General features: G+C 40.2%; 1 protein-coding gene across 5 annotated transcripts; it reads left to right on the plus strand.

The window, feature by feature from the left end:
* The first annotated feature begins 15,362 nt into the window (after positions 1-15,362).
* On the plus strand, positions 15,363-60,626 carry rnf24 (ring finger protein 24). 5 transcript variants are annotated; one of them, XM_088637707.1, is made up of 7 exons: positions 15,363-15,983; positions 28,739-28,852; positions 35,668-35,817; positions 43,228-43,270; positions 45,127-45,168; positions 51,484-51,563; positions 53,321-60,626. In XM_088637707.1, the coding sequence occupies exons 2-7, from the start codon at positions 28,776-28,778 to the stop codon at positions 53,460-53,462; spliced, it is 534 nt and encodes a 177-aa protein (XP_088493833.1). In that variant the 5' UTR covers positions 15,363-15,983; positions 28,739-28,775; the 3' UTR covers positions 53,463-60,626. The 5 variants fall into 5 exon arrangements, with proteins under 5 accessions (XP_088493833.1, XP_088493855.1, XP_088493866.1 ...); XM_088637718.1 differs by lacking the exon at positions 15,363-15,983 and adding an exon at positions 28,072-28,173; XM_088637749.1 differs by lacking the exon at positions 15,363-15,983 and adding an exon at positions 28,159-28,173 and having other exon boundaries at positions 28,739-28,830.
* The last annotated feature ends 991 nt before the right edge of the window (positions 60,627-61,617 follow it).

Below are 61,617 nucleotides of genomic sequence, written 5' to 3' on the forward strand. Positions count from 1 at the left end.
GGAGCTAGACCGAATGGTAGCCAGTATGTGTGATTAAAGAAATCAAAGAGCCTACTGAGTGGTGTGCCCCAATGGTCCCAGTGCCAAAGAAAAACAAGGGCCAACTAAGAATATGTGTTGACCTTAAGAGGTTGAACAAGGCAGTCAAGAGAGAGAAATACATACTGCCCACTATAGATGACATTTTACCCAAGCTAGTGGATTTTGGCAGATACCATTAGATCCAGAGAGTGCCAAGCTCACAACAGTCATTACGCCATTTGGAAAGTACGTCTTCAATAGATTCGCATTTGGAATCACTAGTGGTTCAGTGTGAGTTGACAGAGCTTCTAAAGGACCAGGAGGGCGTGGTCATATACATGGATGATATCCTAGTCTACCCAGACACCCCTGAACAGCATGAGGAGAGAATCCAGAACACTCTGCACACACTGGAGAAAGCAGGACTGAAACTCGACCATGATATGTGTCTCCTACATCACATATGACTACATGGGACATTGAATTGATGGGCATGGAATCCGCCCAGATGAGACTAAGGTCCAGGCTATCACTCTGTTAGAGCCACTGAGCAATGTGAGAGAACTGAGGAGCATGCTGGGTATGATCCATTACCTAGGCAGATGCCTCCCGCACCTGTCTGAGATCCCTAAACCTCTCAATGACCTCCTCAAGGGTGTTGTAATGTGGGCTTGGAGTGCAGCACAAGAGAAGGCCTTTAAGAAGGCCTTTAAAACAGCTGATCATTGCTATCTTGTAATTACGGGATCATTTGTTATTTTGTAATTACGAGATAAGGGGGCAATTGTTTTTTCCCTTGGCGGCAGTAATGCGCTCCCGTACCCTGCTCTTCACTTTTTTCCTACTGTTCTCCCAAGGGATGCAGCCATCTCTTTCCTCCTCTCTTTCTTCCTCTCTGAACTTATTTACCTCCCGTGATTAGCACGCCCTTCATTTGTAAATAAAAAGGGAAATAAACCTTCTCTGTGCGACTGCAACATGTTTCCTCCACTTGTCACCCACCACAATGCGTCGCCACTGCAATATCACAGATGATATTCTGGGCCATGATTTTTAAAAGAATCTTAGAAAAGGGGGTCTTCAGATTGGGAGGCAATTATGTGATAGAGAAGTCGTCCCTTTGTTACTTTTTATATCCCACTCGTCCAGCTGTTCTTAAATTCAGAAGCATGGAAAAACAACAGAATGATGGTGATGTGTTACCAAGTTACCAAGACTTTAATAACTAATAATTTTTTGTTGTTGTGGAGGGTGTTTTATTTGCTTCTTTTTAGAGTTGTCAAATGTCACGGAGCAACACCGGAGGGGGAATTTCAGCAGGTACAAAGGTTAAAGTGAGCGAGTACAGTTCCATCCTTTTGTTGGTGTTGAGCGCGTGTAGTACAGTAGTTATCTCACCACATCACTTAGACTGAGGTTTTCGCTTCAGTTTTGTTTCCGTAAAAAAACACTTTCTTGCAACTGAATGCTACCTTACGTACATGTTAGGTGCCTGCTTTGCTGTTTTCTGTGGCTACTATCAACTGCTAAAGGTGATGGCAAATGTATTTTCCTTTTTCCGTTCAAGTGGAAATCAGTTTTTTAGCACTTATTCAATTGGAGTGCACCTGAGTCGAAGACAAAACCAGATAAGTAGGCCATGTTTACTGTGACAGGTTACTTTGCAAAACAAAAATACAAAGGGACACTTATGCTGGTCTGTATTTATGTCTTGATTCTGAACTAGTGTTGGTTGTTTTCCATCAAAAATATGCAGTTTGATTTCAAGAGACAAAAATCCCTTTCCTTTCTTTCGACTGAACATGATTCCATGACGACCAAAAAAGACTTCTTTAACAGAGCTTCCTCTAGGATGGGTTGGGTGAAAAGAGATTAATAGCGAGCGCGTGGCATGTGTGCGGATTTGCAGCATGCACACGTGGACTGTGGTGAGCTCCAGTGCTGTGAAGCAGAAGAAATAGAGGCACATTTCTCTCTGGTCAATTGCTGCCTCTATAAAACCTTGTTCCTAATAACTAAAAGTTTAAAACTCAATACCCTCAGGACTGGGTAAAGCTCAGAACGGTGGAGCACAGACGATAACTGAATGGACTTTAGTATTTTCTTAAAATGGTCTATTTTTATAAACTTCTGTTCTGAATTACTATACTATTTACTTAAAAATTTACTTAAAAACAGACCTTCTTCTAGGGGAAAGGACGGAGCGCATTGTTCAGCGGGTTTTACCCTTAAAAGCACTTAAAATCACTGCCCCACAACACTTTCACTTTTTTTTTCTCTTGTGTCTTTATTCAAAATGAAGTACTTTTGTCCTGGGGTGCAATTCCAGGAAAAGGGAATAGCCACACAGACTACTCACCACCATGAATCAACATTCATTGGCAGTGTGTTCTATTGGAGTTCTGAGGGCACCACACCTGTCGACACCTGTCAACATTACAGTCATTGCACTCGTTACCTCATTTTCCCATCACGTCCTTTTCCTTCACTATTTAAACTCCTAGTTCCCACACCTCCTCGCTTGGTGTTTGAGTCACTGGCTTGTCAGTTTGCTACTTGCTTGGGTAACTCTCACCGCACACTTTATTATCCCGGATTTAGACCTCTCCCTTCGACCTTTGGCTTCTGCCCTTTCGGATTACGCCTCTTGGACTAGTTTGCTTTCCCGGATTCTAACACACACCGCATAGGGTCCAGCTCGTTTATCGACATACCGTCCTAACAGGCTTTACTCAGCATTTAAACTCCCTGCCCTAAAAGAATTTCACTTTTATCTGATATGTACAGATGTACTGGATTGCAATGCAATAATTGTGCCCTGGGGCACACCTCCAGGAAAAAAGGGATAGTCTCTCAAAATACCTCTCCTTGTCAGTCATGTGCTGTGTAATACGCAAAGCCCTCTCCCTTTGTCCTGAGTACACATTTGTAGGACTTCTTGTTTGTATTCTAAAATGGTATAAAACCTGTTGTGTGGCATACGTAAGGCGTACTGTCCTTCCACTTTTTAACTGCTTCTTCCAATTCAGGGTCACAGGGGAGCTGGAACCTATCCCAGCAAGCAACAGGGGCATAAGGTATACCACTGGACTACTGTATATACAGTATGCCAATCTGTATGTTGAATGTAAAGGTTAATTACTGGTCCTGGAACGTGCCCTGTCATTAATTGAGGCTATCAAAAGTATTCACACCCTGGGACTTATTCACATTTTATTGTGTTACGATACAATGTGGAATCATAATGTATTTCATTGGCATTTTTTGTCATGAATCGACACAAAACATTCCACAATGTCAAAGTGAAAACAAAATCCTGGCTCCTAAATAAATTCTAAATATTGTAAGTCCAAAGGCCAGGGGGGTAAATACTTCTGTTGTCCGCTGTATTGATGTCTTTGACGATACATTGGCTGGATAGAGTCAGAGTAACTACAGGTGGAGGAGTCTTTCAAATGATAACCAATTTGTGCCAAAATATTAACACCTGTGAGAGTATGTGTACACCTGACATTGAAGTGCTATGCGTCTCTCTGAAACACTTCTACCGTATCTTCCTCAAGTGTTTCCCCACCTTTTTACGATGATTATTTCTACCTATCCTGAAGCTGATGTGAAAAAAGCATCAGAGATCAAGAATTTATGCAGAAACCTGATAAGATGAGTTCTAGACGTCTTAACTGAGGGGTCAAAGCAGGGAAATTGTTATCTGATGTTCGCTACACTTCCACTGAATCACCCCTGGGGCCTGTCTTATTGTACAATTTGTACACTAATGGATGTAAGAGCACTTGTTACAACATACTGTAATGATTGGTCAGACTTTAGATGACAGAAAGTACTTTTAGAAAGAAAAGTTATGACAGAAAGTACTTTTAATTCTTTTGAATTGTATAGAGAAAAACCTATATTGTTTTTGTCTGGACAGCAGGGCCAAATGTAAAACCATTTATAAAAATAAGGTAAACAAAACAGTTTTCTTCAGTCACTCAGCTTTGCAAAGACAAAGCTATTTGAACACTTTGCAAAAGTGTCTTAAAATACTTCCTTACTTGTTGGTTTGGCAGCTGCAGTGCTGTTAACTGTAATAGTTTGGGGGAAATGAATGAAGATAAGCAGTAGAATTGCTGGAGCAAATAAAAAAATTAAATGGGCTCTACAAACTGGGAGGTTCTAAAGGAGGCCAATGTGTGTGGCACACTCCCTCCACTGTGAACTCCCCAGCTGTAGACTTTCCAGACCTTCTGTGAACTACTGGATCACTTCAAGCTTTACACTGTAAACATTGCTAACCTTTCAAAAATTCAAAAGTCAATGAAAGCTAGTAAGCCAGTCAGTAAGCCAATTTAGCAGGATTATCAAACACTATTGAAAGAGAAAGTGAAATTCAAAAAGATTTGGATACAATTCTCAATGCACCACACAGGTGGCAGGTGGTGTTTAATGCAGATAAGAGCAGGGTTTCGCATGCAGGTGGTAAAACTGCGAACTATAAATACAAAATCAGAAATGCAGAGCTGGAAGAGGACACTTATGTAAAGACAGTAGTTTATATTGACTAATCATTTATGTCTTCAAAACAATGTGGAAAAGCAATTTAAACCCATAATGTCTTTATGCAGCAATACAGGATTGCAGGACAGCTAGCAGGTCTACTTAACTATCATAGTTCAGGTGGGGAGCTGCGTCAGCATGCGTAGGCTGCAAAGGAACAAGTAAGAGGTTTATTCCATGCTGAAAAGAGAAGAAAGAAAACACAACGTTTTGGCCGTGGAGCCTTCTTCAGGTGTGAGCACGTGAAGAAGGCTCCACTACTTAACTATCATATTTACTCAAATGAGCATTTTGGAGTGCAGTTCCAAGAAAAAGGAAAGGCCCTTTTCTTCAAAGCACCTTCCCCGTGTGATTCACTTGCTGTGTTCTCTATTAGAGTACCAAAGCCTTTTCCCCACTATTTAAGATTGCTGCCCTAAAACCATGTCACCTCTTCCTGATAGGCACAGGTGTACCTCATTGAAATGTAATCGTTTTGTATTGGGGAACAATTCCAGGAAAAAGGGATAGCTGGTTAAAGTATCCTCCCATTGTCCTTCATTCATCCATTTCTAACGTCTTCTTCCAGTTCGGGGTTCCGGAGAAGCCGGAGACCGTTCTGTATTAAATGGTGACCAAAATTGTACCCAACATTCTAAATATCAAATATATTCCAAATGAGGCCCTTCTATGCATTATAAATATATATTTAAATAAGTCAGAGAGTCAGCAGCCATATCACCCTGCAACTCACAAATGGCAACACACTAAAGCTAAGCAGGTGTGAGCCTGGTCAGGACCTGGATGGGAGACCTCCTGGGAAAAACTAAGGTTGCTTCTGGAAGAGGTGTTAGTGGGGCCAGCAGGGGGCGCTCACCCTGTGGTCCATGTGTGTCCTAATGCCCCAGTATAGTGACTGGGACACTATACTTTAAACAGGTGCCGTCCTTCGGATGAGACGTAAAACCGAGGTCTTGACTCTCTGTGGTCATTAAAAATCCCAGGGTGTTTCTCGAAAAGAGTAGGGGTATAACCCCGGCGTCCTGGCCAAATTTCCCATTAGCCGTTATCAATCACGGCCTCCTAATAATCCCCCTCTATGAACTGGCTTCATTTCTCTGCTCTCCTCCCCACTTGGGGAGCTGATGTGTGGTGAGTGTTCTGGCGCACTATGGCTGCCATCGCATCATCCAGGTGGATGCTGCACATTGGTGGTGGTGGAGGGGAGTCCCCATTACCTGTAAAGCGCTTTGAGTGGAGTGTCCAGAAAAGCGCTATATAAGTGATTATTATTATTAATTACTGTATATCCTCGCATTTTGTTGGCCTTGTGCTGATCTTCTGTTTGTCAATTGGTTACTACAGTGGATGAGAACACAGCAAAGTGTTTTTTAATAATGTCAAGTCTTTTCAGTATCTTAAAAAATCTACATTGGCTCTCCTTTTAAAATTGATAAACTGGCGTAAATGCTGTTAAAGCCTGTGGCTTTTGGGGGGATTTGTTTTATTGCGGGGCTATTGCTCAGTCAAACCTGTGGAATCGGTGCAATTCTTTCTACGCAGGGCTGTTAGGCTCATTTCAGAATAACAGGAAGGAAATCTAAACATTACATTATAGATAGAATCCATAGTTTTAAAACCATTTAAAGTTAACAGACAAATATGATATTAAGTGCACCTCGTTTTTAATTCCCTTTTTGTATTTTATCCGAGGGTCTCTTGTGTCTTCTAATTAGATGTAGGAAAACTGGAAAAAAAATGGATGTAGACTTCTAAAACATGATATTACCTGTCCAAATAAATAAGGCTTTGCTTCTCTCAGTTCTTATTCAGCACTGAATCGCACCAGGGAGACCTTGACTGGCACAGTCAAAAGCTTGATGCAGTTTTCTGCAAAGGATTGATCCACAAAGGATAAAAATCAGTAATTTCATTCTTCTGAAGAGATGCGTGGATGCAATAAAAAGGCAAATAGATTAAGATATGTACTGTGGCTAAGAGTGTGGAATTCAAATCAAGGGGTGCTATCATAAAAGATATATTATCTTCCTAAGGCCTGATTTTGACCATGTATACATTGCGCCGGATACATTCCTTGGCTCAAAAGAACGTCTCACACTGACGGGCTAAAAATTCAACCTTTTCAGAGTTGAACAGCGGAGGATAGGAGGGGGGGGATTGATTCAAGCATTCAAAATCCCCCAAAAAAGGCATTGACAAAGTCAAACCAGGAGGCTTCTTCAGAACAAACGGTGAAGGATGCCCAGAAGATGTCATGTGGAAACTACCCGGAGGTCTATTTAAAACTGAGAGCAGGAGACGAGTCTTCACCTACAGGGCGGTGGAAGTAGGAAGCTTTCCTGCCACGTAGGAAGCCGATGCTCTGGCTTCTTTCAGGAAATGGCTGGAAAAGATTCTCGGATCAGCTATTTAGGACTGCAGCTACGAAACAGCCTGGAGGGACTGAAATGCCTCCTTTCTTCAGTCGCCAACCTTTAGACTGGTTTTGTGTTCAGAAAATTGGTACCCCGTAGGATGGAAAGCATAACCGTTTTCACATATACTGTCTCTGTTGCATGCTTGGCACAATAAGAAGGCAAATGCAGAGGTGCTTACCAAACCAGAGGTTATGCCAATATATAGCACCTTGCAAATGCATTCAGACCACATTTTAAGCTTGCAGTCTTGTCACTTCGAAGTAGCAAATAATATTTGTTGTGTACACCACCTATTCCACTCATTCAAAAACAAGAAAGAAGTAAATGCCGTAGATACAGGTCATTAACATGATACAAAAATAGAAGTCACAAATGCGCAAGTATTCAAGCCCTCAGCTCTGTCGAACCTAGATTAATTTATTTGCACAAAATTAACTTAACGAGCCATTCAGTTCCTGGAAAGAATTGATTTCAGAATAGATAACACCAAAGAGCTTTCTAAACCACTCAGGAATAAAGCTGTATAAAGGCACGGAACAGGAGAAGGGTATAAGGACACATGTTATCCATTTGAGCATGGTGACGCTGATCATTAGGATCTGGAAATCGACCCACACACTGGCTAGATGAGGACATACCTCCACACTGAGCAGCCAAACGAGGAGGGGCCTGGAGAGAGTTGCCACTGTGAGTCCACTGGTGAATTCGAAAGACCTACAGTGTTCAGTGACTGACATGGGAAAAAATGCTCATGGGTCACCAATATGTTGGTCACTCCAGAAGACGGTCTTGTATGGAACTAAAAAGACATCTCAAATCCCACATGGGGTTTGCAACAAAGCACCTAGGGCATACTGCAAATTTATGGTAAGGTTTTGTGGTCAGACAAAACGAAACTGGAACTTTTTGATTTAAATGTAAATGAGTCCATCTGATGCCAACCCACCATAGTGTATTAGTCAGTCAGCACTGTCCCTGCTGTCAAGCCTGCTGGTGGCAGCATGCTGTTATACTGTAGTTCTGCTTCTCATCTGTAGAGACAGAGTAAATCAAAGTACTGACTAATCCTACAGGAAGAACTGCTTCACTCTGCTGAAGACTGAAAACTGAGGAGAAAACTCACTTTCCAGCAGGACGCTGATCCAAAACTCTGAAGAGTCCAGAGCTGTGCTGGAATAGTTCAATAAAAAGGAAGTGCATGTCTTTGAGTGGCTCAGCTACTGTAAGTCCTGTCGTAAAAAAAACTGCTGTCCATAGGAGATCTCCAAGCAAACCTGCCAAGAAGAATGGGCACACAGTTAACCAAGCTGTGTGCAACGCTGGTAAAGGTTTTTCTAAAAAGACATGCAGCTGTCATTTCTGTCAATGGTGGTTCCACCAAATATGGAGTTATGGGTCTGAACACTTGTGCGATCAAGATATTTCACTTCTTCTCTTAATGTCACCTTTTGCTGACATTTACTATAACATATTGTTATAGATAGGGGTTATGAACATAGAGAACTAACAGAAAATGACCAAGTGGACTAATAAATAAGCAAAATAAATAATCATAACCCCTAACTTGTTTAGTAAATTATTTTGCCAATAATATACCAGAATGGTTGGCATAGTTCGAGGCGTGTGAATTCTTTGTTTTCCAGCACAACTGGTGAAAAGAGTAATAATTCAGGCATGCTGGATTTTATTAACAATAACAATGACACGCTGAACAACACACAACATTAACATACGACACACTGTACAAACGTTGTAGTAGACCTGATATCCTAACCACCTTGAAAAATAACTGTTGCCGAGTGTTTGACTCAGAAATAATGTCTACAAAGGCTAAAAGAAGAGAAAGCTGCCTTCTTAACCAAGCGGAGTATGACCTGCGGTTAAATATCTGTCTGCAAACCCAGATACTGCAAAATGAATGGGAACCCAGATCCCTAAAAACATACTCCCACGACCAGGAGAGGCTGTTTTTAACCAAGGGATTTTTTACACAGGAAATCAGAGTTCCCTAAAGACTACAGAAGAAGAGGGATGACGAGAACCCCTTTGTTCCAGATCACCTGGAAAGACCAGATGGGAGCTAAGTAATGAGCAGGCTCATTTAAGAAAGTTCAAATACTTAGCTCCCATCTGGTCTTTCCAGATGATCTGGAACAAAGGGGTTCTCGCCATCCCTCTTCTTTTGTCTCTTGTCTTCTCTTTTTTCCCTTCTTCTCTCCTCCAGTTCTCTCACTTTCTTGTCTCTTTCCTCCTTTTTCTCCATTAGGGCTCCCCATTTTGTGCTCTGTTCCCTGACTGTTGATTGACACTTAATCATTTTCCCGGACCTTAATTAGCTAAGGTAGACTTGACGGTTGCTTCGATCACTGAATCTGAGAACACGACATCTCAGCGATCATCCTCTTGCTTTAATGCTAGAAATGTTGATACTAGCCAGGTGTCACCCCTGCATCTAGATTCACTTTCATACTGTAACAACATCCTACCCTTACGTTACAGTGAAGGTCAATATTAAGTTTAAAATGCTTAACATTTACTATAGTCATTCAATATTTAAATATTCAGTAAATATGGAGTTTACAAACTGTGTATGCTTCATTTTGTTATGAAAAAAAAAATAGAAAAGTTACAATTGCATAAGTATCCAAACCTTTCCACCATAGCAGGGGTCTGAATACTTTTACAAACCGCTGTATATTATCGGCTGATGAGGATTTAAAATGTATTCTTCAACTTTATCAGCAAAAGATGAAGAATTACTATATTGTAGCATACTGTATCATTTTATCACCCAGTACCATCTGCTGTAACAAAATGACATATTTTAAAAAGGGCCTTTCCAAAATAATCCTTTAATATGCATTTTGTTTTTCAGATTCTGTTTCAATATTTCAAAGGATACAAAAACAATCATTTAGATGCACTTAGCTGGTCACATTTTGCAACGCAAGTGTGTGAAGCCTGTAATGTAAGTACATGGCACATGACAGGGGATTTTCAGAGTGCTTTAAAATATTTGGTGATAGTGAATTACTGTCACAATGCAGGTGTTGGATAAGCTGGGTAAATAAACAGAACACACCTTAAAACAGATATGTAAAGGATGTATCATTTGATATTGACTGTGTTTTAATTTCATTATTGTTCCATTAACGTCACTTTCCCCTCTGTGCGAGGTCCTGGAGCTCTTTTGAGCAGCAGATTTTCTTTTGACTCTCTGATTTCATTGTGAATCATATTTCTGTCACTTTTAAATTACAGCTAAACTTTGTTCCTGTTTTTTTTTCTGATGGGGAGATTCTCTGCTATGCTTTTGTTACTACGTCTGAACTACTGCAATATTGTTCTTTATTCTTCCAACATGTGTTATTAATAGACTACAACAGGTAAGATGCGACAGCAGGTATACAACCTGTTGTCTTGGTCACCTTACTCCACAGATGGCCCAACTACACTGGTTTCCTATCATACTTACATATATTTTTAAAATCCCTTTGCAGAGAATAATCTTTTTAGAACTCTGGTCAAAATACCTGTCAATATTGATGTTTGGATTACATTCCTACATAATTTAAAATCTTCAGATTCTGACCTGAGTGTTATTCCAAGACCTGTTCCTCCTACTCTCAGGAAATCCATTCCTGCTCACATTGTAATGCTCCTATTGATAAAGGTCAATTGACATGACCACATAAAATACATAAGTTTGAGATGATTGAAACTACAAATGTTCTGGTTCTTTGTCTCGATGTTAGACCATGTGTCTTTACAATCAGAGCAACTGGGAAATCTCCTTGCAGACTTCCTGTTAATGATTTTTTTAGATTTTTTTTTTTAGTATGTGGTTTGATGCAAACAGAATCAGTTGACAATTGAGACTAACACAGAGTGTGTAAAGTAAGCTAAATAAAAATAAAATATAGTAAATACTAAAGCACAGGAAATGAAAACAGCGCCTATGTGCTTTATGTAATACTGAGTGCTTCTCTTCGGTTGAGTGTGCTTATTCAAATACAATACTACACAATGCATCTGAGTACTCATCTGACCACAGTAGAATGCAGAAGAGCTATATTTGATCTTGATTGGCAATGGGGTAGTTGCAGGCTGTGCTCCAAGGCCTATACCAAAGCAGCAGAGATTGTCTAACTTGTTTAAGCCTGCAGACTTCAGGCCAGCTTTTTTACTGTGAGATGGTTCAGCTGAGCCTGTGCCAGTCAGGCAGCCAGTATCACAGTGTGTGGGGCTCAATGAGCCTTTGTATACAGCTACATTTTTACCTCCTGCCTGCCCCTGGCACCCTCTTCCAAAGGTCACATGATACACTCACTTGGATAGCTAACAATGCCCCCCTGTGACCGGTACCTCATTAGCATGCACCCACTGAATGAGGCCTAGCCGGTCAAACACATTTATTGGACCAAAACCTTTAGGACCGTAGCGTGCTTAACATGCAGGTAGGTTGAGTGACTCAGGCTACACCCTTCCTTTGGATTATAGTGTAACGGTTTGTTTACATTTGCTGAGTCTAAATATATATTTAGCTCAATTCCTGTTGAGACAAGGTTGCTGTTAACCACGATTATGAAATACTTCTCAAACCGTTGCTTTGCCTGGCCTTTCCTTCTCCTTAGAATTACACTTTCACTTTCTGAGATCTTCTTTCAGGTTCGTGAGGGTCTGGTAAATAGCCATTTACTGGTGAGCATCCAGGCAGTTCATATTCAAGTTATGATAATGTCATTTAATTTAACTATGTAAAGGTCATGTTAAAGCCGAAGGATGTTATACGTGCAGACTATATACTGGTAGTGAAAGAGGAAAGAAAAGGAATGAGAGAACTTTGCAGGCACTGGCTCAGAATGGACTACATGTGATCACAGGCAGCCAGTGACTTGCAGGGCCCTGGCCTGACTCTGTCATTACTGTATCTTTGTGTTGTATTGCAGATGCTGGCTGAGACACCAGCTTGTCATAGCTGCCCTCCTGACCAGTTGCACAGACATGAGAAAGGCCCTTTTGCAGAATGCTGTTATACCTGGTCAGATTTTGATCCTGTAATACTTTCACGGGCCATCGTCTGTGGGCATTCAATTGTACCAAAACACGTGACCTCACGAAATAAAATCAGACTCCACTACTGCTTGGCTACACAACAGACAAGAAACCTATTGACCACGTGTGGATTATTTTTACCTTATCACTGCAAATGTATGCTTAAGCAGACCTGCTTCCTACATTACCATTACTTGGATTATCTGTCAAGAAAGGCCTGCAATCTCACAGATCTAGATTTCCCCCATTCCATCTGTACAATGTCCCAGCATGTTTGTGGCTTCCTATAATGCAAAATCAACACCACAAGGTGTTGATACTAAACAGGTTGTGTGAGTAATGCACATGGTTAGAAACAAACAAAATATCTTTCTCAATGTGTATTTTCTATGTATTTCTGTATACAAAACAGGGTGGAGACTGTGGTACCTGTTGATTTTTTGAAGACAGATGTCAGTATAAACAACCATATAAACAACTAGGCCAGAGTGTATCGGAGAGTGTTAAAGTATCTCTGCCAACCAGATTTTTGCTAAGTATGTTTTGTTAAATTGAGAAACAAAACTCGATATGGTATGGCATTTTTTTCTGGTCACCTTTTAAAATGATAACATCATGTAGATTCCATAGTTAACAAAAAACATTTTGGCCAGTATGTTAATGTTCTTTCATTTTTAATAGTGTCTTTTATTGTCATCTTTGCTGTGCTATGATTTTATCGATACAGTCAGAGGATATTCATCCACCCCTTTTCAACAGAAACTACTTCAAGATTCACAGGATGAAAACAATTCCAGTTTTCAGGAAATTCCACATCATAATGGGCTGTTCTTTCCTCAGCTCTTCGAGGAAACCTGCCCTTTCTCAGAAACAGGAGTTTTCAGAAGGAACGTACTGTAGGAATGACACAGAATGGTGGATGTACAGAATAGACTTCCAGCTCCACAAAAATTGACTCCACACAAAACGATCATCTGTTTGCAGCACTCCACATTACCCACTAAAGGGCCTGAACTTCACATTTCATACATTGGTGTTTCATTAGTTGTGCTTTCTCCCTGGTCCTTGAATTCTTATTTAAAACAAGATATATAAATAGGTTTTATTAAGACAGCAGAGGAGTTTTTACTTGTTTTATATTTAAGAGACAGATACAGTAGTGAGGTGAATAGTATGTACAAGTTCAAGGGAGTGTGTCTCCCCTGTATCTCAATAAAACATTATCTGTTAACTCCCCTCAAAGCGACCTCCACTCATCCGATTCTGGTTTATTACAAGTCTCCCACTGTTGGACTCTGTGTCTTTTTGTTGCTGTGCTGAAATACCAACCTAAAAGATAGAAGGTCATCAGCCATTTTTCACTAGGTGCTTTCAAATACAGCCTTAAAACACTGCTTTATCTTGTGTGCTTGCTTTTTATTAATCTTTGAGATTTTTAGTTTTATTGTGATAAATGCTGTTTATGTATTGTAAATTGCTTTGAGATTCTTGCTTTTAAAGGCACTATATAAATAGATAATATATTATAATATTTATTCCATGCTGAAAAGAGAAGAAGGGCAACGTTTCCGCTGTGGAGCCTTCATGCCTTCTCTTTTCGGCATGAAATAAACCTTTTACTTGTTCCTTTGCAGCCAACGCATGCTGACACAGCTCCCTACTTGGCATTATAATATTGTAAGATTTGAGTTCACAGTGGTGCAGTGGTTAGCATTGGGCTCATTTATGGACCTGGGGTGCTGTCTGTGTGGAGTCTGTATGTTCGCCCCATGTTCGCGTGGGATTCCTCCGGGTGCGTCTGTATCCCCCCACAGTCAAAAGACACAGCGGTAGGTTAATTGGCTTCTGGGAAAATTGTCCCTGGTGTGAGTGTGTTTGTGTCTTGCGCCCGTTGCTTGCTGGGATAGACTCCAAATTCCCCATGAAGCATGAAGCAGTTGGAAAACAGACGGATTATAATGGACAGAGAGCACTATATTACACATAGTACTTCATACTGGTTAGAGTTGGGAGCTCAGCTTGCAGTCTTCAATGGAATAAGAAAAGGTTAATTCTAGGCTGTAAAAAAAAGAGTAAATCCCACGATTTTACAAAGGAACGGTACTGCAGGGCATCCTTGGGCATCAGGGAGAAAAGAGTGAGAGAGCAGAAATACGAAGGAAACGCGTGTGATGGTGCAAAACAAAAGAAATGATGGGAATGTTTATGGAGTAAACAGAATGGGAATATAAATACGGAAATGTGCGAGAAAAATACCTGTGTGAAGTGTGGCAGGCAGCAATCTGTCAACGACTGGAGAGATTTCAAAAGCCAGAACAGAGTATACAAGTAGGTACTGAGTGCTAGGGGAATGTGTGAACGAAAACTAAAAATGACATCGACATTTACCTGATTACGAGACAAAATACTGTATATTTGAGAACAAGAGTGAACTTCCGTGTATCCAAAGTATGGAGCTGTGCAGCAGAAAGTTTGGGACTGTACAAGACGGGTGTTCAACCATAACGAAGTTAATCTTGTTCATCCTCCTATTCCATAATTTATATCAATAAAAAAGTGAGTTCTCAGTTGTAGTCTTCGCTTTCATCTTAAGGGGATCTGACCAAGATTTATTTACCCCCCCAAAAAAAAAATAAGGCGACACGGTCCTTTCACTTTTCCAGCACGCTGCATCCCTCGCATCTAGACTTTCAGTTAACAGTCTTTGAACGTGTTTTAACGGGGAAATTATCATAACATTTTGTTCACAGAAAAGGCGCGTTAATGCTTTATTCCAGTCATTCCTCAGTTTGTTAGCACCCCATTTAAAGCCTAATAAAGTGAATGAGGCAGGAGCCTACTGTACATTACCATCCGTAGTGGGACAGCAATGTTGGTACCCGTGAGCTCTTCATAACTCCAATCACACACACAGCAGCGCATCAAAACAAATGTACCAGTCACATTACAGTACTGGTCATCACTGCCGGGTTTATGCTGACGATGTTTTTAATGAATGCTTAAACGGTAAGAACATGTACAGAGTTGTCGGTAACAACATCCATCAGGGATTTCGTGGGCACAAAATACTATGTCCAGTATATAGTAATATTACAGTAAACACGATAGTTACTGATTCTGTATGGCCCGTCTGTCTGTGCACACGGGGTTACGTCAAGGCGAATGAATCCGTGCAAGCCCAAAGCAAATTTGTGCGTTTTGTGTTTCAAACCACGACTCAAACGTCTTCAGGCGAGGCTCATGTCAGTCTTCCGCCACGGCGAGAGCGCGTCGCCCCGCGTCAGCAAAGTCGCGGACAAACAAACCAACAAACACACACCCGGGCTCCGTTCAGCCCGGCGACAGCGGAGACCAGACTGCCCGTCCCCTCAGCCTCCCCACCTCCTCGTCCCCTCCTCCTCCTCCTGCGACACCCCAAGTCGCCCACACCCCTCCCCTTAAAGCTCGGCACATCAGTCCTACGCCCGCTCGGAGTCTGTCTGTGTCGGCGGCGAGCGGGCCCGGCGAGGGAGGGAGCTTTCGTGAGCTACGTGCGAGGCGGAGAGGCGACTGGAAGCGCGGCGGCGCGACTTCGCCGGCAGCTCGGATCGGCCCCCCTCGCGCTGCCAGGGCGGCCGTGCGTGGCGCGTGAGCGGCATCCCGCGCGGACACTGCTAGAGGCGTTTTGCAGCGAGAGACAAACCCCCCCCCCCCCCCCGAAAAAAAAAAAACCCAGGAGGTGAATCGCTGCGCTGCTGTTTAAACTTGCACTAACTTAGTAGTAGTGGCGGCGGAGGCTAGCGGTTCGCAAGGAGCTGAAATACGCTGCACGGGCAGCATTTGTAAGATTAAGCAGTTACGTTTGAAAGGTGCTGTAGCTCTCGACCACCCCATGCTGTATTGGTCCTGGTGTTTCGGAAGATACGTCAAGAAACGCAGGAGCCGAGATACATACTGGTAAGTTCCCCTCTTCCTCAGCCTGTTTCGGACGAATGGGCAGCGGTTCAAACCCGTGTCGCTCGGGATCACGTCAAATAAATCGACACATTTTTGCTAGGGCAAGATGATTCTCCGGGGACTTTCATTCCACTCCGTTGTTAAAAGATTTATTTTGGATTGGGGGGAGGAGATTCCGGCGAGACGTGAAGTTTCTCCTCCTGCATCTCCTAAGGGGTTAAACGTCGCATTGGTCGTGATTTCGAGATCTGACATTACTGCCAGAGGTTGTTGTAGCAACATTTATCTATTTCTGTATTGCAGGCACTTGCAGAGAACAGCACGTAATTCAGTCACTATGCAATTACTGTTAGTAGTAGTACTGCAGCTTTAGAGATGCGTGTTTCAAGGGGCGGGGGCCTTCATAGCCGGATTTGCTCAATGAACGTTTAATGGTTTGAACGTCGTTCAAAACCTTATTAAAAACACTCTTAACATGTGGTAGTGCCCCGCGCGTCTCAGTACTAAATAAGACAGTCCTGCTCAGCCTGTACATTGCTGAGATGGGGAAAATACCACAAATGTGTAAAGATAGACTGTAAGACGGATGCACCGGATCGGCAGGCTACGTATGCCCTAGTCTATTCAGGTCAAATGTGCTGAGGGGAGACCAGTGCTACAATTTCAAATGACGTAACGGCTCGGAAAGCCTTGGCAGCAGGGCACAGCTCGCTTAGGAACCCAGAGGGGCGAAAAGTCTCGTAGTCCGGTTGTCTTTTTCTCTGAAATTCCCGCGCCGACCGATTTGCAGGGGTGTCTCTCGGGCTGAGCAGACAGGCGCTCGCTCGCCCGCCGCGCGGGGCTGGAGCGGGCACTCCGGCGCGCTCGCGCCCGGGCCGCGGGCTCGCTCCGAATGTTCTCGACGGCCGGCCGGCCGGGTTCCGGAGTGGGACGTCAGAGCTGCGCATAGGCGTCGTCGCCCCCCCAGTTTTTTTTTTGTTTCTTGCTGGTGGCGACTTGTATCCCTCCCTCACGGCACTAGTCGCGGGCTGTGTGAGGGAGAGCCCAAATCTGGTGGCGATAACAAGTCAGACCCTGTTGGGGTGGGGGCGAACTCGAACTCGCGTGTTTTTTTGGTGGAGTGGGGGCTCCCGAAATGAACGCCCCCTTGACCGTCCTCCCCTCCCGGCAGCTCTAAACGAGCTCATCCCGTCTGTTATTGCTCGGAGAAATCTGTGCCGCAAAACGACGACCACGTCACCGTTTGCAATATATAAATACAGTGGGCTGCAGCGGTGCACGAAGAGTTAAACGAAGGCCGGATTGCCTGTTCCTCTCATTACGGTGTTGAAGTTATTTGTAAGCACCACGGCCTGGGCAGCGATGACTGATCTGCGGTTACGCTGCAGTGCATTAATAAAATACTTTGAATATTCACTCCGTTGTTGGAACTGTGCTTATTTCATCAGAAAACCATGATTTGTTTTTTCTACTTTACTTTCCTCTTCAGGTGAAACTATTTTGGTTGTGTTATTTAAAACAAACGTTTTTGGCACTTGAAAGATGGGGAAAAATGGCACTGAATTAATTCTTACCGCCATGCGCACTTTGCCTTACAGTGCCCTTACAGATAGGGTAAATATAGCCATACCTGTATATACACTAGACAAGCCCTTGTTTGCTTTTTAGATATAAGTACAACCAGTGCATTCACGAGTTTCTTCAAGAAAAATGTTAAAAGTAGGCCTGCATAATGCCTTATTCATTAATGTTTTAATACATATACGTTAACGCAAGCCTTTAAACCTTAACTTTGATGGATGTAATGTGAAGTTACAGTAGCATTAATGTTTCACATGGCCGTACACGCCTGTGAAGAACTCTGATGAATTACACTCCCAAGGTGTGAAATTGAGATGAGTCTTTCCAGAAAATGGACAACTGGTTAGGTGGGTAGTCTGAGCCTCTGTTGTGTTGAATTCATTATTAATAATGGGATGTACTGTGCTCTCGGACCTAATGGGACTGGGGAAGATGTTGATGTAATTTTCCTTTAATGAAGTGTTGACAGTGTGGTGCATTACAGTACATAAAAGAGCCCGAAGCCAGAATTAATTTCCCTGCTGTTATCTGTGGTCGTCTGCTAGTTCTATTCATTCCATTTAATCCTTTCCTAGAAGCAGAAAATGGAAAAGGAATGAGTTCCCAACTAGAGGTAATCAAAATTTACAATTACATTATGCACAGTGGAAGGCTCTCTTAATCCCTTCAAGACCTGCTATTAAAGAGCAATCAGGGGCTTGTTACTGTGCAGATTATTGAAAAAGATGTCATTGTGGTTCACTGCTTACGGACTGGCATTGTTTTAATAACTGCTGAAACGAATATCCACCTGCTTATAAACGAGCAGAACACCCATTTCCTCTCAATCAAGTCTTCAGATCCAAGCTTGTGTTTGTACAGTACAGTAGGTTACGGAATGAGTTAGATGTTTTAATCAAATTATGCAATTTTCTTCAGTTAAAATGCTTGTAATTTTGCTCCAGAGAAGGAAATTGCAAAGGCAAATTGCTCAAGGGAAGACAAGGTCTGCAGTGTATTAACAGTTGTTTGTAAACGTTGGATATCTGAAGCTCGTTTCAAGCCCAAAGCCGTTTTGCTCCATAAAGGAACATAATTTTACTGTTCTTCACACAGTCTGTGAACAAGTGCAAAACAGTACAGTAAAATTAACAAGACGTTGCATCTTTGATACATCAAATGTAGATTACTTAATAAGCAGATAGTCCCGTGTTACAGAACAGCTTTATAAAATACTGCAGATTTCAACCACAGCCCCCGTTAAGAAAGCTGAGACTCATTTTCCTTTGCTTACAGAATACTTGCAGCACGTCAGGATGACTCAGGCTAGTAGTGCATTTTCATCCCTATCAAAGTTCTAAACTAACGCCAGGATGTGCAAATAAGAGAAACTCATTACCGACACCGTTCGCCTCATGGCATAAGAACATAAGCAGGAGAGCCTTCGGCCCGTCTAGCCTGTTTGACACTTAGGAGCTAATTGATGGATGGTATCGGTTTCAGCAACATGGTTGGGTGGCTTGTGTCATGCTTCCAGAATTCCCTGGGTAAAGAAGTACCTCCTGATCGTGGCTTTCAGTGTACAGTACTTCTCCAGAGTTTCAGTCTGTGTCCCCTGTTTCATGTTTCTCCCTTGATTCTGAAGATGTTCCCTGAGTTGATGTTGTCACTGTCTTTGAGGCGTTTTGAGTAGTTGGATCGGCTGCCCTGCTTTCCAGGACAGCGGTCTTTAGTCTTCTGTTGTTCCAGGTTAAAAAAGATTCAGGTCTCCCAAGCTGTCAGTGCAGTATGGGGCTGCAGTTTACAGACTAGTGTGAATTGTATTTCAGCAGCCAGAGGTAGACAGTGCCTCTGATGCTCTTTGAAACATTCACCCAAAAAGTTAAGAATAAATGAAAAGTTGCAACTGAGAGGAGGCCATTTGGGTTGTCTTTCTATATGAGTGTCTCTGGTAGCATTTTAAATTGGTTTTAATGGACCATTCCTTAAAACATTAATGATTATACAGTAAGTGCAGCTCTTCAAGGTCTTGCATTTGCAGCACCTAATGAGACACCTCAGTACACATAGTTGTGCTGAATCTGGTACAAACTATAATCACTCAGTGTAATAGAAACGTGTGTGGTGGGTCCATGTGATAAATATCTACTGTTGCACAATAGGGGTTTTCCAGGTTTGCAGCGCCCAGTACAGTACAGTACAGTACAGTGTGGTGCGTCTTGTCATCGCTGTGCTTTGCTGTGAGCACCTCTTTGGTGTCTGTATAATGTCCTAATTCGTTAAAATTGCTGCTTGGATAGCATCTTATGTGTGAAGCACAGTTTATCTTTTACTATAGGTGATTTATCTATAATAGCTGTGACGTGTGAGGATGGATGTGTTTTATTCCAAAATTAATCTCTGCAGTCCACAGGACAGCTCTGTATCTAGGTGTTTGCACTGTGGGATGCAACATGTCAATCAAGACTGTGTGACTACTTTACAGAGGCTGTGTGCATGAAGATGCCAAGTGCATCAATCTGCTTTGACAAAATCGGAATTTGCTCTGAACAGCTACATGTTGTTAGCGTATATTTTTCTTTGACATTATGCTCTACCACATGAAAAATAGCATAGGCCTCATTCAAGGCCTGCAAAGGTATTAACTGCTGTATTGTTCTTGGCTATATTTGTTTTTCAAAAGCTCTGAAATGTCAGAAAGTTACAGGTCCAGGTTTATTAAATTTAAGATTATCCTGTCAGGTATTTTACTGGCGTCCATTTGAGCATCCCAAAATTCCCTGTACTGCTTTTGTTTTTGTGCTGCTGTACACTGGCCTGCAGAAGAAATGTGGAATAAATACGGTAATTTGGCGTCGTCTTTGGTCCATGCAGCGACCAGAGCTTCATTCAGTGACTTTTGAGGAGGAGGGTTCTCCAGTTTCGCTCTTAGTAGGGGCATCTTGGACGGAGTGAGAAAAATGCTTTTCTGGCAGCTTGTTCCATCTCCCCCTAATCTTGCGTCACTGTGTTTTTCCAAACCACACAAACCAAGAGAGAGGTGTGGGCGTTGAGCATTCCCTGGGGTACCCCCTTGACCGATTTCGTCCTTCCCAGATATATTTCTTTCCGAGAGGGCGAATGATTGGTCACAAAGTTGTTTTTTTAACCAGGGAGGCTGCCATTCCCTCTCGTGTGGAGTTTAACAGGACACTGTGCGCGCTTGTGCTCCTGTTTTCAAGACTGTTATCTATCCTGTCCTGGAGTTCTTTTACATACTTTGATAAAGGCACGGTGTTTATTGTGTTTATTTGTCAGATACAGTGTTAGTGCTGTCGAGGTCATGATGTGTTGGATATCTGGAATGAAATATCGTTTTTAATGCTGCCCCTGGATTCATGCTCATACGGTGAAATGAGGCGGAAACACAACCTTTCTCTGTGTTGCTTTTTGTACTGTTTTGAAATATAAAACTCCGCAAGATCAAAGAGCCCCTGCTCATTTTGTACTGTGTACGTTGGATTGTGTACCTACACATCTTACCTTCTGAATTATGGAATCTATCAATTTTGTGGGTGGAACATATTAATCCAGTTGTGCTGTAATCTCTCAGGGGCCTTATTTGAAAGCAGAATTATTTTTCCAATGAAAATTGTTGTTGCTTTAGCTTTCTGTGCTTTCTGCACAGGATGTCCAAGCACTTACTATATTGATTAACAAAAGTTGGGGAACACAGTGAAAGTACCTGTTTCCCTTGACCTGAATTGCACATTTTTAACTAGATAAACGTGTCATAATGAAAATTATTTGTGCACCTTTTTGTGTTGTAGCAGTGGCACTGCTGTCTTGGAAAGAGGAGATGAAGGGGTTAAGACGGAACCTTAGCTGAATATTTATCCTGGGATTAAATGTTACAGGCAGCAGCTGTGCTTGTCAGTTGCTTGCTAGTTTCCAGGGGGGTGCTTGCTGATGTGTGTGCCATCTTGTGTTACTCCTTCAAAGTCGTCAAGAAGCAGGAAACTGGGGGGGGGGACTTGAACCCCAGCCAGATCCAGGCATTGAAAGGTCAACCGCGAGGAGCGAATGGGCTGGGAGTGTGGGCCTGCCGTTTTCACAGGGCATCGGGATATTCGAAACGGATTATTAATGTGGACGTGTTCGAGGTGGGAGAGCGGGCTGGTCGTGACGCCCGTGTCGTCGCCTGTCCGCTTGCTGGCCATCACAGGAGGCCGGTTCTTTGCACTTGCAGGAAAAAGAGATGCACTCGCCTCATTCCTGATTAGCGAAGGCAAAGGGGATTAATTAATTATCGGATCAATGCAATTACTTTGATTAGAGGGAGATTAAATAAATCAGCTTTGCACTGCATATATCGTTTCTCTATTGCATCTCACATACTGTACAACTTTAAGGGTATACATCTGACATGAATCTGAAAGACTGACTATGATGTGGTCTGTGTAGTCCCTTGTTCGTGATATAACTTATAACAGTTCCAGGCCAGAGGCAGTTAGGAATCCAGTTTTGCCAGCAGGAATGCAGATCTTTGAACCCGTAATTGCTCACAGTGGTTCCAGTGAAAAGCCGGGGGCAAATCAGGCAAGAAATGAGTTCTGGGACTACTGTGTTTCACGTCTCCTGCCGGGAGTTTGACTGGGAAGAGAACGCTTTTTGAAATTTTAAATGAAGGAGACAAAGAGTGGCAGGAAAGGTTATTGTTGTGATCAGTCGGACAAGCTAGCGAATAAACCAAGGTTTTACCGTTTGCTGTGCTTCGGTGTAGGAGAACTCTTATGCTCGACAGTGGGGACATACACATGCGCGTGAAATAAGTAGGACCTCAGTTTAACTTCGTGCCCAAAGAAAGGTGCCTCCTACAGCACAGCGTTGCCTGTCATGATGGGGGAACATTGGCTCTGGAGATTTGAGTAACTGCGTCCCTATGAAGCAGTAGATCATCAGTGACTCCTGTGGTGCTATCTGTGAGGGTGGGGCCGCGCTGCCTGAGACGTGTGAAATGTTTTGACGTGGGCGGCTCGGAGGGCTCGGCCTGCACTTCCTCGTTCTCCTCTGTGAGCCGGATGGTAGCCTGTTAGCCGAGATGGGAAGAACAACTTGCGGCTGGATATCCCATCTCGGGTGGGCGTAACGCAAATCATTGTTTTTAAACGGATTTCGGTTACTGCTCTCAGTCTGATCAGGCACTTAAGGTTACGGTTTGTTATCCTTCTGTCCGTGTTCTGGGAGTTGTATTCAGCTCAGGGTCGCGGGGGAGCCAGAGGCTGTCCCAGCAAGCAGCGGGTGCAAGGCAGGGTACGCCCTGGGTGGGACGCCAGTCCCTTACAGAGAGGTGTACACACTCGCAACGGGGTCAGTTTTCCCCAAAGCCAGTTGACCTGTATGTTTTCAGACTGCGTGAGGAAACCTACGCGAACATGGAGAGAACGTACAAACTCCACACAGATAGCACTCCCAGGAATTGGACCCAGGGCCCCGGCACTGTGCGGCAGCAATGCTATCCACTGTGCCGCTTACCACCCCAGTCTGTCATCATGAGTGTTATGTCCAATTTTATTTTAATGTCTGTGGTGCCCGATGCATGTTTCTCAGTCTAGAACTCGGCTTACAGCATGATTTCGGGTGTGATTCAGTCTCATCATTTTGTAGCATTCAGTGAAATCTACCCATTCTTGGTGCAGGTGCAGCAGTGTGCAGGTGTGGCAGTGTACATTGCGAAATTAAATAGATTGTGTCGTGAGAGTCACATAGCCTCTTTCACCTTGAGGCAGGGGAGCTTCAGAAATGTATACACCTATGACTCTCTCTACTCTTGAAGGACTATGTCTCTGTGCTCTCCCGGTACCATCCTAATACAAGCCCGTTACAGTATATTAAAGAATTAAATGTGTTTAAGTGCAGGGGTGTAACGTTTGGCTTAGGATGTGTCCTGAAGTGCTCATTAAAACTATTCTTTGTCATGCAGTAAACAAACTGTGCTGTAACTTCAAAGGTTTTGTTACAGTAAATACCGAAATGTCTCACTTTTAGTAGCTTAGCGCCTCCTAATTTTAAATCTTACTTGTGCAAGTTAATCCTGGGAAGATGCTGTTTCTGTCAAACGATGTCGATTGCATGACATTTACCCTAGTTTTTAAGATAACAGACATACTGTAACAAAATGACATTCTCCTTTGTCAACTTCTCTTATCAAAGAAAAGTTCTTTGAAAAATAAAGATCGAACTCAAAATTACCGGCAACCACAAAATTATATTTTTTTTTATTTGAGCTTACAGACATTGGAGCATTGCTGTTCAATTGCAATGTAACTCCTAATGTAGAAAGAACATCAGGAATGAGATTTGAGCCTAGGTCTCAAGAAGAGATGAAGTCTAAGAGTACAAACAGTTTTAATGCCAAGTCAAAATATGAATTAATAAGGTGAATAAATGTAGTACCATTTCCTAGACATACACAGTAAATAACGCGTTATGAGTAACATGGAAAGCATTCCCTAAGCAAAGGATTGTGCAGTTTTGTGCAGTCCTTTCTTAGAGATTACTCTGCCTGTTAATAATGAAAGCACTGTGTAACAGACATAGAGCTTTGTTGTTCATTTACCATGTAACTTACTAATGTGGGTTTTTCCTCTTAGAAGAGTGCAGTAGTAAAGAGACAAGACTACACAAAAAACCGCATTAATTTACAGTCCACTTTTCTGCATGGGTCTGAAAATTTAATGGCATGAATGAGCTGAGAGAGTACGGCATGCTTTATCATCACCTGGAGATCTTAAAACGGATTCTTGCAGAAGACAAAAGAGTCAACCATCTTAACTTTTTATTGAAATTGAATAACAGCATTGCCAAGCCCCTAAGAGTTCTCACTAACTGGCAGTGTAAGAGTGACTGTGAAACTTTAAAGAAAAAAAATAAGGGTAGAAGTTTAAAAAGCCTTAGGCTCACAGCCATTAAGCCATTAGATAGCAGGGAGCTAAGTCAAGCTTCTACTACTTGATGATACTGAAGACCAGTTTTTGTATTGCACACAACATTGGGTATTTCACACAATTTAATGAAATATACTATGTGCAGTTCATTACAGATATTACAGTTCTAGAACAATAAAATACCACACTCATGTTCTTTGCTCATGTGTTTGCAGTAAGCACCTGACTGCGCATTGTAAATTGTACAGAAGCAATCACATGAAAGCAGGGTCTTCTGTTTTAAACTTAAGTTGCCTTGTATGTGATGTTTTATTACTGCTAGTTTGAAGGGCTTCCCCTTTGATCTTCCTTGAAAGAGGCAGTCACATCACTCGTGATGGGAGATGACTGGCAGTCATTCCTTTTTACAACACACTCCTGGATGCTCACATGTGCAGGGTTTAAATAAAGCACCAGACTTGCAGTTAGAGAGCTCCTCTTCCTGAGGAAGTTTTCATAGGTCTTTTTTTGCCTGGCGGTAAGTGAATATAAAAGCTGTTTCTCCAGAAAGGGTATTGCCTGTACCCTGATAGTACTGGAGCTGTTGAGACCTGCACCTTCTGTATGGTATAGGCTTGTTGAAGACATTTGAGGAAAGACTGCTGAACTGCTCTTACTGTATCTTCCTTTGCAGTTTCTTCTGTGCCAAGGCTTGTGGCTTGTCATGTGTTTGGGATGTTTGGGAGTCCAGTCCCAGCATGCTCAGTTGACAGTAGGGAGTCACGAGGATCACCACAGTGGCCTCAGCATTCTCAGAAGCCCAAAGGAGAAACGCTCTCCCGTGAGAGAGCCAGCCCTTTTCTTCCAGGGCAGTCTCGGGCTCTCCGCTAGGCTCAGCAGCAGCACTAGGGCACCAGTGTATCTTTAGTCAGGGTTGAATTATGCTGTAGCACTAAGGTGTTGAAAATCAGGCTGGGGGATCAAAGGTAGACCAGGACTCGTGGGAGCAGAGAAGATACCCTTCTGGCCACTGGCAGGATCCTGGAACCTGCTGAAGACTCTACCTGCTGCAGATCAGACCCCACAGGGCTACAGAGAGGAGCTGTGTGCCCTTGAGCGTGTGCGAGTCCTCTCTGATGAAATGTTGACAGTTTTAGATCATTTTGATGAGTAAGTCCCTTGATCATTGTTGTTGCTCAGAGGATACTGCAACATGCTTGGACAAGAAGGTGGACTTTTTAGCTATGACCGAATCACTTCAGTTTCATTTTTTCATTTATTTTTTGCTGTATCGTTAGGATTCTTCAAAAGTACAACCATTCCAGGTAGTTACCTGGAAAAAATGCGCTAGATGGGCTGATGAGCATTTCTTTGTTTTACTGTAAACATGATGGTCAACGACATAGTCTGAGAGACACAGCCAACAACAAGTCTTCTTTTGGTTTTTAAATTTCCCAGTTTATCAAAATAGTTTTTTTCAAGTAGAAGTTAAATTATTAACTCAGTGACCCCTGTTGCCATGTTTTCAGGTTTGACATTGACATTTCACATTTGTGAAACATAGTTTGTACCTAATTTTGAATAATAAATAAAGCTTAATGACATGGCTTCAGAACTTTAAAACTTTTGTGTGGTTAGTAACATGTAAAGTTCCTGTCACCTTCTGACTAATGTGTGCTTCTTGATAAGGAAAAGGAAATTATTTGTTAGGTTAAGATTGTGCAGTGAGACTGAAAATGACTTTGGACCGTCTGGTGCAGTTTGTCGTGTTTGCATAGTCGGGGATAGCCTATGTTATTACAGGGGTAGTTTGTACACTCCAGCAATTCTGGGACAGCTAGTGCAGCTAGCCATGAGTAAATACTGTCTTAGGAATGGGAGGGGATGTTCTGACCTTCATTCTGTCCACATGGAAATCTATCTTGTTCATTACTGGTGACAATGCCATGTTGTTTGTTTTGAGTCATGGGCTAATAACTATAAAACTGCATTCCTCAAAACAGAGTTACATTCCTTTTTTTTCTGCGGGCTTGGTTATTTTGTCACTCTGTCCATATCTCCCCACTTCCCCTCTCATGTAAAAATTCACACAGAAAAACACCCGCATCCAAACAGACAGGCGTAAGTATAAACACGAGCTGTGATGTTTTCAAACACTGCTGCAGTGATTTTCATTTGTCAGCAGAAAATGAAACTTGCTCAGAAGGTTCGTTGACAGTCGTCCAGGGTGAGAGTATTCTCATCCACTGTCACACATTACAGCATCTTAAAGGGACTTCTGACAAAGAAAGCGATACAGTTTTTGTCTTTGCGCGAGAGGGAATCTAACCAGTTTTAATTTCACTCTTTAGGTATTCTGTTGTGGTTCATTTTTTCCAAAACGGAAGAAACCGCTTTTGTGAAGCGAGACCCTTTTGAATGTGTATTTCAAACCGAAACACTGGCTGCATTTTCCCAGACTGGCCCTGTGTTGTTCCAAGTTGGAACGACAAAAACGGGCACAGACTTCGGACGTTCAGGCTGAGTGGCAATAGTGTAATCATATTTGTCATATCTGAGAGCAGAGGACTCGTGCTGCTGATTTAGATAACTGTACTGGGTCTAAATTGTAATATGAGCTGAAAATTTAGGGTGCATCCCCTCATAAATGACACAGCCAATTCTATGTACGTTATGCATTCTGCTATTAATTGAAGAAAAGCACATGCTGAGTAAAAAAGACCACTGTAAAAATTAGGCGTTAAGAATTAAGAGGTTCTGAATTTACAATATTGCCTCTTTATGCATTGTGGGTTTTTTTTTTAAATGCTGTAGTTAAAACTGAGGATGCCTCTTTGAATTCTGATTTTTGGTTATCAGGGTCTTGGGGGTTACAGCTGTTTTGGCCTTTATCATGTGTCAAGTAGAACTTTTAAGAAGCCAGGCTGTCAGTGCTTCATGACAGGCTCTCATGTTTCAGTTTGCACTGGACTTTGTGTTCTGGTTTGCGATTTGTTGTCATTCAGAACCATTTTCACAGTTTTCCACTTTTCCGTCAGCCCGTTTTGAAACATAATGACAAAAAAGTATGTCAAGAGACTTGGTAATGCGTTAGTAGATTAATAAAGCTGAAGAATACCAAAAAAAAACAAGAGAAAAGCAAGCTGTGTAATTGAATATTGGAGCATGGACAGCTCTGGCCTCTGGAAAACATGCAAAATGATCTCCAGTTGGATGCCGGTCAGAGGCTTCTAGGTTACAGATGAGAGGCCCTTACTGATACTACAGTTAATGCTTCATAATCTCCAATCAGTGCTTCCTTTACAAACACCACAAGCACCACAGGTTCACCTAGAGTTCAGAGACCATGCAGGCAGAAATACAGAGGGGGATTTCAATGGGCTGAGAGAGACGAGCATCAATGCGGATTAAAGACAGCTGGGATGCAGCAGTGCGCTGTGTTAGTGCTAGGCTGATGAATAGTCAGTGAGCCTTAACTAGTCATGATTTTTAAGTTTGTCTTTCATCTCTTTTAATGTTACAATTAAGGCTTTATCTTAAGATCAGATGCGTACCTGATGGGATTTATATTTCTGACTGATTCTTTCTTTAGGTAACTATTTGTCAACAGATGAATTTGCATATGCCTGTTTAACTCTTGGCAATTGTGTACTACTCTGTTTTTAGAGTTAATTTATTTTTTCATTAACAAGAAACAGGAATTATGCAGTCTGTCAGCAGCTGTGGTAGGTGCCTGATGAACAATTTACATGTATTTATACGCAAAACAGACAAAATAGTTATTTTGTGTCTTGCACTGGGCTCAGATCATGAAGGGAAATGTCTATCCTAGTGAAAAAACAAACAGTATACCAATAATGCAACATGTTCATCGTGGTCTTATAGTTGTTGTTTTTCTTACATCAGTGCCGTTTGTTTGTGTGGTAGAAGAAACAAGTTTGCACACAAGAGAAAACCAGGCTAGGGCATTCTTCATTGGTGGTGGTGGTGGAGGGGAGTCCCCATTACCTGTAAAGCGCTTTGAGTGGAGTGTCCAGAAAAAGCGCTATATAAGTTTAAACTATTATTATTATTATTATTATTATTATCATTATTATTATTATTATTATGTGTGGTTGCTAACTAATCTGAGAATCTCATCCAGCCATTGTGGTTTGTACAGCATGGCTGGGTAGCTTGTTGCATATGATCACAACATTATATGTAAAGAAGGGCCTCCTTTGCTCAGTTTTAAATGCCCTTTTCCTCTTTAGTTTGTATCCTCTGGTTTGTGTTTCACTGTTGTTTCAGAAGTCGTCTATAAGGGAACAAGTAATAGGTTTATTCCATGCTGAAAAAAGAAGAAAGAAAACGCAACGTTTCGGCCGTGGAGCCTTCTTCAGGTGTGAAGGTGTCGTCTCTAAGGTCCATTTTACCATTACCTTTGGGGATTTTAGATACTTGAACTTGACTGTAAATTATATTGCATTTAATTTTCTTCCACACCAGTTAAGTGTTGTATGTAAACCAGTCTGCAGAGTATGACCACGTCAAGGGTGACATAGTTCCTTCGCTAGTCTACTGCCGCCTGGCAATGGATATTTATTTTCATCCTTTGTTTTTTCTTTAGACTTTGCCTGTCACTATTACTCTAATGGTTTAGTTATGAATTTTTGTAATACCAAGTAGCTTTGTTTTCTGTTATTAATAGCAGTAAAAAGTTAAGAGGGTTGACCTCCTCTTTTATTTACAATATCTTTTTAAAGGGGACCTGCAGTCCCAATTTGTCAGGCACATTTTTTTGGTAACAAAACAAAATGAGGGTATCGCAATTAAGCACAAAATCGTGAACTTTGCGAAAGTACCATATAGTCACCACTTTGCAAACCCCTCGTCTGACCATGGGCGGGAGTGTGAGTTCATGAGAATTGTCACATGAAGCTGCTCTTCCTGCTCACTAAGTACTGTAGTGACTAGTGTAATGTGTACTAGCAAATACACATTGGGGCGGAGCAGTGGCTCTGTGGCTCAGGATCTGCACCTGTGGCTGGAAGGTTGCCAGTTCAAATCCTGTGGCCAGCAGAGGAATCCTACTCTGTTGGGCCCCTGAGCAAGGCCCTTAACCCCTTAAATGGCTGACCCTGCGCTCTGACCTCAAGCTTCTCTCCCTGTCTGTGTGTCTCATGGAGAGCAAGCTGGGGTATGTGAAAAGACAAATTCCTAATGCAAGAAATTGTATATGGCCAATAAAGTGATCTTATCTTATCAAATAAGTATAGGTTATAGTACAGGTTATAAAATATAGTATTATTCACCACAGAAATGTTCCAATGTGATCTGAGTTAACAAGTAAGTAGTATTTGTCAGCAAAACTATCTCAAAATCGAGAGCAATATTCCTGTTGGATTAAAAGAGACGTTTTCAGAAGCCTGCTTGTTTGCAATATCATGCTGCTTCAACTCACTAACAATGTTGTTGCCTCATTGTAAGTTACAGAACAGGGTGCTGCACACACCTGGGAATTCCGTCTTATGCTGTGATGTAAATTTGAGGTTCTACACATACTTTTATTGTGGTTTGAAATGCACTCATTGCCGATTCTTTCTAACCACGAAATATAAAAGCTTTTGCAGTTCCCCTTTAAAGATCTCAGGGTATTGGTAATGCGTACAGTACATGTGGGTCATTGAACCAGTTCAGTTTGCAAACGCACACAGAAAAGTTGATAGTAATTTGTTATGGTGTGCTGTGTAGTGTTGTCTCTTTGCTGTTTACGGTCCTGTAAAAGGACTCATCTACATTAGCAGGTTAAATGGTAAATGAATAGCAAAGCTCTGGAGCCTGTCACACTTTCCTTTCATTATTAGCAAGGCAAAAACACCGAACAGATTAGTTTGCTTTCTGCATTAAAGGCAACGATATTTGTATGCCTAGGAAATGTTTTGTAAAGTAGGTCATCAATTACTTTGCCGCCAATAAACTTGCTTCCAACGTTTTCTGGCAGTCGTGTCAATCTGGTGAAAGTACAGTATTTACAGACAATATACTGTCCCTTTAAACATACAGTATTGAATGTAAATCAAATCAAATCAAAATCAAATCAAATCAAAGTTTATTTATCAAATGCACAACAATATGGCGTGCAGCAGTAGTTGCTGGCAATGAAATGTCTTTTTCTGCGAGCTCACAAAAATCACAAAAATTCACAAAAACACAAAAATCACAAAATTGAGGTTACATTTTTTAAATGTAATAAAACTCAGTGTGAGTAGAGCTGAATATGTGTCCATGGTGTATGCAATATATACATGTAGTGCAGTTATGCTGAATATAGTGAGAATATATCTCACTCATTTGGGGTGCAAATAATTGTACTTTGCATTAAACAAGCTGAAGTAATGTGTACCGTACTACACTTTTTCTACAGTACTGTACTTTAAATGCTTATGTGCCAAATTTCTGCATTTTTAAGTAATAACCAGCATTATTAAAAAAATATACAGTAAGCAATTTTGAGACCACCACAATGATATATACATGTATCCCTGGGGCATCACAGTTAAGGCAGATCTACTGCATTGTGTTATTTGTTTATTAATCTGGCCACAATACTTGAATGGGGTGCAAATCTGCAAAGACTTACAGAATTAGTGGAGAGAAGTCAGGGTGGCTAAGCGTGTGAGGGATACTGTGCTGGAACCTGTCTCTCCTGAATATTTCACAGCTCGGGGGTTGTGGGAGCCTGGTAAGAGCTAGCCAGGCGTGCTGTAGAAGCTGGTAGCCTGGCTTCTTTAAAGAAATAGCTGGGTGAGATCGCCCAGTCGGTACAAGGAGGCACTTCTTCACGCAAAGGGTTGTGGGAGTAAGTAACAAGCTGACCCCTGGCTTCTTTCAAGGAACGTCTGGATGAGATCCTTCGATCAGTCCCTATAGAAGAAAATGACCTGAATGACCACCTGTCATTGTTTACCTTTGTTTTAAAATTCCTATACCCCTCCCTGCCTGGGCTGTCCCGTCATACCGCGTTTTGAAAAGAGCATGCCTCAGTCTTCTGTAGAAAGCATTTAGTGTTGCTCAGTGCAGACATGGACTGCTAAGAAACATGGATTATAAAAGCAAATAATTTGCTGTAATCATTTACAAAAATGATTAATTTTAACATTCAATTACAATATGTAATATTTTCAAAGGCACAGAAACCCAACATTTTTTTCAGTTTAAGGGCAATTGTAACATCCAGTAAAATCCACAAATTACATTTACAGGAGTGGGGTGTGTGGGGTGTGAGGTGCGTGTAGTGTTTTTTAATTTGTATTTGTATTTTAATTTGTTTTAGCACTATGTTGCTGGACCTGGTATTTATTTGACAATTTCTGAGTTTGTAGTGTATTTGGTGAAAAGGTTTGTCAGTCATCAACGTATTAAACTTAATTCCAGTGTACTTAGAAACATAGTCTACATAACATAACGCACATGGGCAATAAATGACAGAAGTGACAGTGTGCTGTAGAGGAGGTACGACCCCAGTGGATTAATAATTATTATATTAAATGCTCTGAATATATTAATAATTATTATATTAACTGCTCTGAACAGCCGAGAAATAAGAAAAGTAAAGGTAGCTGCAGCACATATCTTAAGAACATTCAGCCGTCTAATCTGAATTTGTCTCATATTTACTGGAAAAGGATCTTGGAGTCGAGAAAAGAATTCATTTTAACCAGGTGTACTGCTCTTCACTTGACAGCCTCTAAACCTGCTTTGCATTTCAAAGTGATATCTGATCAGGGGATATTTATACTTATGCAGCATCTACACAGGTCTTGAGTAGTTAGTCATGTGAACGAGGGAAGGTCTTTCATTTCTCTTTTAATTACTATGGCCACAGGGCTCAAATATGGAGCACTTGGTTGTTTAGCGCCCTTGTTGTTTCACTTAATCTGGTCCTCTTAAAAACATTTGTCTCTCCTACAAAGCACACAGTGTTAAAATATTGACAAGGGGGGAATACAAACAACACATGGAGATGGAGAATAAAAAATTAAATCGGTATAATTAATTTTATGTATTTTCTTTTTTTCTAAGTTGTTAACTGGGGTGGAGCGGTGGCTCTGTGGCTCAGGATCTGCGTCTGTGGCTGGAAGGTTGCAGGTTCAAATCCTGCGGCTGGCAGAGGAATCCTACTCTGTTGGGCCCCTGAGCAAGGCCCTTCACCCCAACTGCCCCAGGGGCGCTGTGTTTAAATGGCTGACCCTGCGCTCTGACCCCAAGCTTCTCTCTCCCTGTCTGTGTGTCTCATGGAGAGCAAGCTCCAAGAAATACAAGAAATTGTATATGGCTAATAAAGTGATCTTACCTTATCTTAACTACAGATTAGTATGCCTGTATATACTGTACAGTCAATACCGCTCAGTGTTGTGAATAATTAAATGCTTACAGGCTTGTCAAATAAATATTAACATGTTGTGTCCCAGCTAGGTATTTTTTCTCCACTTAAGATGATTATAAAGACGAAAGGTGTGGAGGAAGAAAGAAGGCAAGGCAAGACAAGCTACATACTCCTGAATGGGTTGGCGTGGGCAGAGAGCGTTGGCAAGTAAGGCAGTGGAGTGTAATGTGTGCAGAAAGTTGGCCGTGGTAGTATTTTTAAATAGTGTGTGGTTCACGTCAGTGACTGTGGAGGATTGAAATGAGTTTTGACATTGCTTGTGATTCAGCTTGAGTCACACTGAAGAGATTTGAAGTAAAAAGCGCATTTATAAAGCTGTGTGAAATGGTTTGGTATTTCGGAAGGATGCCTCTTGACCAGATGGAGCCCTGATCTCCTGTCAACTGCTAAGGGCTCGGCACTACTTTAAGACTTTATTCTGAAGTGAACCTTCACTGCTTCACTGTAAGGTTCTCCCCGAACACACTGCTGAGTGTCTCCCCACGCCTCATTAGACTGGAGTCACGTGGGACCTGGAAGAGGGGTTGGGTGTCCTGAGAGGGCTGAAGGCATTGAACCCCTTGTCATGTTTTTAACCCTTTATCAGCCCCAGCTTTACTGGGGTGCAGTCAAAATCATTCTGTGTTGCAGGCAATGAAGACAGGGTAATGGTGATTTGAATTAAGAGTTATTCTTTAGATATTTTGTAAATCTGGCTTACCACTGTTTATCTGGTAGGTAGTCCAATTTTAATCTTAAAAGGTGTTGAGAATGCACAAATATATTAAGTTCATAAAGGTTTTAACAGTGATCCTCGTCATGATTGATATTGTACCTTAGAAAGAAATAACTTTTATGTGGTACAGTAAATGGCTTGTGCTAATTGTGACATGGGAATCGGTGATTTGACGTAGTAATGAATGTTTATATAAAAGCCCGTTTTAGAGATGAATATTGAATGCAAAAGCTCTCTGGTAGATGTTTGGTGTCGGTGCTAAAGATGACAAATTCAGCGTCAGACACTGACTTCTCCCAGCTCAAACCGATAAGCTGCAGTCTGATGTAATGGGGGATCACACACAGCCAGAGAAAACCCCATGCCAGCCTTGGCAGTTGCTTCACATACTGTACTTTCCCTGTTTTGAAGATCAGCCCCACAACAACAACAGCACTGCGTGTTGTATGACTTACTGTAGTGTGTTGATCTGTATTTAATCCACAAATATTTGTTGTAAGGTCCAGTCCAGCAAACGTGTCGTCCAGCCACTTTGTAAGTTTCATCTGCCTCCCAGACATAACAATTAAAGCTGCTATAATTTTTTTGTGTAATGTGCTAAATACAGAAGTAAAAAATATACTTTTAACAGCACAGTATGCTTAAAGTGCAGGGCATCGTTGTTTTATAATAGGGGAACTCTATTTTCATTAGAGTTGCTTCTGTTGTTCCCTCCAGACTGTTGTTAACAGGACAATTTTTCATCTTTTTTTTTCCATCACTTTGTTGGTGTGAATATTTCTTGTTAATATCTTGCTCTCCCCACATTGTACCAGGGCCTGAGCGGGTTTAATTTCCAGGAATATAACAGCTTCCTTTCTTAATCAGACTAGACAGATCTTAACAGATCTCGTATTTAATCTCGGCTCTCATCTCTGTTTGCTTGTACTTTTTCCTTGGATGCCTTTGCATCTCTATATTCCTTGTAAGAGGGCATTGGATGGTACCGAGAGTCCAAGGATATCAGTTGCTCAAATGACAGTGCAATCTAGTGAGTCCCAGTTGGTCCTTTTGGGCATTTTGACTTTTGACTCCGTCCATCTGTCCTCTTCTCTTTCGTCTGATATTTTATTCACAGTATTTTTCTTGCATAGTATGCAGTTCACGTCTAGAGGTGTGTATTTCTCCAGCAGGTCTTTATTGAAGGGTGCACTGGATACTGTAGCTAATTGTTCCTTTCTGGAAAGGATAGTGGGCAACCCCACAGTCCTTTAGAGAGCTATTGAGCCAGCTGGCTGCCCAGACGGCTAAGGTGTTGCTCTGTGAATCATTACCCACGCATTTACTTGATCCAAGTTCCATGTTGATTTTACATGGAAAACAGTAACTACACTTCATGTGATAAAAGTAAGTAAGTTATCAGTTGTTCAAGACACAGTACCTGTTAGGTAAACCTTCATGGTGCATCGTTAGCTTCATAAACCAGTTTTCTTTACGAGCATTTCTCTGCAAACGTGCACTAAGTAAAGGGTATCATTCAACCGTAATCTTTCATTGTGTTTTTAGTTTGCAGTTTGAATTATTTGGATATAAGAAGGAGTTATAAGAAAGTGTTTGCCATCAGAGGCAGCCTGTGTCTGAGTTAAACCTGTCCCACTATGCGTGGGATAAGGTTATGCGTGTTGTGGTAGTTGGATTTTGAAGGCTATGAGCACAAGGGGATTATTCACGGCTTGGCGGTTGTCTGCCCAAAGGATAATGTGATCAGACAGTGCGGGTTTCCAAGTGCTGTGACAGCTCCTTCTTTTTATTGTATCTTTCTTATTCAATAATGCAGAATGTCTGTGAAAGCTAAGAATGGGTAATACAGTCTGATAATTCTGGCTCTACATTCCCAGCACATTCTGAAGAACATCGCACAGAGACCGAGAGGCCTCAGTTCCACGCTGGTGAACACGTTGAAACAAGTGACCAATAAAACGGCCTCATTTTGCATGTTGTTAAACATTTATGAACAGTAGAAGTGTCTCCAGCTAGGTACAGACAGGCCGTGTGTCTTTCTGTTGAAAGTCAGTGATCTTTTCTCTCTTTCCTTAGCATATCCATGAGCTCCAACTTCCAGCACTACAGCTTCAGAATGCCTAACATCGGGTTTCAGAATCTGCCCCTCAATATCTACATCGTGGTCTTTGGGACAGCCATATTTGTTTTCATCCTCAGTTTACTCTTCTGCTGTTACTTGATCAGGTAAGAGAAAAGTAAAGCCCTTTCAAATTCCCCATGATTTTTTCCACATCTATTTTTTGAGGTAATTTATCATTACCTGTAATTAAAGATGAATGTTTCATTTTCTCTGATGACTGTATATTTCTTGTTTCACTTCAGCTCTGCATATTCATTTGTTAATGAGTGTTTCGTTGTTGACATAGACCTGAAAGCACTAACACCTTATAACTACGACATAGACAGGCCTCTAAAATGCAAACAGTTCACATGTCATTGTCAAGTTCAAAATCTTATGTTTTATTACACTAAGTGATTTATGAAAAAAATGCGAGTTCAACATGCTTGCTAGGTCCACAGTAACTCATTCAAGATATGTTTAAAAATAAAATACAGTAAAAAGGATGAACTGAATGCTTATTGTTGGGGGCAAGAATATATATTTGACCAAAGCCTCAGTTTTCTGTGCTGTGCGTTAAGACATACAGTAATTTATTTTTGAAGAGAAAATTCTTCCAAAAAAAGGGAGAGCATTTCTTAAATTTTCAGATGTCTCAACTTTGTCAAATTTATAATTGCTGTCGGCATGTTTTCTGCGCTGTACATTCACCCACCACAATAAAATTAAGATTGTTTTGTCACAGTTTAAACTGTTTACATGTTTTTTTTTCCTTTGCTTTTTCTTTTATCAAAATGGGTTTTGTGGCACTTCACATTTTTGAGGGAACTGTGCTACATCATTTAAAACTAGTGGGATAACTTGAGAGAATTTACAGAAAGAGTTACAGAAACTGTTTTTTATTTTTCTTATCAGCTCTTTAGCCTAACCAAAGACAAGGAATCTGTGCTTAGTTTTCACTATTAAGAAAGTGGTTCATCAGTTATCTTGCTTAGGTTTCTTAATTCCATAAAAGTTTCAGGGTTTTCTTTTAAATATCAAAACTTTAAATTTGGTTGTAGTGTGTCTTCCCTTTATCTCAATATAAGTAAAAATAGCTCCCTTAATAAAGAGACACAAATTGAAAAGGGCTAACTATGTATACATCATAGGATTGGTTGAAATGCAACATGTATAAAATCTGACCCAAACGTAATATATTAAAAGAATCCAACAGGTGGGTTATGACATTCTTATATTGATAAGATGGGCTGCTGCCTCCCTCTCATTTTCTTTACTGCATCTCAAAACAATTTTAATATAAAGGAGCAAGTAATAGGTTTATTCCATGCTGAAAAGAGAAGAAAGAAAACACAACCCTTCAGCCGTAGAGCCTTCTTCAGGTGTGAGGAAGAAGAAGGTCACACCTGAAGAAGGTGCTCACACCTGAAGAAGGCTCCGCGGCCGAAACGTTGCGTTTTTCTTTCTTCTCTTTTCAGCATGGAGTAAACCTATTACTTGTTCCTTTGCAGCCTACGTACAGTATGCTGACGCAGCTCCCCACCTGAACTACTACAATTTTAATGTAATTTTTTTAATTGAATATTTTGAAAATATTCACCTGAGCTTAACTCCCTCATTTTAGATCTGTCTTTTCTTACAAGGTAAAAAGAAAATATCATCAGATTTGATTATACCTTTACTGTAAGAATCCAATAGTATCTGTTGCAAGCAGTCAAAACAGCTCTATCATTGTCTTCTGTTCTCAATTATAATAATAATAATAATAATAATTGCTTACACTTATATAGCGCTTTTTCTGGACACTCCACTCAAAGCGCTTTACAGGTAATGGGGACTCCCCTCCACCACCACCAATGTGCAGCATCCACCTGGATGATGCGACGGCAGCCATAGTGCGCCAGAACACTCACCACACATCAGCTATCAGTGGGGAGGAGAGCAGAGTAATGTAGCCAATTCATAGAGGGGGATTATTAGGAGGCCATGATTAGTAAGGGCCAATTGGAAATTTGGCCAGGACACCGGGGTTACACCCCTACTCTTTTCGAGAAGCGCCCTGGGATTTTTTAATGACCACAGAGAGTCAGGACCTCGGTTTTACGTCTCATCCGAAGGACGGCGCCTGTTTACAGTATAGTGTCCCCGTCACTATACTGGGGCATTAGGACCCACATGGACCGCAGGGTGAGCGCCCCCCGCTGGCCCCACTAACACCTCTTCCAGCAGCAACCTTAGTTTTTCCCAGGAGGTCTCCCATCCAGGTACTGACCAGGCTCACACCTATTATGATCTACACCAATTATGATCTACACCAGAAATGATGGATCTAAAATAAGATGCATCTGTTGTTCTTAATGCATTTACATAACTCTTTACATAATGCAAATAACATACTCTGTCAATAGCTCATTTAATGTTTTTAGGTATGAAAAGAAAATACCATCAAATAATATCAGTACTTTGCAAAATGCATTAAAAATAAATTGAGGCATCGATGCCATTGTGTTGGGGGTTTTTTTTACCATTTTTTTTTCATCAAGGTGCTTTGGTATTAATTTGTGCAACTAATTAATTGTTTGCCAGATATTAACAAAAATGCTTTACCCCGCTGATAAAAAGGGTCAATCAGCACAGTTTGGAGAAGGTAATGAATTACTGACTTGATAATCTGAAAAATCCACCAACGTTTTCAACGTTTGTTTTGTTCTAACAGACTTCAGATGAAGGGTACAGAAATGCTTAGTTATATGTGCAGTATTTACTTAGCCTCTAAACAGTTAAGGCTTGAAAAGTATTTTAAAACCAGCTAAGTTTTTTTTTTTCTGTTGTGCAGAAATACAGTAGAGGCATATGAGTTTATTGGTAACTTATACTTTACAGACTTTCAAAGATTAACCAGTTCATTTTTACCAGATGGGATGGTTACAAACATTATACAGTAATTAAACTGTGATTTAAAAGGCACCATACAAGCCCGAATACAGCTGTTATTTTTTCAGTGCAGTAAAGAGACAGCGTACACAACTCGGTGTATTCATTAGTGGGGGAAAATACAAACAGAAAGGAATTCTTGCCTTGGCCTTGTGATTGGCCTTCTGTGGCACATTAGTGTGTCTGCTGGACTACACTGGTGTTCGTTGGGCACGTCTGCTCAGTTCTGAATGACTGGCCTTGCTGACCCTCAGTGCACATGGCCTTTCAAAAGCACAGTCCTGTGTTTTCATTGAGACTGTAGATAGCACTGTCTGGAGTAACACTGCTTCACATCTATTTCTGTTCTTGTCCTAGCAATGTTTTGACTTGGGTTCAGATTAAGGTCTTAATCAGTTCTCTTCCCTATTAACTTATGTGGTGAAATAAAGGAAGGAAGCAGTTTCTGATATGCTAAGCAGGTCACAGGACAAGGGCTGGTATTACTGGGGAATTTTAAGGACAGAAGTACTGTTTGCTCTGTGTCACGAACTATGGGCACAAACTCCCAGAAAACACTGTTAGCTGACAGCAATACTCAAGAAGTGAAGCAGTGTGAAGCAGCAGTGCTAAACTGGGGGGAGGAAATCATGGATCATATACCTAGTGGAGTATTCACAGCACTGCACAAATTTACTTAAAATACTAAATTAACACGAAACCAGTCCGTGCAACATCAGCCTGGGTGGTCATGAAAGCCCTGATGGCAAGGCCCGTCTCTCAGTTTTGCTAGATAACACATGCAGTTGTAGCATTTCATATCAAACACCGTGGGAAGGCAGCTTTCAACCAAATACAGCCTGGCCTCTTGTAAGCCAAGCATCGGGGGAAATTGGTAAGTTCCTTTCAAATTTATTGAATGTTTCTCAGTAAAGTACAGTATTTAAAAATGTATGGAACTGTAGTTTTACCTTGATTTGCTCCTGAAATGGTGGTCAGATTACCAAGTCATTGATTGTGTGTTGATAAACATAAATGTAAAAGCTTTTAAAGATGCAGTCTCCCTGTTCAGTGTTATTCTGTAATGATTATAAAATCTTACGACTTGTAAATAAATACAGTAGGCCTTGTGGTTACTTTGCTAAAGTGCTTTTATGTTGGAGAACTCTCTTTGCTGGCCATTGAAGACTGTGGACAGTTACTGTAACTTAATGCTTATCAGCACATGTTCTGGAGGAAATAGTTCCCAGAATTCTTGTCTCTTTGAAGGCCCGTTTTAACAGGATGTAGACAAATAAAATCAGATAATAACATGCCACATTGAAAACAAGCTCCTTTTTTAGTCAATGCAAACAGATCAATATTAATACAATACTCAATACTCAATAATCAATACTCATACATCAGAAAAGACTACCGAAACCAAACTTCTCCTGGAGCTAGGATCACACATTCCCCCTTCTCTTAACGACAGACTACTCTTCTTTTACATTTTCTCCATTATTTGGAAGTTTCATTTCACACCTCTCTACACCTATTCTGACTTCACACCTCTTGATCGGCTTCTCTTTCTGTCCCCTGCTCCCGCCTCTCACTCCTCCTCCCTCCCAACCTTTGTTCTCCCACTACTTTACCTTTGCCTACTGCCTTGTCTCTCTCACACCTGAAGAAGGCTCCACGGCCGAAACGTTGTGTTCTCTTTCTTCTTTTTTTCAGCATGGAATAAACCTATTACTTGTTCCTTTGCAGATCAATGTTAAGTCAAACCAAACCACAAATCATCTTATCTTAGTTAAGATTGATTGTGATTTGACCATTTTATTTTAGCAAGTTCCTTGTTTGCTTTCAGCCCTTGTGAATAAAATGTAGAAATACTACTGAAGAACTTAAGTGTTCAGATACTGAGAGCAGCTCATTTTTCTCCTTTGACCAATCAAGAGAGAATAGTACAGTGGTTTCCTACTGATCTACGTAACTACACAAAGACTCCTTACATTTCCATTGCTTTAGAAAACTGTTGAAATACAGATGAGTAAATAGTTAAACATTTTGTGTGGAACAACATGTATTATAAGTGCAACTTTCCAAGTCATGTAATTTCAAATTCATTTTAGAATTAGACAGAACATGTCTACATTAAGATTTTTGCTGGCCAGTCCTTGCAGGGATCAGACTTGGAGTCTGCCTGTGAAGGGCTTCCCTGTGTCAGCTGCATAGATAAATGACGAAGACGTGTTAGAAGAGAACTTAACGTCTGTGTGCCATTGCCCTGAAAAACTGCACTCCATCGAGAGATTCCACCCTTCAGATTGCAAATAGGTTAAACAGAGATACTGTTTATTTATCTGTGATTCTCTAAGGAAAGAGTTTTTAACCCTTTAAAATTAGTGAAGAAAAGTGTGTCTTGCTGGAGCAGTTTCTGTTAGCACACTGTTAGACTGAAGTGCAGGTTTTATAAGTCTAGCAAACGTACTTTTTTTCACTGCTTTGAAATGGCCAGTTTTAGAGAATATTCTCATTTCCATTTGCCTTTTTACAAGGGAGTTCCTGCACCTTTACCTGCTGGTCTCTTTCAGAATGACAGCTCTGTTTTGAGGCGTTGTTTTCTCCTAGACTGTGCTGCCTGTTTTACAGATTTCTCTCATTGAACTCGGGAGAGGTTAAAGTTACTAGTAATGGAGGTAAATCTAAAAACTGTTTTCTCTTTTTTATCAGTTTTTGTGGTTGAATACTCAAGCAGCATGGTCTAAATTGTATTCCTGTGTGATATTTTTGTTTTATTCCGTATATATCCTCTTTAAAACTGTATGAATGTGTTGTCAGGGTTTGTTTTGAGTACTGAATTCACTGTGACTGAAAAATCAAGTCATGTTTTAATCAATAATAAATTCTAAATTAACACAAAGCAATGTATTTTTGAAATTCCCTCTTGTGGGAGTGTGATTCTTAACTCAATCATCGAGAAGTACAGTTGAGTTGTGGTTTCTTGCATCAGATGCATCAGATTTTGGTGAATGTGAACTATACTATACTGCAGTGTTTTTTCCAAGAAGCTGCTTTTAAAAAGCAGCAACAGCCACATAAAATACATAAGGCAGGTGCTTGCACATCAGCATCTTCCATTATGTAGCAAGATCAAAGGGTTACAGATTTTATCAAGAATTCTGTCATAACACAGTTGGCTGCTTTCAACTGTTAGTGGTGAATTTATTCTTTGATATGTCAGGTTAATAAAGAACTTCAAAAGCATGTGTTCAGTTTTATGGTTTTCTTTCTTTGCACTTGGCTCTCAGGCCTGGCGTTTCCTTATTTATAGACTATATAGCCTCTCACTGCTGCCTAAGATCTGTTAGATTTTCAGAAGCATCTACTGTTATTATCTGTTAAAAACGATCACATTGACTGCTGCCGGGAAAAAAAATCTAAATTATCCTCATAATAATTGAAGCAAAGGTGGGAAACTGAAATATCTTCATCTGCTTGACATCAAAACACCTCCTAGGTTTAATCAAGCTTTCCTGGCAAATCAAGTACAGTATTAAAGAGGCAGGTGCAGATGGATTTGAACTGGTGGGGGGAGGGGGAAGTCTTTACTGTATCAATATAAAATTAATAAATCTGAGGTATGGAATTCCTAAGGATATGAGAAATGAACAGCGTGTTGAAAGAGTAGTGTACTGTATGTCTAAGTGTCTGGGTTTAATCCAGCCAAGAGAGGAAAATGTTGCAGGAATATCAAGTTGGAAGCAGCCAACATCTTAGGTGTTGTATTAAGATTTTGAGTAACCCATGGTTTTTAAAATACGGTGCGACACAGAAAATGAATTTCCAAAAAGGAAATGGGTTGGCAGTGTGTCAGATTTGTGTGATATTTTACGGTCACCCTCAACAAATTTGGACTCTTAAGACAGACCCCAGGTTAAGATGTCTCGCAAAATGTCTGTTTTTGATGTTTATTGAAAGTTTCAACTTCTTTGGAGAGGTTTTGTATGTTAACATGAATAAGAGAAACTAAGTGTATGGAAATTTCATCTTCCTTTTAAGCTCCTCTTTTTATGTCCTGATTAAAGAGATTAAGCCATGTTGCTATCGACTTCTTCAAGTTGTCTAAAATATACAAGACATGACAGTTGCTGCTACTCTCAACTCTCTTATTTTCGCCTTCTGCTTAAATTGTGACTGTTAAACATCTAAAAAGTAGACAAGGGATCTATTTAATGACAGTTTTTTGCTTTAGGTTCACATCGATATAAATAAGAGGAAACAGATTGTTCTAACACATAGGGTAACTGCTAGAAAATCCTGGTTCACTTGTGCTGAATACAGTATGTGCCTGATAATTCACTTGACTTTCCACATTAAATCAAAATTACAGCATCTATGTCAAGCATTAAGATAGCTAATATTTATGCTATTAACATCTCCACATGCGACTACTACAGCTGTTTTGAATGTAACTTTAATTTTAACTTGCTAAACAAGGTCATTTCTTTCCTACTGCAACAAATATGGAATCCCCTTGTTACAGGTTTTGAAAGAAGCAGTGTCATAGTACAGATTGTATTACGTAGCTGTGACCATGGCGCGTGTTTCTGAAAAAATGTGTTTTCTTTGTTCTCCAGGTTACGACATCAGGCACACAAGGAGTTATATGCTTACAAACAGGTAACTATGTTTGAATGCCCACATTTTTGCTTTTCCAAGTGCTGGGATGTATAAGGTCATTTCCTGTAAAGAAATTTGAGATTTCTTTCATCCTTGAGGGTTTTTGGGATGGTTCATCATCGCTCCTTGAATTTATTCCCATGAGTTCAAAAGTTAGATGAGCAGGTTTTCGCACACATGTTCAGAACAGTCTTGTTGCCACTGCAGCACTGAATAGCTTTGTGGCTCTGTGAAATATTCCATGTTTAATCCAGAAATTCACAGAGGCATGTCTTTTGCAAGTTTTAAATATGCACTCAATTTAAAGGCTAGGGTGAAACTCAAACCACAACCTTAAAGGTCTAATTACAGGGGAAATTTAACACACTTTAATTTTCACGACACTGTGACTAAGCTCTATTGTTACATAAACCCTTGTCAAGGGCTGTTTCGATTTTCCAGCTATTTTTATAGATTTTTTTTTCTCCTTTACTGGCATAGATACCGTATGTGCCCTCACTTCATGAACAAGAACGCAAGACGAAAATGACTACTATTAAATATTTATACTAGTTAGCAAGACCTTCTGTTTCTGATCTCCAGCATTTCACTAATTTCAGTAGCAGTGTTGTGTATAAAGCTTTCTTCAACCTAATATCTTCTTTTTAGCCCCTGTAAGTTTGTCATCTTCAAGTCTCAGATATGTCTTTTGGTTCTAGATGCATGGCACTTGTTTTAATAATTAATAATAATAATAATTGCTTACACTTATATAGCGCTTTTCTGGACACTCCACTCAAAGCGCTTTACAGGTAATGGGGACTCCCCTCCACCACCACCAACGTGCAGCATCCACCTGGATGATGCGACGGCAGCCATAGTGCGCCAGAACGCTCACCACACATCAGCTATCAGTGGGGAGGAGAGCAGAGTAATGTAGCCAATTCATAGAGGAGGATTATTAGGAGGCCATGATTAGTAAGGGCCAATTTGGAAATTTGGCCAGGACACCGGGGTACACCCCTACTCTTTTCGAGAAGAGCCCTGGGATTTTTAATGACCACAGAGAGTCAGGACCTCGGTTTTACGTCTCATCCGAAGGACGGCGCCTGTTTACAGTATAGTGTCCCCATCACTATACTGGGGCATTAGGACCCACATGGACCACAGGGTGAGCGCCCCCTGCTGGCCCCACTAACACCTCTTCCAGCAGCAACCTTAGTTTTTCCCAGGAGGTCTCCCATCCAGGTACTGACCAGGCTCACACCTGCTTAGCTTCAGTGGGTTGCCAGTTGCGAGTTGCAGGGTGATATGGCTGCTGGTTTTCTGAGATGAGCTAAAGAATCCATCTTTTTAACAGTGCTGGTGCAGTCTCGTTTCTGAAATGAGCACCAGGCTGCAGTGGTTAACTATATCATTTTACCCTTTATTCACATACTATGGGTGGATTTCTTTGAATCTTATTTCAGATTGTGTTTTAGGTAAATAAGTTATTGTTTGATGTTTAGATCTGGTTTCCTTTTTTTATTCATTGAGCAGTTACAGTATATTAAGCCACTTTTCTTTCTCAGGTTCTGAATATTTCAGTTTTAGATGTGTTGAAAACTGTTTGTTTGAGTGCTTACCTTTTCTTAATAAAGTCATTTAATATTCAGCTTCCAGCAGGCTTCATAGTCTTGTTGCCGCCGGTCCTTCATTGGTCTGGAATTAAACCAGCACATCCATGTTTAAAATGGTTGTTCATACACATGACAGCTGTTGTTGGGTATATACAGTACTATGCTCCTGACATTCGAAGTTTGTTCGCTGGCATGAAGGATGTTGTCTTCTGACTAGTGCAAACCTAAGTCTTACAGATTTTTCTGTCATTTTTTCAGGTTATTCAGAAGGAAAAGGTGAAAGAACTAAATCTACATGAGGTGAGCTTGGTACTATTTGTTGATTTAAACGCCTGTGATAAACTGGTGTTTACTGGTCTGGTAAAAAAAAAAACTTCAAAATCACATAACATAATGAAAACAGTTGTGCAGATGTTCTTAGGAAAACCAGAGGAAGTTCTGATGGAAGTTTTTGCTGACAGTGACAAATATATATATATATTTCTAAATAATATATTAAAAAATGTCAGTCTGCTGCCAAATGTTTCATATGTCCCTGGCTCACAACAACAGCCTTCAAGCATCTGTCCTGTCTGGACAATGTGAGAATATTGGACACATTGATTCTCTGTTGCAGGCTTGCCGTGCTTACTACAAAGAAACACTTTTCTTGAAGTTGTTTTTTTTTGTATATAATAGCTGACTTTGTGAGCGCCATTCAACAAGTGTGTGTGTTGTGTGTTCAATTTGTATGCAAGTCGCTAGTTGCATTCTTGGGAGCTGGGGCTTTTTTATATTGCTATCATATGAAACTGATGGAGAACTGTGGTTCCTTTCTTCCTCCTGAGAAGCATCATACTTTCTTGTTGATTCTCCCAAGGAATCTTCTTTCCTGGAAATGAATTGTTTATAGAGAAAAATAAATTAGGGAATTTTAATGAGGGTTGGTCATGGACTTGACTCATTTGTCAGTTCACTGATTTATATAGACTTTGCTCTGTTTCCTTAATTTTAAGAGGATATCAATAAGTTCTTCACAGACGTCAAGTCTCACCCCAAGAAGATCACATTATGTACTTGAAGTAGGTCAAGTTTGGACGCTACGCCGTGTGCACAGCTTAAACTTAAAAAGATAAAAGGCAATTTTTATCTGTGAGAACCTTTTTGTAAAAGCTAAGGTGACCATGGTGTTCTGGTTAGGTCTCTTGTTTTTGTAATTAAAATTCAAAACCAGAATGTCCAAACCTCAAGCTCATATGATAAAAATCCTGTTTATGAAGCAAGTTAACTGATGGAAACACCAATTTTTAGAAAGTAAAAATCCAAATCTAACGGGACAATGCGCAATAGATGCATGTTCTTACTGATTGTCAGTCCATTTTTAGGGCTGCTTACTGACAGCTGTTTTAATTTGTGTACAGCAATAAGAGGATTCTGTAAGTAATAAGCAGAACATTATATAAGTATAATATTTTTATTCATGGTATTTTGTTTTCAATGATCAGGGGAAAGTGTAGCATTGCTTTCTTTAATCTGTATAAAAAAATCAGGTTTAATCAGTAAAGTATCAGTACAGTAAAGTATAGAACACTGAAACACCTATGTTATTAGTCTTTGCATGAGTTCTTAGATTGTAAATAAAACCAGCTAAAAAAAATCACTTGCTGCACAACACTGGTGTAGCACATGTTATCTATTATAATACATATGACAGTTCAAATATACTTGAATCTTCCCAATCTGTAATTTCAGAAGGACAAAAAAACAGAAACTGTGCATATCCTTCCTGTAATCTTGAGTGACTGGTGCTTATTTAGTTCCTTCCTGAGAACCAAGATCCTTGGTGTTCTTTCATCACTTGACACATCCAAGCTAATGCAATGTTCTCAGTGACACTATTGTGTCAAGACACACCTAGTTATTCCAATTCTTTCCAGTATCATTGGAATGCCATCCATTGTGGGAAAAAAATGCTTTTGCATAGTAGAACAGTTAGATTTAAAAAAAAAAAATTGTATCTCTTTTTTACACGTATAATATGCAGATCAATATACGTTCAACTGCTGTGCCAACATGTGAGAATACTATGTTCCATAGGAGTTCCCAGGGTAGTGGGAGGACCTGCCACAGTGTATACGTGTATATAAGTGTAAGCAATTATTTATTATTATTATTATACCCTCATTCTTAAGGCCTGTAAAGTAGCAGCAGACCAGACCTTTTCCTCACTGTGCTGTGAGGAAATAGAAAAGGAGGCTGCTGTGAGACATCTCATGGGAGTTATGGTTGTTGATGTACGTATCATCTGGTGCATCACTTCGAGCAGTAGCAGATGGTGTTTCAGTTCAGACGCCCTCAAGGATTTACAACGGGAAACAAGTTTTAGGGCACAGGGGTGCGTGTTAGAAATGGTGCTGCAGCTTGTTGCAGCTCATCTCTCATTATAGCCTGGAGGTGGACTGACAGGCATTCTCTCTAATATTTTTGTAGGCGAGTAACATATTTATTTGGTAGAGAAATAACATTTCAGAATAACATTAATTTCTTTGCGAAAGCAAAAGTATTCTCGAAACTCATTTGTACAGAAAAGTTATTCTGGATAGTTCTTTTCACTATACTAATGGTTTTAGTCCCTGTTTAGTCTGTTTATTTTTAAATCTACATTGATCTACCTGATGAAATTACATATGTATGATACATTGCTGTTGACATGCACATGCAAAGATTTATTTTACTTCCTTTTATGTTTTTGAACTCTAAAAACAAACCTGAAATGCTTGCATAGGTATCATTGGGCTCTTGATGTTTGAGGGAGGGAGTTGGTTTTGATTTGAATCAGCTTTTTCATGTGCCTCCTCCACACTTAACACTAGAGCTTTTCCGGACATTGCTTTCTCCAGCAGCAATGTCTTGGAAAACTGGCTCTGAATTTCTGGCTGTCGCCCTAAAGTCTTGTTTTAGGAGGCAGGATATGACATGATCAGGAGCTTGGAATGCAGATAGCTGGATAGTTAGAATTTTCTGGAGATGCTGAAATATCTTCACAGGGCCAAATGGTTTACAAAAGGTGGCATTTTGGCATATCATTCTTCCAAGACTTTATTAATTAGTTAACAAATTCAGTTGGTTTTTCCCAGGTCCTAGAATGATTGTAACTTCGAACAATCCTAACAATAAAACTTAACAAAAGAAGAAAAGATCTTGTCAGGAACTTAGTGCTGGGAAACCGGCTGATTGTCGCAGCTGAGAACTCCACCTTCTTGTCCAAGCATGTTGCAGTATCCTCCTAGCAACAACAGTGATCAAGGGACTTACTCATCAAAATGATCTAAAACTATCAACATTTCATCAGAGAGGACTCGCACACGCTCAAGGGCACACAGCTCCTCTGGAGCCCTGTGGGCTCTGATCTGCAGCAGGTAGAGTCTTCAGCAGGTTCCAGGATCCTGCCAGTGGGCCAGAAGGGTATCCTCTCTGCTCCCACAAGTCCTGGTCTACCTTTGATCCCCCAGCCTGATTTTCAACACCTCAGTGCTACAGCATAAGTCAACCCTGACTAAAGATACACTGGTGCAGTAGTGCTGCTGCTGAGCCTAGCAGAGAGCCCGAGACTGCCCTGGGAGAAAAGGGCTGTCTCCCAGTAGGTCCTGGTGTGTTTCTCTTAAATGTCTTGAGAATGTCATCTTTTGTCCAGGTGGTAGGTCACTTCCTGCTTAGCCCCCAAAACCTTGATAGATGATCACTGAAGAAAGTCTCTTCTTCCAGAATGGGAAGGAAATGGCATTTTTACCTGCAAGCGAGGTACTAGCCACTCAGGAAGTGATCAGTTACTCAAGGACATGATGATTTTATTCAGTAAATTTAACTTTTAATTATTTTGTCATAACCTCGGTAAAACTGAGTTTTTTAAATAAAAGAGTAAAAATTCCTTGAGCCTTTTACATACCCGGAATATTTCACATTAAAATTTTCAATTAGCAAAGTCATTGTAATATACTGTATGTGCACATGCACATTGGTAGGCTTTATTTACAAACAAAGAAGAACTTAATTCTATAGCCCATTATGTTGGGAGTAATGAATTTTACTCTTAACTTTGTTTTATTCCCCAACTCGCTCTTTTTGTGCTAAATTTTCATATTCAGACAGTTCTTTTGGTCTGCAGTTGAAGACTTCCCTGTGAGTGTGCGCACGTTCCTTTTTTTATACAAAAGGCCGCCAGACTGAATTTCCCTCCACTGTGCAACAGAGGCAGGTTCGTGTCTGAGGTTTCTCACCCCCCGGCCCAGAAGGTCACATGCTTACAGCACTCTGCCGTCCAGTTCACTCAGCCACCGGAGGGCCTTCATGCATGGAGTGTCCCACATGGCATCACAGACCTTCACAGAGCTGACTACATGCCTCCTTTGTGTGGCACTTATTAAATACGCATGCTACAAGTACTGTGAATGAAGAGACCAGACCTGCCCAGGCATTTCTTTATTTTTGAGAATAAAAACTCACATATTCAAATATTGTTGATTCCATGCTATTATTTGCACATCAGAAGCTGATGTTGGCTCATGATGGCATTCTGCATATTTAATTTCGCAGCACTGTCATTTAGCACATATCTCTAGCTGCTCAGCAGAGTTGAAGTGGCAGATCATTAAAATTTCAAACCGCGCCTGACTCTCGCTCTCACCTCTTTGCAACACGATCACACTCATCGGAGGAATGCAGCTGGGATATTACTGAGAAACCCAGATAGCAATTTTGGAAGTGATGTGAGAATCGACGGGGCAAATTCCAGGTGTAGAGCCAGTTTAGTTCCTTCTGGATCATTGTAGCACAGGCCTGTACACTTGAAATAAATGGGTGTGCTAAATTAGAAAACCACAATCTCTATTTATTGGCAAAGTAATAGCTGGTTGCCACACTCTGTTATAGTACTTAAACTGTAAGGATAAGAAAAAGGATTGCATTAACAATCAGATAGGCTGAAAGATAACCTTAAATTAGTTTTTAACTAGACCTTTAATTAGTTAAGATCACTAATAGATACGATTATCTATTATTAATTATTAAACCTGTTTTGTTGGAAACACTGGAATGCTGCTATAGATTATGAAGTAAATACCTCTAATGGGGGGGGGAATGTTGAGCTTCTGCTCAGGTTTTTTCTAAAGTACATAGTAGGAGGAGAGGCTAAGCCTGTCATGATTGTGACATGTGAATGATTCATTACCCTCACAGGTGGTAACGTCCACATACTTCTCAGTCCAAAGTACTGTACACCATATAACATTACAGCCAAATCTACATGGACAGGTGGTGGTGAAAAGTCACTCATTGTAACACTGGTGATGATGATCATATCTTGTTCTGTTGTCTTTGTCAAGCTGAGTTACAAACCGGTTCAAAACTGGTCCCATCAGATTTTTCTTTCATTGTAATTCTGACATGACAATATATTTTTCCCATACTCTTTATATAGCCTTTTCTCTTTTTATATCAGTCCAGATTCCCTTAAGGATTCTGTGCTGAAAATCATTTCAGTACCCAACAAGATTACCCATCTCCAATTTCCCATTTAAAAGGTAACTCTTTTTGGCATGGATCTGAATTTTGGTGTGAATTTTCTAAACCTCCATGTTGCCAGGCTCAGCTGCTCAGTCTTCAGAGAGAAGAAGCCAGCTGATCTTGCACAGCTTTACACAAAAGGGAAGGGAAGGCGAAACTGGATCTGGGATTGCCACTTTGTTGCCGCTGTAGTTCCATATTGTTTTTTTTCAGTTATGTGAAGAAATGGGTGATTTTGTTTGCCTTCTGTGTCAAGAATGTCAAGATGTTCCTTTTTTTGTTCTGTGCTGCTAATGAACATATCGACCAAGAGAGAGGACGTCTGCACCTGCAGTTTTTCTCTCAAGGAGACACGTTTCTGCAGGGATTCATTTGTTTTTTTTGGCGGTTGAAATGGCGAATTTGCACTCACACTGCCTGGAGATATTAGAAGCTGGCTTAACTTCAGATGCAGTAGCAGGTCAAAGTTTATTGCTCATCAAAATGTAATTTGGAGCGATGTGTGCTACTCTGCAAAGAGACAGACATTATATGCTGACTAAATTCTGTTAGAACCAAGTGAAATTGTTTTGTTTGTTATTGTGCCCATTCTAAAGCCTTATACAGATGCAAAAGTTAAAGTCACCGTGTTTAATTTGGACATGCCTCAAATGTGGTTTCATTTGAAGTGTTTTTGTTATTTACATGTGTGCCTTGTCATAATAAAAGTCAGGATCTGAGTAAACTATAATGAAACCAAAGCCAGCATAATTATTGCTTTGTATTTACTGCAGACGTTAAGCATAGAAACTGCCACAGTTCTCAGTTGAATGATATTGCATCTTTATTACAGTTACCATTGTGAGCCTGGGACTGAAGAAACATAAAGCATTAGTGTTTTCCTTTTTTTGGTTGCACAGAATTAATAAAAAGGACATAGTAGAGATCTTAAAGAGTTGACTGGAAAGTGAAAGTTTTAAGTAGATGTACAGTACACTCTTCATTAACTTTTAATTCATTTTAACCTGAACTAAACATTGGTAATGCGACATATTTTTATTCTAAGATCTGTTGACATTTTTTTTTTCCTTTCAGATCTGTGCAGTTTGTTTGGAGGAGTTCAAGCAGAAAGATGAGCTGGGAATATGCCCATGCAAGCATGCCTTTCACAGAAAGTAGGTATAAACTGGAGCCAATAACAAAAGCATCTGTAAATGGCATGAGTGCCGTGTGACAGTGTAATCTGCCCATGAGTTCTAATTATAGACTTATGTTAATGAGTGCCAAGTGATAGCTCTTACTGCCTTTCTCCTTTCCTGAATGACTAATACACCCTGCTGTGTTGCGGCATTGTTTAGAAATGTATGAGTTAGAATACACACAACATTTTCCAGTACGATCTCATGAGTGTCATGAGTCCACTGATAAATATTACTATAGTCCACTGATAATACCTGGTAAATTGATTTTTTTTCTAGGTTAGCAGGTAACTTTTAAAACTGCCAGTTATATTTGCTTTTGTTATGTTGCCATTAGTTTGCAGTCTGTGAAGGATTTCTCAGGCAGAGCTGACACAGGTATATTCTGCCTTTAAGTAGATGTTCGTTTCTGGTTGGCAGCCATTTCTAATCTCAGGGTACAAAATTGATCTTTAATAATAAAAACAGTAATAATAAACATTTTAATAAATATTTTTTTACTGCCACCATTAAAATAAAGGAATTGTGATAAATTATTTCTTGCATCTATTGCTGCAGATGTTGATCACAATATTTTTGTGAACTGTTAAAAAGAGGTCTTTTTCTACACAGCAAAATATTTTTTGATCTAGTCCTACAAATAATATATTAAACCAGCGCATTGGATTTATTTAGATACTTAGATGTCTTTGTCAGTTAACTAGTTTGTGGTATTTCAGCAATTGACAGTACAGAATTATTTTCCTTTTTGGATTATGTTTTATATGTTATATGTGCCTTTCTTAAAAAAAATGAGTGTTTTTTTGTGAGTGTTAAGTATTGTGAAAGAAATATGTGCCCATCTAATGAAATAGTGTTCATCCAGAAAGTAAGGATACATGTACAGTAAGTATAAATGACATATCGATAGACAGTTCTTTTAATCCTCATTTAGTATAGGTATCACCGTTATCCTCTTCCAATCTTTCCAGCCCCTCATCTGTCCATCCTGTGGCGATCCTGTGGGAGCTACAGTATATTAAAAATCATCATTGTTGCATTTACATATAAATTGGGTCTTTGGCCCTGCTCCCACTTCATGCAGCTCTCAAACAATAAAAATAGCAAAAGCATTGATAAAATAAGTCTCTTAAGTGGCAACATGCCTGGATGAATCCCGCTGGTGTCTGTAAAGTGTTTTCACAATTAGATTGAATAGACTGTGCTTATGGGGATGTTCAGAGACTTCAGTATTTTTCTACCCTTCGCTTGATTTGCACTTTTCAATAACTTTATCCCTGTCTTTCTTTGAAAGCTACTTAGATCTTTGTGGTTGCTTGAAATTCACTACCTGATCAATGAACTTCACACAGACAGGTGTTTTTATTCTTAAATGATGAGAGCTATTATTGTGCACAAACGGAGCCACCCAGCTAGTTATAGTACGTGGCTCATTAAAGTAATTTTATGCACCTACTGTACATTTATTGAGGTGTGCCACAGCCAAGAGCTTTAACACTTATGGAATTGTGACTTTTATTTTCTTCCTTCATATTAGTTGTTCGTTTTTTGTTTTTTGCTTTGAAAGTGTGGAATAGGTTCAAAGTGTCTCGACCTCCAGCTTTAAAAAAATATGTTGTCGATGTGTATAAGTGTATATATGGATGTGTATAAGTGTATATGTGGATGTTTATAAGTATATTTTTAACTGCAGTTTCTGTCGTTACCATACGTGACATTGTGTCCCCCATTAGGTGCCTCATTAAATGGCTGGAGGTGAGGAAGGTGTGTCCACTGTGCAACATGCCTGTCCTGCAGCTGGCTCAGCAACAGGGCCACATGGAGCAGCAGGGCCCTTCCCAGCAGCCCCTGCCAGGGGTCGAGAACATGGTGTAGCAGCTTCTGTAGGCCTCAGCGGAAAATCCCCACGTCAAGAAATGCACAGACATACAGTAAAGACAGAAGCAAGAACTTGTTTTCACTATGCAGAGACCGTGTGCACCTGCTGCTTCTTTTCTTGTCTTGGTGGATTCACAAAGATTTTCTTTTCATTTTTATTTTTCCCCTTTTTGCGGACGATGAAGAATAAATCTTTTTCTCACTGGGGCAGGATGTGATCGTTCGGACTGTTTCACAACCACCAAAGCACTTTCTTTTTTTTTTCTCTCGGACTACCAGCGTAAAAAAAAGAAAAGGAAAAAAAGCTGCATTTTATTTTTTAAAGAAACAAACTTTTTTAAACAGCACTTTATAAAAACTGAACCCCAATTGCTTGTGAAGTTATAGAAAGATCATTTTTGTATTATTATAATTAATAATGTTATGACTTTTTTATTTAGTTCAGTGTGTACAGAGCCACATGGGTTACATGTAAATTAGAAGGGACTTAACAAAAAGGGACATGCTTTTTAACAGTGGAATGGAAACAAGAGGGGAGAAAGCAGATATCACATTATTATAAAAGAAGCCACACAGGTTTTGTGGTCTTATCTTGTGAAGAGAATGTCGAAGGACCTCTGAGGACTGGAAGCTGCCTCTATATCCAGAGCAGTGTGGACGTGTTTGTTTCTCCTTATGAAATGTTTTAGGTCATCAATGCTGAGCACAACAGATCCAAATCACTGAGAGCAAAGCCTTTTTCTCCCCTCTCTGGACATATCCTCTGTTTCCTTAGTTTTCCTTTCAACATTTTAAGGCCACTTACCTTGCATGGCATTTTAAACCACTTTGTAAGCTTGAAGCTCCTTACCAGGTATATTTAAAATATATTGCATTCTGTATTTTCAAGACAAGAACAACTTTGCAAATGCTTTTAAGCTCGTGGCCTTTTTTTAGCTGCATTGTAATAGAGAAAATGAAGAGTGCAGATCATGTTATGCAGATTATGAGTCTAAATAAGGTCAATGTTTATGCCTTGTACACACAAACTTATTACGATTGCAAGTTCAACTTTTGCTCTCCATATGGTAAAGGTACATACCCAATTCACATAGTGCAGTGACCACTCCAAATCTTGTTCAGAGTGAGCATTGAGTTCAGTTACGTAGTTCAGTTTTTGCATGTGCATTAAACGTGTGTATGTCTTACAGCTGGACTAAAACAATCACAAGCAGGTGCTACTCAACAGCTGCTGGTGATAATTTCTTTGTTACCTAGTCATTTGTTTTACAATTTGTATAAAATACATCAGTGAGTAAGAATTACTGGCTCAGCATGTCTCTGTTTTAAATTCGGAGAAACAAAATCAGTAGACAAGCCATCTGTTTTACAGTTCTGAATGAAATGGCATCAGCATTAAATGCAGAGACAGCACTAAATGTTGCACAGTGCCTAAACTGTATTTTTAAATACGTCAGCTAAATGCACTTTACATGTTTGGCTACGTTTAGCTATATTGGACATGTAGAATTAAGACACTTTACCTGATGTGAGTTAAAGATCAAGCTTAATCAAAAGAATGAGGTGTCTTAAGAAGGGTGTATTACTGTAGAGTTATCTTCTGGTGTTGTCTGCTCCAGGAAGCTAAAGTTGTGTATTTGTTTTACAGTTCAAACATTTTTATAATACATACATCTCACTTTTTTCCCATGGTGAGGGTAGCTTATGCAAGCCTCAGTTGTCATTTGACTAAAAAGAGTTTCCCCAAGGAAACAGAAAACCAGGCTGTTTTGTTAGTATTTCAAAGGTTTTGATTTGTTCCCCTTTTCTTTTTTGGGAAAAGTCATTGATGAATTCTTGAGATTGGCAAACGATGTGCATCTCTGCGCTGCACGATTCCCTGAGCCCAGAAAGTTAGTAGGAAAGGCTCACCTATGTTTTCTGCTGCATTCTATTAAAGTATCAGGTTATTGTCTTTGCATTTTAACATTAAAATTTGTGCATTCCTCTTTGGGAGAAAAAATAACAATTTCAGTTCAACATTAAGACAATGTATACAAAAGATTAAGGAACAATCTCATGTCAAATAACCTATATACAGTAAGTGGGGGGGCCTTCATACCATTAGCTTCTGCTCAAACATCCTCATTTTTGACACTATGCAAGACATCATAGAATCATCATAGAATTTGTTAATATAGTCGTATTAATTGTCTTGCCAGAGTTTTATTTTTTTCATAATTTCTATGGTGATCTACAGAACGATCAGGCTGCATTGTAAGACCAGGTTTTTAAGTTTTAATTTAATCAAACACTATGTGGAAGTGCTGGAGATACCCTACCCTTTGTAGCGCACAAGGCATGAATATTTTATTGACTGCAAATTCAGTCAGAAGGGATGTAGAAAAGCAGAAATCATCCCTTCAGGATTTGTTGTTTTGCAAGCTTTGCATTGTTGGTATCCCAGTTCAATATAGCTGTGCATAGCAGTGTACTGTATCATGCATCACATTAAGTATAGATCAGCATATCAATTTAATGATTGTCCTCACCTGGAGATATTGAAATATTACAGGGGACTCCAAACATGCGTGTTCTTATGGTCCCTAGAGTTTTTGTAACCACACTGTTACAAAAGTGGTAGTGTCCGAGTTAAAGGATTTAGCCAGCTAACATAAAGCTTTGTAAGTGTTAAATAGTGCAGCTGTGAGCATGTTGCACTGAATTGGCTTTTTGATAGAGAATGGGGGGTTTTACCACTTGTTCTGGCATATTCTTTTGATTTCCGAGTTTGTTTTGTTATTTTGCGTTTCCTTTTGTAATTGCACTTGGCATACCCTTGCTCACTCATGGGTAAACTGCTGTGTGATCTGTTTGAAACAATGGAGGGTACAGTACACAGCAGGGCATGTGTGAATGTGATGTACACTGCATATGGGACTTCACCAACTGTCTCATTGATGTGCTTTTGAGGAACCGGAGTCTTGATTGACCAGCCCCGGAAACCACACAGCATTATGCTTTGGTGCAGATGTGTGCAGTATATTTCAGACAATTAGTCATATGACAATAACAACCCATTAATACAAACTTTTATGCTCTTACATGGGCAAGGATGCAATTTCTTACTTTTTTGTCTAAAGGTTTTTCAAAGTGGAGTATAGGATCAGGAAAGTAGGGAAATAAAACTCAGCTCACTCAGTGTTTATTGAAGCAGTTGTTTACAGTATGTTTAATATTTCTTCCTTACAGAAACATAAAAGCCTGGTCTATAAGAGCTGATTAGTGTATTTTAGGAAGCAACGGAATGTGCCTTTAGGTGTCAAAAGTACCCTTCAAGACCTTAATAAACCCACTCCTCTTGGAGGACTGTGTAATTTAGCTATCAAATACTGTTCCCAGTTAAGAACATTTGGCTGGGATAGTGACAACAGAGAAGCATTCTCTTTATATCGTCGTCCTGTGTTGTCTGTTAGCATGAAGGCCTTAGGATACAGTTTTAACATTCTCTGAAAACGGACACTTTTTGGAATGGCATAATTGACAGCGGGTTTCCACTGGCTCTCCACAGACATAATGACCTGGAGTGGTTAGTTAACAAAGATAATAAAATCTGTGCTTCATCCAAAGATAAATTTAACGTCACAGTTGTATATTTCAAGTCCATTTATATTTATATATTATTTATATTTTTTAAATATCCATTTGTGAAAGAGACACTACATACTGTAGCACCAGTTCAAAACTGATTGTGCACCCCTGTAACACAAAATCTCTTGTAGTTTCAATGTAGCAATATGCGGTTTCACTACATTTTAACTCTCACACTGGCACCTTAAATGGTAGTTCTGTTTAAGGGATTATGATGGGTAGTCATCAATATATAATAGTTCAGGTGGGTAGCTGCGTCAGCATGCGTAGGCTGCAAAGGAACAAGTTCCTGAAGAAGCCTCCACAGCCGAAACGTGTTTTCTAATTGTTTTCAGCATGGAATAAACCTATTACTTGTTCATTAATATATAATGACTTTGTCCCATCACTGGTGCAGATATTGTCCTATAGCTTGAAAGTTTTTCCCCAAACTTGTGCTTTCAAAACCTGGAGATGGCTTGGAACAGATATCTAGATGCTTTACTGTGAAAGGTACCTTGTTTTGTAGATGAGTTTTCAAATTGCCTATTATAAGCTTAAACTGTTCATTTATAACACATTCTTCCATTATAGAGGCCATGTGTTGTAGGTCAGCTGAAATTTATGTCACCCTAACAGCTGACATTTTTGTCTTCTGCGTGGTTTTCCCTGGAGGTGAGAACTGCTGGCTTAGAAACTGTCTCCAAGTGTAGAAATAGTGTGAAAATGCTGAGCTGTGGCAAGGCTGTCCTTTTGTAAGGGGAGAGTTCAGGTATCTCTGGGGTTGAAGGTCAGGAGGTCGTCATCTAGGCTCTGCTTCACATTCCTTTATAGAAGATTGTCTGTTCTTAAAATGTTTCAACTCTGCTATTTAGCCAGTAAAAGCGTTTGTCAGCACTTGAGTTCTATGATTCAGACGTTCCAGGAGACTGAGCCTGGGTCATGTCACTAGCCGACTGCGACTGCTGTTCCCCTAGTGGTGACGCACCCCTGGCTAAGTGCCGCCAAGGGCATGGTGGGAGTAGTTGTCTAGGGCTCTCTTGGCAAACACAGTGACCTCTGCTGCCTCCTTGGGCATGCTCCCCATCGTTTAGCGCCAAACCTCTGGTATGGGGCAATGTGTTAAAAGACAAGTGGCTTGAACGTGGTGGGGGAGGTAGGCAGGAAAGTGTCCACATTCTCCCTATGTGCTGTCATGAGGTTCTGGGCTGAAAAAAACAAACCCTTACACATTTAGACATTTATACAATGAACATCTAATGCAATTTAATATGAAGTTCAGACATTTAAATACAGTGAATATAGCGTATGATCGTTTATTTTTAAAGGAGCTCCTAAAGAGGTAGACAGCCCATGCTCAAAAGTAAGCCTGCCACATTTTAGAAATATCAAATGGAATGAGCACCACACTGATATCTCAATGGCGACTTTCTAGTAGCGAGCGTGCTCTTGAAGGGCGTGTGAAGATCCCCTGGCTGCACAGAATGTGATGTTTGCAGGTCGAAAGAGGAGCACTGCAGTCTCTATTAATGTAAATGACCAACCCATTAATAAGAACATATTTTACATCATTGTACACTTATTTTTAGGTTTGCTTTAAGACAGACGTGCTGTTGATTTCAGATGTTCTAGACGAGGAAGCTTCTCATAGAGAAAAATTAGAAGACAACATCTGGTTGCACTGCAATTAATGTGTACAGGTGGGAGCATTGCAGTTATAAATGTTCCACACAGGGAACACCAGGAAAGACTTTGAGCACAACATGTTGCAGCCTTACCAAACAGGCCTCTGCATTGTGAATCTGAAGTCTGCTGAATGTTTTCCCCGGGCTGACTTCACCATTAGAAGACATTGTCCCTTTTTTGTGTCAAAACAGTTGAGTGCCACACCTGGTACGCCAATGTCCTGTATTTGATCCCAGTGATTCTTAAATAATGTACCAACTCTGTAAACAATCTGCTAATTTTGTATGCCAGATCCCAGTCCCTGTTGTGGTGGTACTGTACCACTTTTACCAGCTACTTCTGCAACGTTTCGTAAGCATGTTGGCTCAAAGCAGGAGCCCAGCACATTATTCGAGCTCGGATTTAGACTGATGTGGTCCATTTGTTCAGAAAGTGTTAAGAGAATCCAGTATTGAGTAACTAGAACTCGAAAGCTACCTAAATTAAACAATTTATTGTTTCTCCTTCTTTTCCAAGGGCTCCTGACTGTAGAGGGAGGGAATGGGATGCTGGATTATTTATTGACTTGCTTCAGAGGTCTTTATGTATATAACTGAACTTTTTTATAATATCTCATAATTATCATATGAGAAATATGAGACTGTCTTTTTTTTTTACCATGGTCTGTTAGATCATTTTTTGTGTGGATATATGTAAAATGCAGCCATTTCATATTCAAAAGAATATTAACCACATTCTTCCTTGTGCTTCAGTCATTAGTTATAATGGGGAAAACTCAATAAGATAAAGAATGTTATATTGAGTGTTGCAGTATATTTCTGTTTTTGTCTGATCGAACACGGAACTGTATGTTGTACAGATTGAACTTTGCATTGCTCACCTTAATTGTCCATATACGTCTAGACTAGGCACAAAATACACTGTGCATTTTAGTGCTGACGTGTGTAAATGGAGAACAGCTGGTGTATTGCCCCATCAATTGCATTGGACAGTTTCCCCATTTTCAACAAAACTTCTGCTCCTTCCTTGTCATTATCTATCATACCGCACACTAGTACTTTGCTCCCAAATGCATGTACTGTACCTTGTTGTCCCCTGCGTAACTGGAGTGTGGGAGAAGAATCAAATGAAACTACAGGCTTGCCCGAGAAGGAAAGGTATACTTTTAATGTGTCCGAAAGATGCTTTAGAATAGCAGTACTTTATTATCTGCTATCATTTCTGATTTCAACAATGGCTTATGTTTGTATAGCATTTTGCTTATAGGTAGAAACCTGCTTCATCCACGACTGAACTGCCAGCCATTATATTTATGAGCAGAGTGTCATTCCTGACCTTATGTTTCAGATGCAAGGTTGTTTGTTCAGACGTGAGTATTGTATGTTGAAGTCTGCTAGCTCGTGAAACCTGACCTCCCTGACCGCTGGTCACAGTGTTACTTTTGAATGCAATAGGCACAAGGAATGAATGTGTTCCAAGTCAGTATTATGATGTTCAGCTATTTGTCTGTATCCCTTCCCAGTTTCATATCTTATCATATGATTTCTTTATCATAATACACGTTAACCAAAAAGACAGTCTTAAGATAACCCTGTGATTGAGTCTTCAGGCTTTCTTTTAGGCACTGATAACATGAAACATTATGAAACATTAGAGACTCAGTTTCATAGACGTTTGTTAACTAAGAGTTCTGCAGCAGAATATTTTTGGACACATTCTGTATTTGTAAGCTCTATTTTTGTATATTGCTATTTTGAAACAGGTGTTTTTTTTTGCTAATTTCATGTTTTATTCATTTAATTAAAAAATGTTGCATGCGATTGACTTGAACTGTAAATAAAATTTACCACAATTTGGAAATAGAAATCTTTTGTGTTTTTGTAAATTCTATACATGCATATGTATCCTTTAATCTTTTAGTTTCAACTACATGTTTTATGTTTACAACATCATGATACTTAGGCAATACAAACTTCTTATTCATATTCAGGTCTACTGTGATCAACAATCAAATCTTGAAGTACTTTCATACTTTTTTGCTCCCTGTGCCTGGTGTTCTAGGATTGATAGTGACCTTTAAAAAAACTTACATCAGTGGTTCCATGAAAGTCATATGCAAGCGTATTTAAATGTGTAGACTGATCTGAAACTCAGTTCTCCTGTAGAAAAGACAGAATTGGTATACTAATCTAATTTATGCAAATGGGAATGTTTTGCAGTTTGTAGGTCATTGGGACACTTTACACAATTGCTAACCTTTCTGCCTCATATTCCTTCAGATGTACGATCAAGCGTATTGGTTACACCAAACCAAATTTTCTCAATCCAAAGAAGTGTGATGAAAGCATTGACTGCTTATTTCTCGTTAAAACACATCAATTTGAAGGCATGCTATATTAGTGTTTAAAATGATAGGATGATCATGGAAATACTGTTGTAACATACAGTACAACAATCTGTTGTTTTTACATCCTTGCTGTGCATACAGTAAGTCACAACACTATTTTTTTACATTTGGCATTTACTAGTAAATAATAGAAAACACTCATTTTATAAGGATATAATTTAATGTTACTTTAACACGTATGTACAGATTTTAAGCAAAGATTCAACATTTTTTTCTTAAAAAATATATTCACAATCTGTTGTTCTCAGTCTGGGTCAAAATTGAGATCATCTTTCTTAATTTTTGGATGTACTGTATAGTGTAACCTGTTATTAAAATAATAATCTCGCTTAAGCACACTGAACTTGCTGTGACATGCAAATTACAGTATTTCCATGATCTTGAAACGTACAGAATAATTAGCTAAAACCATTCATCTGAGACCAGGTGGCCAAGAACATAACAGCTCAG

Source organism: Lepisosteus platostomus, chromosome 1 (assembly GCF_059453375.1).
Source record: "Lepisosteus platostomus isolate fLepPlt1 chromosome 1, fLepPlt1.hap1, whole genome shotgun sequence".
In the NCBI taxonomy this organism is placed as follows: Eukaryota; Metazoa; Chordata; class Actinopteri; order Semionotiformes; family Lepisosteidae; genus Lepisosteus; species Lepisosteus platostomus.

Excerpts from the sequence above, each read along its gene's own strand:
- rnf24 (XM_088637707.1), top strand. The coding sequence starts at position 28,776 with ATGCTGAAAAAAGAAGAAAGAAAACGCAACGTTTCGGCCGTGGAGCCT. Across the intron at positions 35,818-43,227 it reads TTCTGCTGTTACTTGATCAG|GTTACGACATCAGGCACACA; the intron begins GTAAGAGAAAAG and ends TTTGTTCTCCAG. Across the intron at positions 43,271-45,126 it reads AGTTATATGCTTACAAACAG|GTTATTCAGAAGGAAAAGGT; the intron begins GTAACTATGTTT and ends TCATTTTTTCAG.